This window comes from Tinamus guttatus, unplaced genomic scaffold (genome assembly GCF_059628265.1).
Source record: "Tinamus guttatus ecotype Peru unplaced genomic scaffold, ASM5962826v1 Tinamus_guttatus_pri_ptg000274l, whole genome shotgun sequence".
Classification (NCBI taxonomy): Eukaryota; Metazoa; Chordata; class Aves; order Tinamiformes; family Tinamidae; genus Tinamus; species Tinamus guttatus.
In genome coordinates, this window is record NW_028288808.1 from 208,248 (window position 1) to 274,425 (window position 66,178).

The 66,178-nt window shown below is 38.4% G+C and overlaps 2 protein-coding genes and 1 non-coding gene across 4 annotated transcripts; 2 read left to right on the top strand and 1 right to left on the bottom strand.

Moving 5' to 3' along the window:
- Positions 1-1,735: 1,735 nt before the first annotated feature.
- LOC104571771 (SUB1 regulator of transcription) lies at positions 1,736-11,902 on the bottom strand. Its single transcript, XM_010218898.2, has 4 exons — positions 11,831-11,902; positions 10,061-10,180; positions 5,266-5,374; positions 1,736-1,980 (listed from the first exon to the last, which is right to left on the bottom strand). Exons 1-4 carry the CDS (start codon positions 11,900-11,902, stop codon positions 1,901-1,903), a joined length of 381 nt encoding a protein of 126 aa, XP_010217200.1. The 3' UTR covers positions 1,736-1,900.
- A 7,841-nt stretch (positions 11,903-19,743) lies between these two features.
- On the top strand, positions 19,744-56,854 carry ZFR (zinc finger RNA binding protein). Of its 2 annotated transcripts, none has more exons than XM_088527284.1 (20): positions 19,744-19,827; positions 20,139-20,223; positions 32,196-32,478; positions 33,417-33,561; positions 34,197-34,415; positions 35,727-35,974; positions 36,973-37,164; positions 38,928-39,228; positions 40,118-40,311; positions 40,792-40,911; positions 41,890-42,035; positions 42,416-42,578; positions 44,043-44,248; positions 44,486-44,636; positions 46,042-46,183; positions 51,056-51,153; positions 51,975-52,070; positions 55,671-55,782; positions 55,891-55,988; positions 56,633-56,854. In XM_088527284.1, the coding sequence occupies exons 1-20, from the start codon at positions 19,791-19,793 to the stop codon at positions 56,810-56,812; spliced, it is 3,216 nt and encodes a 1,071-aa protein (XP_088383410.1). In that variant the 5' UTR covers positions 19,744-19,790; the 3' UTR covers positions 56,813-56,854. The 2 variants fall into 2 exon arrangements, with proteins under 2 accessions (XP_088383410.1, XP_088383411.1); XM_088527285.1 differs by having other exon boundaries at positions 38,928-39,216.
- LOC148594247 (small nucleolar RNA SNORA66) lies at positions 30,241-30,377 on the top strand. Its single transcript, XR_015913530.1, has one exon. It is a non-coding gene; the product is annotated as a small nucleolar RNA SNORA66 (small nucleolar RNA).
- Positions 56,855-66,178: the final 9,324 nt, after the last annotated feature.

Here is a 66,178-nt window from a genome sequence, read left to right on the forward strand (position 1 = left end):
ATCCCTACAAGTAAATCATTCCAAAATAGGTGCCCAAAATGCAGCTGCTACCATAAAACATCTTCTCACCATTTTAATCACTCTCAAACAATTCCTAGGAACCTCAGACTGCCAAGACACACAAAATGACTGTTGATCAAAGCAACAGTTAAATTAAACAATTATATTTGTTGGATATCTCCACCTGCTTTAACTTGCCCATTGAGAAATTTCAAATAAAATTAAAATTAAATCAAGTCTCCTTTCCTCACAACATAACATTTGTATTGAATGACAAACGCTGCATCACAGAAGCAGCCTGTGTATGGCACTGAACAGGACTTCCACGCATGACTGCAGTATAAATTATATTAAGGTATTCCAAAATTAAACAAATAGCAAATCCAGTTATCTATACAAAATTTTAAAAATACAGTAAATTTAACATCAAATGGAAAAATTACAGTAGAACTAATAGATTGTACATTCACTATATGGTCTTGAAATGTCATTTTTCATGAAGCAGATTCTTCTTCTTCCTTTGATTAACTAAATTAAGTCAGAAAATGAACTCTTCACCACATCAGCTAACAAGTTACTTCACTGTAGTTATTGTCAGCTAACATTTATCTTTCACCTTTAATTTCTGTACTGGAGTCCCCGTTCCTCTCCAAGGAAGACTCAAACATTGTGTTTTTTCCTTCTTGATTTGTCTCAACACCTACCAAAATCCCCTTGACTTGGGAGATCATTTCATCTAATGCAGCTTCCACCACTTCTCTTACCAGAGCAGCAAACTGACAGACAAGTGACATTTACTAGAACCATGATCCGCTACACACCAGTGCTCCACTGTGAGCACTAAATGTTCTGTACAAAAGAGAAAATAAGTTATGCACATGTAAGCCACACAGAGCAAGCAAAGATAAATGGTTTGAGCAGAGAATAATGATAGGGCAGAAGCATGGTAGTCAACTGTTCTGGCTACAGCAATTGTTTAACCTGTGTTATAGCTTGGTTTGAACATCTTTGTTTATGCAAACCTTAAAAAGGCAGGTTAAGTGTTCTTGCCTCCAGAATAGCTAACCAATACATGCTCAAGAATGAACTGAATGCAAAGCTTGGAAAGGTTACCCAAATAATAACCAAACTGGGAGCTTTAAAATTTCTTTAATCTGAGGGATATATCTACTACTCTAAAAGTTTATCCATCACCTTCTAAAATCTAGTGTCCAAGAAAAAAGGGTAATTGCATTTTCTAAGTCAACCAAGCTATAAAAAAATCAAAAGGAATGGTGGGTGGCTTGTGTTCAAGTGTTATTGTTTATCATAACACCTCATGCAATAATTCAAAAAAAGTCTATATACTCGTAAGTGTTTACATCTGAATAAATAGGGTAAATTAGTAAATAGAGTATTTAAAATTATCTACAAAAATGTTTTACTGGGTATTCACTGTTTGCATTAAGTCTTAAAGAAAACAGCATCCAGAGAAATACCAAAGAGTATGAAATAAAAGAAAAAAGGAAACAGAGACATTTTAAGAATCTCCCCAGAAAAATAATTCATATCAGCAGTTAACTAAACCGAACCAAAACTAAAACAAATATTATAATTATCAGGTGGCCTTCTCAAGCATCTTCAAACAAAAGGCCATAAACAACTATGCTTTACATACTATTGTTTTGTTTATTTTACACTATGAGGTGGAAGCAACACATTTTCCTTTTAGTAAAGTATACACAAATAGGCTCACTCAGGATACACTTTTAATGCACATAAAAAAAGTATTCATCTTACAAATTGTTTTGCAATCCAAATATACAATAGCTTTGAAAACAGTATTTTAGAAAACAAAAGCTAATGTAAAAAGACTGCTTAAAACAACTACAATGATAAACATTTCTTTATGGCTCTGTCTTTACAGTTTTCTTACTGCATCATCAATATCAGAAATTTGTTCCTTCAGCTGGTTCCACTGTTCTGGATTTAAAGAAATACCTGAAACACATTAAAAAAATACTTAGTACAAAAAGAAAACTGAAGTTCAGGATCTTGCACACTTACTAGTAAGACTGATTTAATGTTTAAAGACCATCACAAAAATGTCAAACCTATTAATGTTTCAGCTGCTTCAAGTGCAATAGCTATCTCATTTAATTACATAGTAACATACCTACCAACTTTGAACACTTCAGTTTAGTTTTAATGATTATTTTGTGACTGAGCTTTTATGTATTTGCATATAATTTTGGGGGTATCTTTTTTCAATTACTGTTTACTGCAAATTATTGTATTATTACAAATTATACATGCTATCAGTAGCATCTTGGAGATAATCTATTCCACTCCCTATAACTCACAAATCAACAAGAAGTTCACTTCGTTTGGTTTGTTGTTTTGTCCCGTTTTACTACAGGTCCACTCTAAGTTTAGTGACACGCAATGTATAAACCTGGAAGTTTAGTCAAAAAGCCATCTAGAATGCTGAGAAAGGATTACAGCCACAGTGGTGTTTTAATATATTATGCTAATCTCCCCAAATAATTGCTGTTGTGCTAATCATGTAGTTAAAAGTTTTCTCCCGCATTTTTCTTTTATAGTCTTGATGTTACAGTATCCTGTTGTATACTGCCTTCCATTTAAAGAACGGAATCCTTAATTTATTAAAACATGCCATGAGAACATACCAGCTATAACAAAGAGCACTAAGCCTTTGCAGTAAGTTTCCTTGCTTAAGTCACATGTGTTTTAGAATAAGTTTTGTATTTTTTACATTTAGGTGGTTAATTTCCTTTAGCTCTTTTAAATCTTAGCCCAGAACTACAGAAATAATTAATAATAGTTTTAATGTATTCCTTGACCCTGCATTCATATTTTCTTCATATTTTTAAAATGCATTTAAAAATGAGAACAAAATTTTCAATGCTTACTTATTAGTCCTCCCTGAGCAAAATTCAGATAGACAAGCAATGTTTTTCCTTCCTCTTTACACTTATCTCTTATTCAAGACACCAAATGCAATATAAATTGCATAAATGTTACTTAGAAACTGAGAGCTTTTTTTCCTCTAATTCTGTTACCATTTCCAAAAAATTCTCCTTGATCATCCAGTTATTTTAGTCACATCACAGATTCATTTCAGCTAATTTCAGCAGCAAACACCTTGCTTGTTTTCCCATATGTACCACTTCCACAGAAGTTATGGCAGGTGTGTTTTCACAGCACAGTACCATTTACTTTATTTGTATGCTTCAAACTTAGTGGGTCTTTTGAACTGACATAAAAAAATAGGCCAAGTGTTTGAAATACCCAGTTTTCCTTTCTTCCCAAGGCACATCTGTTTTCCTCTAAATCTCAACAACAGTAAATGCTATTTCTAATTTTGTCAAAGACAATAGCCATCGGCTAATGCATTCACTCCAACTTTGGTTGGACTTAGGTTTCTTGTAATACAACAGTTGCCGCTTCCCACTGGCTCTGTAAAAGCTTGAGCTCAGCTTGGAAATTAACAGAAGACACAAAGGTACAGATGAATTTTGGTACATAAATTCTGTCCTAGACTACAACAGCAATTCTCAGTTTTAGGACTACAAGACCACAGGAATGGAAGATATTTCCCTTGTGTCCTCACATGGCTTAATCCCTTGCCAAACATACACATCATCAGGCTTCTATTATCACTCAACATGACCCACACTTGCACAAAAATTTTCTGCTTCCTAATCTTATTCCAGGGAAGTCTTCCAACAAAATCCCCCAGGATCTTTTCCCAGCTGTCCCTCAGTCACTACACTAATCCCAGAGTCATCCTCATCTAGCAGCAAGGTTAGGCCTGTGCTGACGAATCTTAAGGTCCAGCATTACTTCCCAAACCAGTTTCATCACAAATCTGACAAACATCCTCATCACTCTTCTTAATTCCTAATTCCTCAAGCTACAGTCCAAAACCATATTTTCTTTCCAAGATAAGCAGCTCACATGTGCGCCAACAGAACATTTGTGCTGTATCAGATTTCCACTTTATCGTGATAAAATTCAAACCCTTCTGTCAGATAAATACCTTCATGTACATCATGCAGCTTTGATCAGAGCCTACTACTGATCTACAGATTAGTTAGGGACAAGACACTCTTGTCAATTAGCAAAAAACTTCAATTGATCTTTAGTCACATCTACACATTACTATCACTTCACCTACCCACCAAATCTTAAGGTGGTTTCCCAGTCAATAAACAGCATGTACTTTTGATCACCAGCTCAAAACACAGCAATCTGAATTCCTTCAAAGAGTAATTTTTTTTGGGAAACAGAACCACAGAATGGTTGAGATTGCAAGACAGCAGCAAATAGCAGCAACACATGCAGGACGAAGTTTTCCCATACAGTATCTACATATATATGTGATATTTAATTTTGAAAATATATGTGATTATTTAATTTTGAAAATACCTCAGGTTTTCTAAGCAACCTATGATGTTCTTATAAACTGTGTTGCTGCTGAATACACCAGGAGATGTAACAATGAACCTTATGTTAATTCAATATTAAATGACTCCAAACTCCAGAACAAACATTCCACACTTACCTTTTTTCTTTGGTGGTATATATAAAAAAAAAACTAAAAACTAAGCTCTTCTAACAAAAGCAATGTGATGTTGATATTTGCACTACCTCAACAACTTATCTTCATCTTGAAAGTGACAATTCATGAAGGCATGCCATAAAATTGCTAACAGTACAACTGCTTAGGCTGTTTTACAGACTGGTTTTACAATACTAAACCTCAAATTTGCACGCTATTTCCACCTAAAGTCTTAAAACATTTTTTCCAAAGTTAATCACATGATTAGATGTTTTAATTTTAATCTGAAGTTGGACAGAAATTGATGAATGTAGTTGTTTTTTTTATTTACACCTTAACCTTAAGAAATTAAACTTTAAACTCGAAGTAGGTAAGTGCTAAGTTCATTGTGGGAGAGGAATGGCTATGTTTATATTATCTATAATCAATTTGCTTGTATCTGATGCTTTATTTTGCACAAACGAATTTCCCTAAACCAACATTCATTTAGGAAACAATCAGTACAGCAGGCAAGTAGAAAACAACCTCAGGCTAATGAAACTGTTTTGTTTTTGATAAGCTGTAGGCAAGATTGATCAAAAAACTAAAGATAACACTCTAAAAACATACATTCAGTTATAAAGTGCAAGAATCTGATACACTGGATTCTCCAATAAACTGCACCCAACTCTTTATTGCAAAATAATACAAGCAAAAAATACCTTTTCTGCCAGGCTTCATTTCACCTTCTTGATCCATCCAATATTCTCTAATATCAATTAAGACTTTCCCTTTAAAGTCACGAACACTGACATACCTCATTTTGCCGATCTGTCAAAACATATGTAAACATCTATTAGGTATTTTACATAGTACAGTATTCACTTTTCCAAACAGCACTATACTTGGACATGTGACATTGCAGGCTACAGCTTATTTTAGACACCAGAGAAACAACTAGTTCAAGAGCCTAATCCAGAGTAGTTTGTAGGCTAATAAGAAATGACAACATAAATAGATGAAGGATTTAAAACCTGTTCAGAATTCAGCATTCTTTTCTGGAAAAATAGGTGGCATAGAACAAAAGTAATTATGTGCCTAACAAGCTAGTTTCTTATAAATAAGCACTGTTTTACTGTTTTCTGGAATAAAATTTAACCTCTAATTTTTTTGCCATTGGAAGGGACAAACAGAGGGAAAGCAGAATCAGCTCTACTTCCAAGTCAAAGCTTTAGATCATTCCGTATTAGGTACTTATATGAGAAGTACAGTCCCTGGAGTTCCCCTGTAAACACTTGTGAAAGTGAGTAATGTATTCGTGAAATTTCCACACACGCATCCTGTACCCCTGTAAATACTTGTAGAAGTGAAAAGACGACACCAACTGTTCCACGCTTGCCCTTGAGTCCTCACAATATTTGTTGACACAGTCGACACAAGAGTATCTTGCTGCACCAGAAGTCCAGAAATATCTGGTACTTTAAGTTTACCAGCATGTAGCATACATTGATATTTTCTTGGTTACAACACACTTTTGAACTTCATAACTTCTGCAACATAAAAGTTTGTCTGGACTACAGGCTTTTGCAAGCTCTCCCCCCACTTTTTTTTTTTTTTTTTTGCAGAAGTTGGGGAGTAATCCATATTTAGGCTTACTAAAGCTGTCTTAAATTTGATATCAAATAGATTCACACATTTTTTCCCTGCTTCCAGGCATCTTTTAAATTGAAGAAAAGGTTACCACCTCTAAGACAATATTTTGATTTATTATTTTCACAGTTCTTCAAACATAACATCCCAAAAAAAGATATGATGTCACAGAAGCTGAGTTATTTCAGATTTAACTACCATGTCCAAATCTGTCAGCATCGCTGGCAAAGAATATTCTAATTGAACTGCATAAACAATGGTTGTAGTTTTGTAGCATAATACTTCAGTGATTTTTGTTTCCCTAAAAAAACCTGCTTCCAGTGATATATTCCTCCCAAACATTTGCTCCATGGTTCTAGAAAAGAATTCCAAAATTGTTCTAAGAAATACAATGTACATTAGCCAATGTACACTATGCAAACACTGTCACAAACAGTTTAGGACTTCAATGTTAAGGATGAGACTACCTACCTTAGCTACAGCAAGATGAGGGTTAAGAATATAAAATGTGCATTACTTAATCAGTATATTTACTTAAGTAGAACTATTTCTGTATGAAAAATCTGAAATAAAGATAAGCTTTATACCTCTGTTTATATGTCACAGCTCAATGCTCACATTAAATTTAGCATGGTCTGTTGCACTCTAAGCCGAACAGTTCTCATTTTAAGGCTTTAAGTTAGTTTTAATTAACATCTATGGCTAGAAGACACAATCAAAAATCTAGATCAATTATGTTGATGTTTTAGAGTTCAATTGCCTCTAAATCTGGCACTGAACTTTTCTGAACCATTCTTTTTCTCACACAGTAGCTGACATTCCTAGAATAACTTCACTGACATAAGACACCTTTGCAACACCATGACGACAATTGTGTTCCAAGGGTTATATTGCTTTATTTAAAACGGTGTAGCTACTGCTGTACAGTCTTCATAGCAAAGTTAACACATTCTTTATTAAATATCACAGCCCTTCAGTTTGAAGGCACACTATTCTATTCGATTAGTAGAGAACATTACAAACATTATTTCCAGGTTTCTATGTCTTAGAATAAAACTCACTGAACTGTGTCTAGGTTCCTTTCACAGCTATGCAATTCACTTCCTGTGTGACTTTAAGCAAGCATCCTCTTCACAATTTTCCCTCCTATTTCTAGTTTGCCTTGGTTAAATTCTATACACTCTGTGGAAGTAGAAACAAAAAAGCATCTTATTCTTAGTTGATAATATGTATAGTTTGAGGGAACATTTAAGCTAGTATAAGCTCCTAAAATAGAAACTCCTGTGAACAGTTGAAATAAGCATTACATCAATTTGGTTTAGCACATTAATTCTGAAACTTACATGGTCACCAGTTCAACACCATTCATCATTTCACAGTCACTTTTTGAGTGTCATAGACCCATGCACTTGTCTACTTTCAGCAACTATTACAAATATTTAGGGACATTACACTGCAAGACTGAATTAGTTTCTCACAAGTCAAGCAGCAAATGAAACCTATGTTTCCAAAAAGAAAGTTCTATTAAAAAGCAGGAAATTCTTTCAAAGGTTCAATCATATCATGTAGCTCCTCTCTGAACAGTCATTAGTGCTGTGCCCAGGCATCATTAATAAACCTTGTTCAAATCAGGCATAGGTAGATGACAGGATTTGTCAAACTAACCAAAGCACATGATGCAGAGCTTATGTTGGCTTGAAGTCATGCATCAGAATCTAACACACTAATGCTAAATCCTTCCACACTGGCATGATTTATACTTGTCCAGGACCTCAAGTAATTCCTAAAAAATGGGAGCAAGGTGTATTTTCTATCATCTTCCCCAGTTACATCTGAATCCTACTATCAAATTCCAAACTGTACTAGGCTACCTATAACTTAAAACAAAGCCAAGATGTATAAATGTGTGGCATCCTACACTGACTTATTTAGACTTTATTCTTTATATTTAGTACCAGAAATAACATTAAACCATCAGGTTCAGACAAAAATAATAAACGCTAGATCCCAAACACTAGATCAAGAGAGGTTCTGCATTAAAGGAATCTACATATTTTGAGAACAAAACCTGAAAATACAGAATATAGTTTCTCATAATTCGCTACCTCTGTTGCACATACAGTCAGAATGGCTGACCAGCTACGAATGCTTTATATAAAGCCTAATTTCTACCAATTCACATCACATTCGTGCAGCAGAGTCACTTGCATATCAGAAACCATTTTACTACCTGGAGAAGAAGAAAGGAAGAATGTTCTAGTATTACTTAACCGTAATAAAAAGCTGCTATAAATTGTCCCAGAAGAACAAACTGTAACTGGAAAAATTATCACACAAATAGAGCTTTCAGTATGCTCTGCTGAAGGGAACAAGAGCATCTTCATGTCTGAATGCTAATAATCAGTTACATATCATCTGATATAGTATAAAAAATTGCTTAGGGCTTCATGTGAGAAAATAATGAAATTAAAAAACATCTGCTGTTGAGTAGGGCAGACTAGGGAGCATGAATGGTTAAAGACGATACTCGAAACTTTCTGTATTATATTCAACAGCAGATGAACTTGCCTATCAAACTACACAGGAGTCGTCTGACTGTTCTTAGCAACTTACTATCTTATGTCAAAGTTTGAAAGAAAATATTACAAATGCGGGGGAGAATCTTAACTTTTTAATCAATGACAGAATTTTGGAACATATTAGTAACATAGCACAAACCTACAGTTTTTCAGAACTGCAACTGCAGTTCACTTAAGTAGCTCTTTTTCCTACATAGTTCAAAGCATGCCTCAGCTAAACCAAAATTATTGCATCCTTCCTTTGAAAAGGAATTCCAGACACTAATGCCCAGTGTCTTCAATGCAAGCCCTCCCTCCCAAGCAGACACCAAGACGGAAGTGAACACTGATAGACCAGAACCAACTTACTGTACTACAAAACCGGTCAAGCAGGCCATTTTCAAAGAACCTCTGCTACATTCATCTCCACACTACAGCCCTGAACATTTATTTTGCACTACCAATGTGACACACATCTTATTAGGCATCTTTCATCTACCCTGTCACAAACTAAAGATACTAAGAATTTAGAGTCCTTTCCGATCCCCTGTCCCCTTTTGAGGCATCAAGATGAAAAAAATTTAATAATTCTTGACCCAAACTCCCAAACACTACCTCTGAAGTAATTGATAATTGAGTGGCATGTTCGCCCAGTTCTCAGCACACACTGCTGCCACCTCAGCTAGTCCCAAAAACTACTGTAATCTGAATTCACAAATTTTATCGTGCTACTGAAATACACATATCCATTCCTTGTCTTAAAAATAAGGTTGGCTTAAAAATTACAAGCTTTTCAGACATTCAGTGAGAGAAAAGTCTGCTTCACAAAAAAGGGAACAAGCAAATCTTAATTCAAGATACTGTCTAACAAGAGGAGAGATGCCCTTAACCTAGTTAAAACAGGATTTGAAAAATCCAAATTTCTATTTCTGCAAGCATTTCTTCCAAGAGGCTTAATTAAAAAAAAAAAAATTGCATGCAGAGATCGTCCTGATTTAATACATAATATATCAGTGGTAAAATACTTAGTACAATACATCACTGCTGTAGAGACAAAATGATTTACCAAAAAGTTACCATGACTGAAGATGAGGCTAGATCAATTGCCGCAACTCAGATTATTTTACTTTACTGAAACCTGACATTGCTTTTTCTGAGCATCTCATCTACATGAGAGCACTGAGGCCAAGGCTTCAAGAGACTGAACACCACACTATCAAGATATACAGACTATTGCCTCTAAAAGATTTATAAAGAATAGGATGTAACTTGCTACCTCATCAAGCTCTAAAAGAACAGTCAGTTTTACCTGAAACATATTCTCGTCTCTGTTACTGCTTTGCTTAGAAGAAGCTGCACCTTTTGAACTTTCACCAGTCTTTTGTTTCTTTACAGGCTTTTCTGGAGCTGCTTGCTTTTTCCGCTTTGCCTTGGAGCAAGAAAGAAAAAAAAAAAAAAAAAAAAAAAGTCTGTTAGCCACAAATAAGTTTAAGTTAGATGCTTACTGTCATGCAATACACTCTCTCACCTCCCTCCACAAAGGTAGGACTCTAACACTGTACACTTATACTAGAATTTGAAAAAAAAATCCAAATTGGCCTAATTCTGTTCCCAGTGAAGCTTGCCTGCCATATATTTTTGACCCAATTTAGCTCTCCTTAGCCTCAAAGTATTATTTTGAAAGCATTACCCATTTGCAAGATCATACTCTCAGTTTACAGTTTTTACTAAAAAATCAGTCTGATGAAAATTTCAGCCACCTTTCAAGTATAATAAACATTACAGAAGAGCTAACAACTCTTCTAGAAAAGAAAAATAATAGATAATGAAGAAAGGATCTATCAGAGGAGCTTCTTTGTATTACAGTCCAATCTCTGACCATAGCATGATAAACAAAAATGTTCTTAATGGCATAGATGGTATCACCTGGGAATCAGATTACACTATTTACAGATGTCACAAAGTTACTGCTTCTACTGCTGGTTTTCTAGCAATCATGCTAGTTTTCCTCAGTTTCCTCAGAAACTAACGATACTAAAAATCAGATGCCATTGCCAGAGATATATTTGGTGGAACAGCTGCAAAAAATAAAGGAGCATACATATTATCATTAAAAAAGAACTGCCTATTGAAGAAGACTGTTTCACTATAACTTTGGGAATATATTTGCCAAAAAACTTCACTTGACTACTTTCTTAAATATTATGATTTGACATAACACATAATTTGATAGGTGCAACTAAGTGCAACTAAGTCACATGTCAACCAGTTCAGTAAAGGTACAGACTGAGCTTCTTCACCTGCCATATAAAAGACCTGATAACTGTGTTACCATTGAATATTTCTGAAAAAAAAGTAGGTGGTTTCTTTTTTGCATATAGTGCAAAATGGGTTTTTTTGTGTTCATGATTGGCACATCTATAAAAACACAGTGTAAAAAACTATTAAAAATAATTAGAAACACATAATTTATTTGTTTAAGAATAGTTATCAGCAAATGCTAAAGTTAATCAACTTAAAGATATTCTGTTTGGCTTGGTTTGTAAGTGAGAAACTAGCAGATGGTATTACACTACACAAAAGAAATTGAAACAGAAAAAGAATATGTAAATAAGATAAGCAAGAGGTCTATGACAGGGCAGGTCAAGGTTGTTGTGCCCTTTTTTTTTTTTTTTTTTTTTTTTAATTGTTTGGCATTGTCAAGTAATCCAGAAATCAAAAGGAGGCAACCTCAAAATTAATCTGAATTCTCGCCACCAGGGGTGGCTTAAACAGAATCCTTCTATCTCTTGCCACAGAGAAGTGAAGAATTCCAAAAAGTTTGGGGGTAGATATTATCACATGGAAAATCCTGAACTCAAAACATAAACTTAAGGGGAAGAAAAAAAAAGTTCACTGTACAGCAGTATCTTATCTACCACCTCCCTAATCTTAGGTCTGATAAATCATATTCAGTGACATGCATTTTGTGACATAACAGCTACTTCCTTTCCCCAAGCCTGGAAAAGAGGGGGGGGGGGGGGGGGGGGAACAAAAAACAGACAGCTAGCAGAGTAGCAATAAACTGTATGATGCTCACCTTTTTGTCAACTTCACTATCTGAGTCACTAGCAGATGAACTTGAAGACACAAGTTCCTTTGACTTGGGCATTCTAGGGAAGAAAAAAGTTAGCATTAGAATATTGTAGAAGGAATGCATTCTATAATGGTTGGAAAACATTCTCACTCAAGTCCCTTCAAAAGACTCAGCTCTGCATTTTCATACAAGCATTAATACATTTTACAGATGTGTCAGCAAATGTCCTTTTTTAATATCTTTGCTGTTGTTCTTACAACTACCTTAAACACAGATCTTTAGTCTCTGGACTGTTTAGAAAGTCTTTAAGGGCCCTAGGATGGTAGAAACTATTGGGAAAAAGTACAGCTCAGTACTACTCAACTTTATTTCTCAATAAATTTATAAGCTTACTCACTGAATTACTGAATTCAAATTACTGAGGGCCACTTCATTACCTACACCATCTTGGATATTTTGCTTATTTAGGTTTACAATTAGCAGCTGTGTAACCATCCTACATGAAGCTAAAAGTTACTACCAATAACAGAGTTATGAAAAAGAAAGTCACAGATTACAATGAACTATAGCATTGCAATTATTTTTTCTAAAGCAGCTTTGAACATTAGACACTAGAGCCTATTCATTTGATAAACAAGTAGACATTTAACTTTCCTTGAATGCATGCTGCCAGGTGTGCTCCTACATCGCTCTACTATGCAAACATGTGGTTAGACAGCAGTTGAACATCTTGTCTACTACTAGAAACTCATTGTGATAAACAAATAGCTCATTTGTTCTAAAAATAAGCACCCCAAAGAGAAACAGTTTGTTGTAAAACACACGCCAATTAGGAAAGGTTAGCAAAGTAATAAAGAGGAGCATGTTAGGAAATGAAAATTAAAAGAAAAAGGAATACTATGCAGAAAAGGACTAAGTTGGCATAACGGTGCAGTACTAAGAAGGGACAGGGCCTGGGATAAAAGCTCCAAGCACAATGAGAGCAGCCACAGCATGGAAAATTAAACGAGGTAGGGGCAGCACACACTGGCCACACTGCAGGATGGAGGCAAAGAACCGGAACAAGACAACAAGACAACACAAAGATCAGCCTAGTGATGCCAAGACATAGGGGTGCGGGGCAGGAGAGAGAGCGGTATGTGGAGCATGAGCAGGGGGCAGCCCCAGGGCCTGCGTCGGGGTGGAATAGAGGCAACATGGAGGAGAGTGGGGGCGGGAAGGAGAAACGGGATGAGGCAGGAGCACCTCGAGGGCAGCCGAGGAAGAAGCGGGGAGAGCAAGGGCAGAATGAGGACAGACAGAGGACGAAAAAAAAGGAGAGGTGAAAGGCAGGCTCGGACAGGCTGGGAACAACAGGCAGGCGGATCCCCGCCGCCATTTTCCTGCCCTTTCCTCTTTTCTCCTTGCCTCGCTTTGCCCCCCGGGGGAAAGGGGAGAGGACCTGAAGGGGGAGTGGGGACGCAGACAAGGACGCCCCGGTCCCCCCAGCACAAGACAGCAGTGGGAGGGCTGCGGGTCGCCGGCATGGAAGACAGAAGGCCACAGAACTGGGCCGGGGGTCGCCTCCAGCCACGGGGAGACCCCGGCGCAGGGGGAGAACAGTGGCGGGTGAGTCCCTGCCGCCATTTTCTCCCTCCCTCGAACCCTCTTCGCGCCCCCCTCCCAACATGGCAGCTTCGCCTCGGCCGCGGCTCCTCCTCCCGCCCCGGGCCCCTCGCACGGCGGGGCAGCACTCCCACCCGCGGCGGGCACTGGCAGGAAGAGCGGGGCTCGCAGCGGGAGCTCCACGCCGGCGCGGGGGCGGCCTAAGGGCAGGGGCAGGAGGGGTAAGATGGCGGAGCCCGGGCGGGGGGCGCGCGGAGGACCCCGGCACTCACGTCCTGCTCGGCGTGCGACTCCCCTGTAGCTCGAGCGGAGCGGAAGTGACGTGCGGCGGCATCGCCGCCCTTGTCCTGCACCACGTGGGAGGGGCGGTGGCGGGGGACGGGGGAGGCGCTTAAAGGGCACGCGGCTCTTTGTTACTCGCGTGCGTGGGGCTGCCGCCATCTCAGTCCCGCGGAGCACGGGGGCTCGCGAGGGGCGGAGGAGAGCGCGCAGGGCAGCCCTGGTGCTTCACAGGAATCGTTTAAAAATAACAGCAGGCACTTTTTTTTTTTTCTTTTGTTTTCCCCCACAGTCAGTTTTTGTTCCCCGCCCCCAGGCCGCAGCGGTTCCTCGATGTAATCGCGGCAGCAACGCGGCGGGGGGAGCGCGGCCGGACACCCTGCCTCGCCGCTCTGCATGGGCGGCCGCAGCCGCTCTTGAGGAAGGCGCCGCTTCCCCTTTTGAAAAGCGCTCGCTTCCCCTGGGCCCGCGGCAGCTCTGCGGCCCAAACCCACCATATTTGCGTGAAATATATGTGTGCATTTGTATAAAATATAGCCTGTGTACTGTTAACTCTCCTGTCTGAGAGCCCTGCCCTTCTCTGTAGTGTATAGGCACCAAAATACACTATGTTTAAAGCACCCTGCCCAGGGCGTCTGCCCCGTTGCAGGTAGGAGGACATCAGTAGCCTTGGTTGGGCAAGGATGTGATAGCTTTCAGCATAAACCGAAATGGCACTTGCTAGGAGGAAATAAATAAATAAAGTAGCCCCTGCTTCAAAGGGGACTTTCAGCTGCTTTTACAGACCCAGGAGGCCAGCTATGGGGTTGGAGCACCCATGGTTTCATGCAGTGCCTTCCTGTGTTGCCTAGCTGGAGTGTATTTCCGCAGGTGATGAGGTTTAAGCACGTTAAAATATCATTGTAGCTGCTGGATCTTAACATAGAATAGCAGGGCCAGTGTTCATGCCAGTGAGTAGCTAGTTGTGCTGTAAGCGAGGCGGGATGGACTGAGGGTGCTCCAGGAGCCCTTCTTGGTTTACTTGAGTGCTCTTGTCATTGTTACGGCCACCACAACTGCACTTTTGCTACCAACAATGGGAGCTTTTCATAAACAAAGTCATTAGAAATAATAAGAGGACCAGGCCTAGTCTTGGCCTCCAGGTGCACCTGTTGCTGATAGAGTGGGTGATCAACTTCTGCAGTTCCAGGAACAGACACCTCTTAATTAAAATCAAAATTATTGACGGTGTAATTAAAATGAAAAGTTTTGGCCTTCCTAGATTTCAAAGATTGTTGCTCATCAGCCTGGGCCAGCAGGATATACCAATGTTTTAAGTGGAGATATCTCTGACAATGAGCATTAATGCCTGTAAGTCCTAAGCAGCATTTTTGAAAAGGTATTTTCTACAACCATGAAGGGAAGGAGGAGAGATCTCTGGAAAGAAGCACCTGAAAGAAGCACCATGTTGTATTCACTATGAGTTCAAGCAATCTGTCCATCTTCTCCCTTCCCCCCCCCCCTTTTTTTTTATTTGAAAGCAGGATTACCAAAAATACCAAAATACACAGCTGCTACCATACTCTCATTCTTTGTAAAATAAGATTATGTTTGTTTAAACAGAATTAGAGCATGATGAATCACATATCACTACTAAGCAACTATCTAATGTAAAAACATGTAGCTGTGGAAAATGAGTGGGTAATCCTATAATATCACATACTAACACCAACAAAAAAGAAAAAAATCAGCAAAAGATGATCTCCACATATGAGTTATTAAGGAAAAAACTCTCGAGCTCTGACATAGCTATTTTAATGCCTTTACTAACTTTTATACTAGAAAACTCTGTTGGCTCTTCATAATCCCCTTCTGCTTTTCTTTCTTAAAGGTAAAAAAATGGTAAACAAAGAATGCTAATTTCTTAAAGGCATTACATACAATTCAACAGTTATTCTTGTATTTTTAATCAATTTCTTCAGCCTAGAAATAAGTCAAAACGACTGAAAGCAAAATTTTCTGCTAGACATAAATGGGTTAATTTCTCCCACCTGCAGCATTTCCTCCAAAGCAAGCACCAAGTTTATTTTAACAGTCAAATTCCCAAAGATTAGGTCAGCTGGAGGAAAGGAGGATTTGCTGTGACAAAGGACTTAATAGTATTATCTTTTTTAAAAAAAATAAATTTAAAGGTAAGTTTCTTTGAGAATTATTTTGGTAGCTAAATTTAATGACTATTTTAGCTTTCCAATAAATTGGCTTTACTATAGGTTATTTTATTTTAAAAACCATGAAAAATATACTGAAAATATGATGAAAAATGCTGGCTTTAGAAAAAATGGGCCCTTTATTTTTTTTCCAAGGTAAATTTCTCCTGTTACCTTCTGACTGATTCATCTAGCTATCCAAGGGGTATAGTTCACTTTCTAAGCTCTTAAAATAGATTTTTGTAATGGGTTTATTCCCTGCTCACTTTCCTTCAGTAGTTGCCTTAAAAGGACTTAAATTCTTTTAGTTACTGCCTGATTACCTCATTTCATATCACAAATGTCTTTTGCTGAGGGAGATGTTGATCCTTTTTCTTCAGAGAGAAATTTTAGCATGTGGATTTGAACAGGAATGCCGAAAAATGGCAGCTTGTGTTTCTGATCATATAGCAATAGTTAACTCTGTATTTTTTTATTCCTCTAATTACAAGTCGTGAAGCTGGTGTGAAACATTTGGGGAAGGGCAGAAGGGGCAGCTCTTTAAAAACTTTCAGCATTCAGAATGAAAATAATATAAAAGGTCAGGGGAAAAAAAAGTGGACGATGAAGGAGAAGTTGGCCTGTAATAAAGATACTAATTTTACTACAGTGTCAGGAAAGAAACAGTAAAGGATATTACTAGGATATACTGTTGTTTCTGTACCATAGCCAATTTGTTTCCTGTGTGTGACATGTATTTGGAGTTTGCATTAACAGTTATATAATTTTGTGTTATACTTCAATTTTGGGATGTTGTTTATTTTTATGTTGCACTTTAGTATTGTAAACACTGTTAATTTCATATATGATTTAATCATTTATTAAAATATGTGTTGATACAATCACCATTCAACTTTCAAAACCTGTTGTTAAAAGATAAGTTTTGTTTTGTTTTAATCATTTATATCTATTTAGTCTTTTTCCTTACCAGTTGAAGAGTAATTTACAGTGTTCTTGATAAAGTAGTGAATTCCTTAGGTCTGTATAGCTATCTGAAATAAGCTCCAAGTAGGAAGATGGCACTGGAGTCCTGATGCTGATATATAGCATAAGGAATTACAAACAGAGTACTAAATACTGAATGACTCTCTGAGGAAAAGATGTGCAGTTTTGGTTAGGATGCTCTTTCCTTACTGCACAGGAAAGATCTAATCTATTTAATATTCTGCTGCCCTGCCCTCTGGTGGTCAAACAAAGTGCAGCTGAGAATCTAGTGCTTAAATATCTGCAAGGTTGCCACTAAAGAATCTTACCTGCTTGGGATACAAAAAAAAAAAAAAAGTCTATGTTTGCTCAGTTTTAGTGGCTGATAGGGAGGGTGGAAGAGGTTTAGTCTTTTATCCACTGCATTTCAACTACCCTTTTGCAGTCTTGTGGTAACTGCAGGAGACACTTACAACCTGGATGTTAAAGTAAAATAGTAAGATTGATGGTACTGCGTGTCAAATGTTGATTTATTTTAACCGTATGTTGGAGATGTCCTTTCATATGCATAAAATGAAGTTCAAAGATTTGTTTTTCTGAATGTTAGCTTGCCTTTTTTTTTTTCCCCATGATATTTTTAGACTTGTTGAACTTCAGAGAAATGGCATAGCTTCACTATTTCATAACAAAGTGAAGTTTTATCTTCTGATTCATATTTTCATTTTGGAAATCCTTAGCTATTCTTCTGTAATTTTAACAGGGACAGAAATGGAGAGGTTTATTTTTCATATATGATAAAAAATCTTTTGAATATTTTAGTAAGTCTTTTGTTGCCTAACTCCTCCCTTCACACGCTTTGCAGTTTATCATTCCATTCATTTTCATTCCAGGTAAAGATAGAAAAAAGGAAAAGGTCAAAATGCCCTAAAGGATCCAATGTGAACTTATTACTGTTTTATTTGTGGCCAATCTGATACACGTGTCATGCAGAGATGCAATCTTGTTTTATAATCCGATGAGGTTTTTTTAAGTATAGACTACAAACCTGATCCTGCAAGCTAGTAGTAACAGTAAGAGATGTTACATAACGGTTCACCAAGAAGCATCACGTTCTTACTAGGGAATTGCTGATGGAAAACACTTCATCTGCAGTAATGCTCTGCTTTTTTTTTTTTCTTTCTTTCAAGAAAAAAGGGAAATATTTAATGTTTTGTCCTATCCCTCTTGATAAATATGACTCCTAAAGTGTTATGTTATAATCTCTTTAAAGTGATATATGCACTGAAGATTCAATATCCAAAATTAATTGGGAACAGTAATCATTTTTTTTCCTTAAATTCAGCTGTATCAGGCTGCAAAATGGGAGGTTATGCACAGATATATGCAGAGTTGAGATCACAAAATATAGAATGGAATATTTGAACTAGGGCTCCTAGAAATGACTTGTACTGAGAAATTACAAAACCTAAGACACAAATCAGTATTGAGAATAAGAAAACTTTTTTCCCTCCCCCCCTCTTAACTTTTGGAGCGAAAGATTGCAAGAAATGAGTAAATGTTCCAAATTCACATAATCAGTTCTGAAAAAAATATGCAACTACAAGTCTACTCACTTAAAAATTAAAACTTTAGTATTACAGGTTTAAAAGGTGTGTAAATAGCCATGTGTGTATGTATACATATAGTCTTATATTTTTAACAAAATGTGCATTGAATGCTGTATATTTATCAGTATATAAGAATATATGTAACTGCAAAAACATGAAAGTCTTTGGATCAAAGAAAACCTCAATTTCTTTTTTCCTTCTTTTTTTTTGTCCACATACGTGATCCAGAGATGTAATTATGAACATTTTTAATCAAAACAACGAGGGATAAATGTCTCACCTAGGTGTTCCAAGACCCACTGAGGATGTAGTGACACAGGTCACACACCGATACGATCTTCTGCGAAGGATGTGTCCACAGCCCTCCTTGGAAGTGCTCTTGGGTTTTGCTTGAGGATTAGGGCTCTCTTTTATCTTTCAAAGTAGTAGCACTGAAATGTCTTTACCGATTTTTATAATAGAAAAAGTACATTGACCAGAAATGCAAAGCTCTTATGTCACTTTCAGTGAGTTGGCAGGGGCGTTTGCATGTGCAGAACTGTATGTTATCTGTATTGGCAAGCACGTTATGTTCAGGTGAGAAATGGCTTCCATTTTTCGTTTGCGCTATGAACACAAGTTTCTGTTGGTGTCTTACAGCCCAACAAGACTGCTAGTGCTTTGGGATCTTTCATGAGACTTGTAAACAATCGCAAGTAGGCACGTTTTTGAGTAGTTGCGGCTTATTTGCAAAAAGCCCTTGTGGAAAAAACAGAGACTTCCAAAATCACTTTTGGATTAATCCATATCCATTTGGAAGTAATCTGGAAGCGAGCATTTTATGAGTCTTGCTTAGTTTAAGCGTGCACCGTAGTGCCGGTGGCGTACATAGGTGAGGCAAACGTATTTAAAGACGTTGCCTAAGCAGCCCCGTGCACATGTTGGTGGGTGAGAGGGAGCAACGCGCCGGGGCAGGGCGCATGGCGGCCTGCGCCAGGCGCGGGCCCTGGCCGGACGAACTACCCCTCCCGAGAACCTTTGCACATCCCGCGCATGCGCGCGTGCAGGCCGCGCGGCCTCCCGGGGGCGGCGGCTCCGCGCGCCCTGCCGTGCGGGCGGAAGGCGGAGCGGCCGCCGTGGGCTGCACTACAACTCCCAGCGGCCCCCGCGCACATCTCGCGCATGCGCGCGGCGGCGGCCTGGCAGCTCTCCGCCGTTGTCGCCGTAGGTGGGTGGGTGGGGGGAAGGGAGCGAGCGCGGCGGTGAGGAGGAGGAGGGAGGGAGGGGGGGGGTGAGGGTGAGAGTTGAGAGTTCAGCCGCCGCTGTCGCTGCCCGCTCGGACCCATGATTCCCATATGCCCGGTAGTTTCGTTCACCTATGGTGAGTAACGGCGCCTCGCGTGTCTGTGTGTGCGCGGAGAGGGAGGGCGGCTGAGCGGCGCGGGGGGAGGGGGTGCGCCCGCGTGCGGGGCGGGGGGGGGGGAGCGGTGACGGGGGGTAGGGGCGGGGGGTCCCGCGCGCCGCGTCTGACCGGGCGCTCGCGCGCTCTGTCTGTCCTCGTCTCTTCCTCCCCCTCCTTCCCTCTCCTCCGCCTCCTATTCCCCCCCCCCTCACCCCCCGCCCTCTCCTCCTGCCGGGCCTCCTGTCATGGCCCCGACCACCGCCGCCGCCTCTCGGTTCCCGCCGCCACAGTGCCCAGCCGGCTGGGAGAAGATGCCAAAATGGCCACCGGCAACTACTTCGGATTCACCCATAGCGGGGCTGCTGCCCAATACAGGTAACGGCCGCGACCCTCCCCGCCCTACCCTGCCCCGCCCCGCCGCTCCCGTGGCCCCGGCCGGGATCCGCCCGCCCCCTGGGGCGACGGGAGCCGCTGCCCGAGCCATGGGGGCCCTTCTGTTGCCCACTGCCCCAGGCACCCCCGCCGGGGACCCCCGCGCTTGTCCAGCCGCCCCTGGGGGGGGGCCCTGTGCTCTCCGTACTGCCCTCCCTGGGGAGGGGAAGCATGGGGATCAGCAGCAGGTCCCGAGGCCCTTAAAATAAAATGGCCACTTGCAGGCAGCATCACCGGCGAGCTGCCGTCTCCTGTCTCTCCTCCAGGGAGGATGGGGATCGCGCCCCAGAGCCTTCGCTCCCCGCTCCAGTCAGTGCCGGAGGAAGGAGCCCTTGTTAACGTAACCTAAAATAACACCCACGCAAACTCTGGGAGATAGGGTGGATAAGGGGGAAGCAAATCAGGGGGCTTTGTCATTCCACTAAAGTGATGTTAGAACTAACATAATCCTATCTAGGAAGCTACATCACATACTGCAGAGGCCCAGTGCCACTCAGAAATGTTCCTTACTCAGATATCTCAGAGCAGGAGGAGGTCTTATGGTGGAGTTCGGGAACCTGTAACTGTGCATCATATAATGATGTACTGCCTTAGTCCTTGTGTGTCAAAGATTGTACATCAGTGTTTAACAAGTAATAATAAGTGCTATAAATAACAATAAGTGTCATACTTTCTGTGAATTGTTGATTTAGCAAAGACTAGATATCACCAGGAAAAATTTTACAGATTTGACTTATATTAGAGTAGCATATTGAAGCACCCGTTTGAATTTATAGTATTGAATCTGTAATAAAGACCATCCCTGACTCCTAACTCTTGGTTTACATTTTTAAAAAAACAATAATAATAAAGAAGAAGAAAGCAAACATATGCAAGCTAATTAACAAACTAATGCCAATATATGCTGCTGTTAACTGCATGATCAAACTTACCCAATTTAGATAATTTAAGAGAAAGAATTTTTCAGAGGTCTTGACTCCTGAGATTGCACTTGCATTTTTTTTTTTCCTGGAAATGGACTTGAAGTACATCATTTTCAGTTGTTAGCAATATGTAATAATTAAAATGGAAAATCTTCTAGTTCTTTTTTTGATGAGGTGCTGACAATATGTTCTACTTGAGAAATGCTGTGAAACTTGAGATTTGGTCATCCCAGGGGAAAAAGGAGATTCCAGCTAGCAAAGATAGTTTTATTTATCTCTGTGGGGGCAAGTTTTGTAAGAAAAATTATCTTTAGTTATAGAGATTCATATGTGTATAGCTGAGACATGGAGACTAATTTTTAAAAAGGATTATTCCTTTTCACTTGTGGGTGGGAAGTCTATAGACTTAAGAACCTGAGTAATTCGTCTAAAGCAACAACTCATGCAAAATTCCCTTTTGAGTTGTTATATAAAAACTTTAATAGCAATAATGCTTAAGCGGAAACCTCTTTTCATAGTTAATCTGAAATGTGTTCTTGATCTATGGAAACTATGGAAAAACTGATCAAAAGAAGTTTTTTCCTTTCCTGTCAAAACTGCAAGATATTCTTCTGTGTATAGATTAGTGAAAGATACTGTGTCATCTAAATGATTTGTATATTCATAGAATCTCAAGTGAAGAGGCATAGCAATTGTTAAAACACTCCATAATATATAGCAGACCTCAATATTTTGAGCCAAAAATACAAGAATTACTTGGAGCATCTCATGCTCCAAGATTTGGAGATCTTCAAAACCCGCTTGGACGCAGTCCTGTGCCACGTGCTTTAGGTGACCCTACGTGTGCAGGGGAGTTGGACTAGATGATCTCTAGAGGTCCCTTCCAATCCTAAGCATTCTATGATTCTATGCTCGTGATAAAAATTTTAAGGATTTTGGTGAAAATGAATATCAGAACAGAGAACTTAACTTCTTAAGGCAGATTTGGGTGGTTCATATTAGCTTATTTACTGTGTGCTGCAAAGTGTATATTCCACCCCAGTATATTTTAGAAAGAGATGATGGAGGCAGAGGAAGGTAATAAAAGATTTAATATTATAATAAGCCCTGTAAGATTGCTTACAGCATTCGAAGTATCACAGATTACGCAGGATGATCTGTCCACATCCATCCATCAGTGAATAATAGGTGGGCCTCAAATCTACAAAATTTTACTGTTTTGATGTATACCAGCCAGAAGTCCCCATGATCTAAATTTTATACCAAGTAGTAAAATTGGTAGATCTTTAAAGGAATTTTACTCAGTGCTCTCTCTCTCTCTCTCTCCATGTGTATATATATATATGCATATATGTATATATATATATATAGGATCCTGTTGGTTTCAGCACATCTGTGACAAAGTGCAAAAATCTGTGTGAAATTCTTTTTAGGATATGGGCCTTTCTTCGACTATCTTAAAGTATGAAACTGTTAAATATTCAGCTGACAATTGCAGAAGAAAATAACTTCTTGTCAGAGGAAGAGAGTCTAAATAGTTTATAAGAAATTATTTCAAAGAGGACAGTCTGCCGTACCAATTAAATGAGGAGTTTGTAGTTGTGTTTTTCACTATTTAGTTCTGGACCCATAGGAAACCAATATAAACCCTGTGAGAATATCCCTTTATCAAACTGACAATATTCTAGTCCATGTTAAAAGCAGTGAAGACGTCACATATTAGAAATACTGGATCCATGGAAGTTACATCTTAAAAATAACAGTTAAAAGACAGTGAAGCTGTTACTGGAATAGAAGTCACTTTACATCTTGCTGTAAATCGAGTTTAGCTATGTCCATTGTAGATCCTTGAAATAGTCATATTTTCTTCATGTGAAGAGTAAATTAAAATTTCTCCAAGGAGTATAGTCTTAACACTAAATAAGAAGAAAGGGAGTAGAAGAAAGAGTGTTCATATTTGTTCATAAATCCTATTTTTCGTATAGTATGTTTGAAGTCTTGCCTCACTTCATATTTAATCAAAGGCAGCAAAAGAGCTAAGTGGCCTTTAAATCTATAAATAATGGATTAGAAGCATTCTTGTTCCTTTGGTATTGCCACAGCGTAAAATTTCCTGCTACCCTTACATACAAAATTCTTTATGGGAACTATGGAGTAATAGCATGACTTAATGAGAGCAGCAGTAGATTATGCAAATACTTATAAAGGAAACTTCACGAGTATTTTGTTACTATTACAATTTGTGCTTTTTTGCTAGTGGTTGTACTAGGATGTAATGTCTTGAATGCAATGTTAAACTCTTCTGTTACTTATTGAAATAACTGTATTAATCCATTTGTTTAGGATTTCCAAATAAATATGAAATTTGGTGGTGCCAGCCCACTTTGGCTGGATAGGCGGGTGCACACAAATCACCTGAGCAGCTATGAGTCCGTATTTGATTTGAAATGAACGGTCTGATTTTGGAATATCTGTCATGTGTCAAAACAGTAGTATTCTTAATTTCATGCTAGGGAGGGTCATAGTTATCCTTTTATTTTATTGTTGGCTGTTTGGATTAAGGGGGTGCTGGTGGAGAGATGAGAGTATAGAGAAAAGTTCTGACAGGGAAGTGAGTTTTTGTTTGCCAGCAAATGTGGTGGTCCCATTTAATCATCCTTGTGCATCCTTGGTATCTTTTAAGAAGATAAAAATAATTTTGAGTTTCTTCTTAGTCACTCCTAATGAGACAGATCATAGACTGGAGATTATTGAGTAGTTAGAAGGGCTTTGGTAACTTTGAATTGCAGTATATGTACCCTCAAGTAGCATTACTGTTAACTCAGCATCATGAGCCTTTGGAGCCTTTCCAGAGGAAACAATTGTAGCTGTTCAGGTCCATAGGATGATGCTGTGAGTTTAAAGATGCAGTCTTTCTCAGCCAAATGAAAGTGAACTCCTGCTATTATAGCTAGTTTGGCATCCAAGCGCAGTGCAGGGTGTTACCAGACATTCAACGCTATGGTACAAATGGGCAAGGGGAGATGTGTGGTGGATAGGTTTGCCAGTGTGAAAAGGTTGGGCTTTTCTTTTGTTTGTTGTGTTTTCCTGCATGCTACTGTTTTTAACTACCTTTACTATAGTCTTATCAGAGTCTGCCCCAATTATCTGTTCTTTACCTGAATCATGATTCCAAAAGCCTTCAACCTTTGAGGTGTTAGGGGTGTAATCCACACGGGCCCAGTTGCTCAGGTTTAAAGTGTTGCTAAACATAGTGCAAACTTACGCTGGTGGACAAGTGTAAGTATAAGGACAGTACTGAGAAGGAGTCAAGTCTTTTTCTGAAATGAAGTTTTACTACTAGATTTAAACTTGTGTTAGGAAAAAGATATTTATTCTTCTTATGGTGGTGTAAAAACCCACTCTGAAATGCCCGGGAAATTAATTTATTCAGGATATTACCATTAGGAGAAACCTACCCCCATTTTAATGTAAAAATTCCAAATGCCTTTTCCATGATTTTTTTATGCCACTGCTGTCTTGAGTTGCGTCCTGTTTAAAGGTTATGTATTTTTATCAGAAGAGACTTCAGTTAATATGGGAGAGATGCATCATACTGCTTCTCCTTTGTTCAATCTATATTGCCTTTAATTGCCATCTTAAACGAGCTGATCTAGCTTACTTGATACACAGAAGAAGGCACCAATAAACTAGTGTTATTTACACAGAGATTTTGATAGACTTATTTTCAAATCAGTGAGGTACCAGTCTCAAAAGGAGGTGAAGAGCCTTGGGTTTGTTAACACGGGCTCTCTGCCAGCGTGAGCTAATGACACGGAGCCACAGAGAGGTGGTGACTGAGCAGGAAAGGTACCTCTGTAATCTGTTGCTTTTAAGAGGAAAGTCTGCAAGTTTCCAACAGGCTTACATTTTTAAGGACCAAGCATTGGGGGAAGCTTTCCTACTAAAAGTATTGAGGTCCTCTATAGTTTTATGTTTGAATGGTTACTTACAGTTTAACTCTGATACAGAGTGATGTGCAAATCTTTGTCTGTTATTTAAATGGAGCAATGGCAGGGAAAAGAGTAGCTGTGTTATTGATACCTGGAAAAGCTAAGTTGGGACTTACGGCAGCAAATACAGACTGCTTTAGGAGCTGAATACAATTTCCCTTGCTAGGGAAGTTTTTTTGCAATTTTTTTAAACGGGGAAAATTTTACATCTACCTGAAAAACTTCTAATTGTTAGCATCTCATTTGTCTTGAGCTATTGTTGTGAACATGGCTTTTAACTACGTTACTAAATAAATAAAATCCGTGTTTTGGTACAGATAAGGGACAGCAATATAGACAGTGAGATAACCATTGTGTGTAACTGAGTAGAGAGAAGTTGAATCAAGGCACGTGTAGTACCACGTGCTTTAAGCCACTTTTGTGATTCACAGCAAGCATCACGGGAGGGAAGTGTTGTAGTTTGATTGGATTTAAATCGGGTAGTGAGAATAAATGTACAGATTAAAAAGCAGGAAGAATGTAATGAAAGCATAAGATTATTCATCTTTGAGATTAGTAATTGCTGGTATATATTGCCAATATATCCAATTGCAATAAGTATTTTTTTGTTCGTAATGGAATGACACAAGGAAACTTTAAGAGAAGGGAAAGGGAAGCTTAAAAATGCTACAAGGGGCTTCCTTTTTCAAGCCAAATGTAATTAGGCAATATCATATGTTAAATATGTGAATTATGTTGTAAATATGAGCTACTAAAATTTGTCAGGTTGCAAGAGCGGATTGAGCATTTATGTACCTTCAGATCTCCCTTGGGTATCCCAGTGAATTGCATTAGGAAGTGTTCTATTCACAAAATTATAAAATTAGAAATTGATAATTTTCAATATAATTCTAAAAAGATATGTTGTCAGTGCTTACAGATTTTGGATAGTTTGGTCATACTTGTTTAAATCTTCACATTCTAGTAAAAAATACTCCAAAATCATATTTCTAAATAGAGCTTTGCTATTTTGTTACTGATAGAATAGCCTATGAAATTTGAGAAATGCAGTCATCAAATTTATTTTTTGTACTCTGATATCATAAATTATATTATAAAATATTCTTAGAAGTTTGATTCCAATCAGTAAGACTTGATTAGTCTTCACCCCTAGTTAAAGCTACTCGTGCACGTTACAAATTAGTGTTTGTGTGTGTGTCTGTGTGTGTGTCTGGTGTGTATAGCCTAAATGCCTTGCTAAGCTATCCTAAAATTCACTTTTTTTGCATCATAGAACCTAGAAGCAACATATTTTTGGAGTTGTGATTTTTTTGAGGAAGCTCACAGTTTGAATAGAGACAAAATAGATTTTTAATCCTGATCTTAGCTACAGATCAAAATAGTACTTTTTTTAAGAGCATTTTTTGGCACTCTAAATGCAGCTGGAATACGAACAGTGTTAAAAGTCTTTGTGTTGGTTTTACATAGACACATGCGAGAGATCTTTTGTTTTGTATGCCTTGCGTGCATGTGAGTATGAATTGCACTTATTACACAGTTACATTAGTTTATGTGGTAAAAAGCAAGGCTTATAAGGAACATTTAGCTGTTGTGTTGAATGCTGCATAAATACGTCTCACATGCTATGTATCCTCATGGAAATAGACTGCATTTTTTCTGGTAATGGATTTCTGTGGTAGTGATTGTTACATGTGCCTTATTAGAATTTTTTTAATGCACTTCCTACTTCACATATATGCTAACTGTAAGAAATAATATGTCTTATAGTCTCAGGTCGTCTGAAGTGATTACCTAGGCACATAGCATTATGTCAGTTTTGCATTCTCTTGCTATTGTTAACTTTGAGAATTAAACAAACAAAAAAACACTTAGAAGGTTAACTCTTTTGTTTTTTACAAAGTCAGTCTCAATACTTTGTTAATAGAAAATGTCAACAGCTGGAAATGAAGCAGGAGAACAGGAAACCTCTAGAAGAGAATTCATTATTTGTTTTTCAGAAATTATTCTCTGTAATTATTGAGCTGATAAAAGTCGTTGGAAATTCAATGCTTTTATCGGTGTTAGTTTTTAAAAGTAACTAATGTACTAGATGTAATAATTATAATACAAATTTGCTTCTAAGCCCGATTTTGTGAAAAAATTTTGCTCATCCACAAACATTTTACATAGCTATTTGAATTGGACAAACCTGTATATTTTAAGAAATAGGGAACAAAGACTTGCTAAGTGGACACCAATGCTTCAATAATGCTGGTAATCAGCAGCTTCTGCATCCTAGCTAACTTCTGAGTTAAAATAATTTCAAACGTTCTGCCAACGCTCTTTCGTATAGTCATATATGCCAAAGTGTATCAAAAAACATGGTTACAGTTTCCTTGGCAAAGATCTCTTCATACAGGAGAGGTTTGCTTTTTAATTGCTTCTTGATTTTTTTTTGTCTTTCTGTCTGTCTGTCTGTCTGAAAAGGGAAGCAAAAATTTCCGGCAGAAATATGAAATTAATTTAGTTCTTCTAATAAGTAAGTGGTAGACATGGGGGAATAGTGCTCACTTCCAGGTAAGGTTACCTGATGCTACCTATTTTGAGAGCTTATTCTTAGGATATGTTTTTTGTTGCTCTTCCTTTTTAAATAAATCTTAGACAAATGTAAGTGTTCAGGCTGGAATTCATCAGGCTGAATATCTGCCTAGAATTATACTTTTTTATTTTTTTTTAATTTGGTTGTTGTTTACATCATTCTAAACACTGCCACTGTTCTTGCAGTGTAGGATTGGGTAGATCTTCACAGCTTCTTCATGAAAATCGTTAATTGCGAATGTACACAACAATATTAAATGTTGACACGGTGAAAGTAGCTGTGATCTCAGTCCTATGTTCAGGTTATAAAATATCAGAGCAAAACACCCACATGTCCTGGGAAAGCTTTCTTTTATGTGCTCCAAGGAGTTGACTGCAGTCAGTCTTATCTAGGAGGTTTAATAATATAGTGGTATTTAATAATATGTGGTACTGCGGTACGGCAATTATGAGTAATTTATTCTCCTGCTACTGAGCTTCTTTAGGTAGGATATGGAAGACAAGAGCAAGCTAGGTATACATCAGGATATAAAATGATTAAATAGGGGCAATGTTACTTGAGAGGAAGAAGCAAAGAATTTGGAGAAACGAGGTTGTGCATGTTAGCAGTTTTGGAGGGGTAGGGAGAGACTGAAGAAATCAGCTAAGAGGCCAGGCTAAGGTATCCACCGCTAAACACATCTGTGTAACCTGGAGCCAAACACTTGAGGGCAACATGTAGAACTGGCCGTGGCTGGCACGAAAGCACATTGAAATAAGAGTGCAAACTGGAAGATGAGTATTGGAGATTGTGCTGTTCCTAGAGAATAGAAGTAAGTGTGATGAGGAAGCATTCTTACTGGTAAGCTTTTTTTAAAAAGTGTAATAAATAAAATGCATTTCAATCAAAATAACTGGTAGAGGAGTTACCACTAGAGCAATACAGCAGGAGTACAATTTGAAGCTGCAAAGTCCTTCAGCACTAATGCCTCAAAAAGAGGGATGCTTTAATTTTGTTCTGACAATCAAGGTTTGTCAAAACTAACAAGAATTTTCATATGAAGTTGTCACATGAGTGGAGTGATCAAAAACTGAATTGGCTTTAAGGAAACAAATGCTGATCTAGAATTAATTTGAAATTATAGCTTTAATGAGGTAAGGAAAAAGTTTACACAAAAAGAGTGCTCAAACAGTGAAACAGTGTATAGAGAAGTGATGGAATCTCCATTTTTAGAGATGCTGAGAACCTGACTAGCCAAAGCCCTGAGAAGCCTAATCTGACTTCGAAGTTGACTGTTCTTTGCATGTGAGATTAGGCCAGTTGACCTCCAAAGCCTATTTCAACCTAACTTACTCTGTGGTTTTAAATTGTGCCTAGTTTGTGAGGCTATTTGGAATTAGCAACCTTTCATATGAGAACTGGAACTTAACTCTGAGGTGCTAATAGGCACATTAAAATTGTTTTTGGGGAAAAAAAATGACCTGCAAAGAAAACTGATCAAGTTGTCAGGTCAGTGAGTTCTTGCGTGCCCGCTGTGCTGCGGTAATTGCTCCTTGTGTGTTGTTAGTCACTAGAATGTTCAGAGTAATTTCAGCTCTTTTGCCTGCTGTGTTGAAAGATTAAACTGAATTATTTTCTTTGCTGTGATAACATGCACGTATACTGTTAGCATAGGTCAGCTCGTATATGATTGTAAATCATTGTTACTTGATCATGTGCCAAAATCCTTTCTTTATCTGGACTAAGTTGACGTACTTAATGTGGTACAGTGTGGAAAAAAGTAGAAAGCTTTAAGGTAGAAATTAATAGAAGAATTGTAACAACTGGCTAGAGGTGGTTAATAGAGTTAATAGAGTATTTATCAGATGTGAAAAATTGCCAGTGGAGTTCCCTAGGGGTTGGTCTTGAGTCTGCCCTTAATATTTTCCTTAGTACATCATGTCATGATATTTATTGCAAAGGAAGTATTGTCAGTACAGAGGTAGCTTTACGGTAAGACAGCTCTGAGGAAGCTAGACTGGAGAGAAAACAGTGTGTGTAGGAGGGGCAGATGCCACTTCTAATCATCTTGCATATAGTTATTGTTGTACATGTTCAAGAAAGAAGAGTAGACAGTAGTAGAGTGGGTAGAAAGATGATGAAAGAGCAGATAGTACTTACTGGGCAAGAAAGATAGAGGGTAGGGAGCCTGACAAAGTAGTCTGGGTGAAGGTAAGTTGATATGGGCAAAGGTGATGAGACACTAAGGACCAAGCAAGGATAAAAACTTGTAAGTTAAATAATACGTTTTTGCACAAGCTTTATTAGTCTAAAATAATTACATGAACATGTCAAGTTGTCCTAATGATGGAAGTTTTTCAGTGAGACTGGGGGGGAGGGGAAAGAACCTCATAAATGTAGATTTTTAAAAAAATGCATTTCTATAACATACTTATATAACAATACTTCTTCTAAAAGTTAAGAAGCAATTGATATTTTTCCTGTAATCTTGCAAACTCGATCACTAGCTCTGCATGATGTTACAGAAGCAAGGGGAACAAGTTTGCTAAAGTAAACATGGTAATAGAATTATATTAGCCTTAGAAATCAAATGAGTGGGGCTATTAATTCTATACGATGATAAAGAACTTCATGCAAAATAGTTCAGAAGAAGTGAAAGTATAAGAGAATCTTGTTAAGAGTCTTAGTGATAATGATCATACTCTTATTACAGTGCAAGATACTGAAAACTATTAGGTAGTTTTAATTATACATTCTGAAAACAAAAGCATTTGATTGATGTACCAACTGCACTGTGAAATGTTTTGTAATACTCACTTTATTGTGGCTTTATGAAACTTGAGCCTCGTGAATGCCTCCTGCTGATGTCCTATTCTTTCTCCCCACTCACAGATGTGCACCTTGTGCTGATTCTGGCACATATCAGACCAGTTTGAGCCTGCTGAACTCCAATGTGTTTAATGCTTTTACCATGTTAGTAAATGAGCCTCCCCCAAATTCTGCACAGCTTTCTGCCACATCCACAGCGCAGCATAGCCTGACAGGCCCCAGAGCCAGCATGAGACAGATCCAGGTGCCATTGGAAGGCTAGTATATGGGAGGAGGCAAGAGTGTGAGTGGACACAGAGCAAGATTTTCCTTTTTGAGAGAATTGGATGATTAGATAAGTTCAACTGCAGTCTGAGTTATTATTTAAGGCCGTCTTCTCTCTCTCGCTTTAGTATATTTTTAGTAGATGTCTCTGACACTATGAGAGTATTTCACATACTGTACTATTGCAGCCTAATAGATTATCATTCATCTTACCATCATATTCTTACTGAGGCTTTTTTGGTGGAGTTGCATTTCTTACCTTAAATTGATAAAATGGTAACTATCTCTGTGTCAAGTAGGAGACTGGTTTAAGTAGGAGTCCTGTTAAGGCCTGTGCAAAGAGTCCAGATTGAATTTGAATGGAATGCAAGTGATCTTTTGAGAAACCATAAGCCAGGGGCTTAAGATGGGAGAAAATATGAAGTACAGGCATGTAAGTCTAACGGTAATAAATTTTTGTCTGTGTATTTCTGATGTTAGAATGTCTTTTTTGATATATTAAAGTTAATGGACTTTTCTGTATTCACAATGACAAATTCAGATAAAAATGAGACATACAAGTAGAAGAGTCACGGAAACATCTTTCATGAGTGTCATATCTGCAGTAAAATGTTACTGTTTTTGGTGGTTATGTCAGAAAGCATATTGTACTCTTCAGGGAAGATTGCCAGGGTCGTAATAGCAGTCATCTTCCTTGAGCTGAGTGGCTGTTTTTCTGATTTTCTGATGCTTTGTATTGTGTGGCAGTGAGCTCCTCTATGAATGAGACCAATTTATGCAAGTGCAAACTTTTGTGGGAAAAGCCTCTTATCAGGGATTTAAAAAAAAGGTTTCTCTGCCAGAAGTTGTGAGCTAATTTTCATGGGAGCCTTTAAAAATCTCGTCACCTTAATAGTTTATTAAAAAACATCATGCAAGTGCAGCAGGTCAGTCATGAGCTTTCACAGAAAAGTAGCGCTTTTTTTTTTATTTGTCAGGTTAAGTCAGTTTTATCAAAGAACTACTGAAGCACTTAGACTTGCTCATCATGAAAAGCCCAACAGATTAAGACTGTTATGTTATTTTAAATAAAATGCTTTTCTTCCATTGCTTTAAAATGAAGATCTTACTTAAAAGAAATCCCTCCCCCCTCTTTTGGTATATCTTTATACACAAAAACTTCAAAACGACACAGCCTTTTTAAATGGGCTGTAAATAAAAACCCTTAAAGTGTATGTGTAAATAGATGGCTGTTCTAGGTACATTGTAGAACGGAGAGTGTTAATCAGGTTGGGTGTTTGATATGTTTAGGCATTATCTTAGTATGTTGGATCAATCTAATTATTTGCTTGCTGTTCTTTCCCAATATAGCCAGCAGCCAGCTTCAGGGGTAGCCTATTCCCATCCAACTACAGTTGCCAGCTACACTGTCCACCAGGCCCCAGTCGCTGCGCACACCGTTACCGCGGCCTACGCGCCCGCGGCAGCTACAGTTGCCGTAGCCCGGCCTGCACCAGTAGCTGTTGCAGCTGCTGCAACAGCTGCTGCCTATGGAGGTTACCCTACAGCACACACAGCTACAGATTATGGTTATACGCAGAGGCAGCAAGAAGCACCCCCACCACCACCACCTGTCACTACGCAGAATTACCAGGTAAATGTTTTAAAAAAACATATTTGTGTCATGGGATTTTTAAAGTATATCTTGTTAAAAGGGAGAGGCTTGTTGAGTAGAATGGTGTGATATTTAAATTATCTTTTTTTTTCATGAATCGCAGTTTGAGACAAATTCAGGCTGCTTGGTACCTGAAACTAATAGAAAGTGTGAGGTGATGGCAACATCATATGGCCCATATAGAGGATTATCAGCAAGAGTACTACAGCATCTAAGATTTACACATTATTACACTGTGTGGTGAACTAAGATTTGCCTCTGAGTGATGCTGTGAATTGCTGCTGAAAAGGATATAACTGTCTACTGTATGCTAGCCCAGATGTTCAAGTCGCGTGCAGAGAGCTGAGACATGAAACTGATTCAACTGAAAACCCTATTCTGATAATGTTTATGAGAGGTGGAACTAGTTCCTTCATCAGAGCACTGGCTGCCACAGGAATTCTAGTATCAAATGAAAGAGAGTAGAAGCCTTGCACTAGGAGAAGAACTATGCCCTCCTCTGCGACTGAACACACTTGTGAGCTCACTACCTAAAACCTTGTCTGACTATGGTCACTACAAAAGGGAACTGTTTGTCTGTTTTATTCTCACCCGGAGCTCTGCTGAGGCTTTGCTTTTGTTGTGGATCTAGCATTCAGTGTTCGCTGTCGGCCTTTGGATGGGTCAGTTCTACGTAATGATAGAATGGAAAATTAACCACCAAAGAAAGTAGCTATCACTGGCCTGACAGGCTAAGTCAAGTTTCTTTCTTCTGCCCGGTTGTGAAGCCCATGGAAGAGGTGGAGGTAGAATCATGCAAGGCTGTGAGACGAGGGGCAGTGGCACATTGGGCGTCTTGCTAAATTCACTGGCTTAAGTGTACTATGAAATATGTTTTTTTTTTCCCTTGATTTTTTTTAATTATGATTTATTTCTAGGATTCGTATTCTTATGTTCGATCTACTGCCCCAGCTGTAGCTTATGACAGCAAACAGTACTATCAACAGCCAACAGCAACTGCTGCAGCCGTGGCCGCTGCCGCCCAGCCACAGCCTTCGGTAGCTGAATCGTACTACCAAACAGGTGGGTGGCTCAAACTCCTGTCATGCTACAGTCAGTATATTGCTTTTGTCACTTTAAAACTTTGATTTTTTATATTTCACATTATCCTGTCTTTTATCCTCAGTTTTATCATGTATTCCCTAATAGCATGTAAAAAAAACCCTTAGAACTTGCATATTAGAGAGACGTTTGCATGACCTTTGCATTCTGTTGAGTTTTGGAATCTTATAGAGTGCACTCGGAACATATTTCCAGGCAAACTTGATGCTGTTGATTTGTCTGAAAAAAAATGCTGAACTAGGTTGAAAATAGGTCTGTGGAAAGTTCGGGTAATACTTTGGTTAGAGTTGTTAGCAAAGTTTAAATATGCAGTATATTTTAGTAAAATGATTGATCAGGTTGTCTGATAAAATGACTGGATAGCCTAAAAAAGGACCAGGGAGCAATCTGAAGCTTATTAGTGCCAACTGTGATGTGATTAAAAAGTTAGTATGATATATAGCTGTGGGAAGCATAACCATGACTATAAAAAGAAAAGTCCTTGTTTGTTATGTGTTTATTTCCCAGCATGCCATTAAATACCACTTAATATGATTCACACTTCCTCAGCTAAAACATAGTTGTTCTTATACGTGTTTATTTTATATCTCAATTAGCTCCAAAAGCAGGATATAGCCAAGGGGCGACTCAGTATACTCAAGCCCAGCAAACACGGCAAGTGACAGCTATAAAACCTGCGACTCCAAGTCCAGCTACAACTACATTTTCTATATATCCAGTATCCTCTACCGTGCAGCCAGTAGCAGCTGCAGCTACTGTTGTTCCATCCTATACTCAAAGTGCAACATACAGTACGACAGCAGTTACTTACTCTGGTAAGAATTTTACATGTTATGTTGCTGGCATCTTTGCAGTTGTTGAGGAGAGAATCTAAACGGTCAATATTGTAGTGATTTGTGCTCAATTACATCATAGTCTACTGAGAAGCACTCAGACATTCAAATCATTACCTCAGCAGACTATTTTGGTACCTGTGTGAAAGACGTTTTTGTGTGTTTTTAAGTGCCTATTTTGTCACACATGTGAATATACAAAGTATTGGCGTTGTGACATGCACAGCGTTTCATGACTTCTAATAAGGGACTGGAGAAGAGATGGTGGATAGAAAAGAAGACACACGAATCTAGCCTAGTGAGCTTGGAAGGGATCATGCTATCATCAAACAGCAGTTGCAAGGATGAGGAGGAGCAATCCGGCTCCAATAAATCTTAGAAGTTTGGTTGCTTTGACCCAAAATGGAAGGAGAATGGGTTCTAAGAAAGAACTTTCCTTCAAACATTAGAAACTGAAAACCTGATTAGAAATTGAAAGAAAAAAAAAAAAAGCTTTATGGCCAGATGGTTATCAACTGGCATATTATAGCTACCTTGAACTTTTTGTTTCCTTTTGTTTTCTGTTTAAAAAGGGATTTTAAGACTTGCAAAAAACAGAGCCTGATCAGAGGATTAAAATAGTTGGACCAGTAGATGTAGAAAGTTTATGGGAAAAGTGGCTCAAAGGTATGACAGCGCAGTTTCCTTGATTTATTCAACTTTGATGATAGAAATCAAGGAGTGCATAGTCAAGGTGTGCTGCTGAGGTGGTAGTGAGCAAGCAGCTGCTTTGCACTAAAACAACTTAAATCGGAGGAGTAGGATATAATAGGACGATCAAGTTTTGTCTTTAATAAAAGGTTGTCTTCTCTTTTCCTAGACAAGTTTTTCATGAGTCTTCAATTTGGAACTTGCATACCAAATTTGGTCCTAAAAGATTGTTGACTTCAAGTGGCATTTGATAAATATTTTATAAAAAAAAAATCAGCTAACATCATACTCAGCGTTACCAGATGTCTTAGGAAATTTCATATATTCTATAGGGAAGCTTTGATATATCTAAATGCATAAAATGTTATGTCCACAAAGGCATGTCTAAGATCAAGTATATTCCTGATAGCATCACCAGTATGCTATATTATTTGTATTGTGAAACATATAGAAAAATCTAGGCTACATAAAAAAAATCATGATATATTGTTTATATCTTGCCCTTCCCCCAACCCTGTTGTGCAGCGTGCTTGACATTAGTGTATTATGTAATTGATACATAATGTACAGTGATGTAACATTTATTTTATTTTGATCTTTGAGGTACCTCTTATTCCGGCTATGAAGCTGCAGTCTATTCAGCTGCATCGTCCTATTACCAGCAGCAGCAGCAGCAACAGAAACAGGCGGCTGCAGCAGCTGCTGCTGCTGCTGCAACAGCTGCTTGGACAGGGACCACCTTTACTAAAAAGGCACCATTCCAAAATAAGCAACTGAAACCAAAACAACCTCCCAAACCGCCCCAGATTCACTACTGTGATGTTTGTAAGATCAGCTGTGCTGGCCCACAGGTACCAGTGTTATGTAATATTCTGCTATAAATGTTAATCTCTATTTCCTGTGATTAAAAAAAAAAAGATACCTTAAGACTATTTGTTAGTTTTTAAAGATCTGATTTTGTTCTTTTACTAAGGAAATAGTTAAAGGAAAAGGTATGGTGTTATAGAAAGACTTAATACTACAAAACAAAAAGGTTTCTTAACTCAAACAAGGAAGCTTCAGCACTGGTCTCAGTACTTTGGACTCCAGAAATATTTTAAAGCTGGCATGTGATTTGCTCTTTATCATAATAACCTTCCTTACTATCAAGAGAATGCTTTGTTGAGAGATACAGAATCATTTAAACTTTGATTAATAACCCTGCAAATTTATTTGCTTTATTATTGCTTGTATTCCAGCATCTCAGTTTAATTTTGCAGTGAGTACAAATGTGTAAAAAGTGGGTGTCCGTTCATGCAAAGTGTTCTTAAGATTCTTTGGTCAAAACTGTTCTTACTTTTTAGGTAAAGCTGTCATTACTTCCCACTCTTTCTGCTTTCCATGTAGCTATTTTTGGTATAGGGACAAATCTCAACTTCTACATTTCCATTTCAACGTAGCTTTATTTATGCGCTACCTTGTTTTGAATTTCGTTTAAAAAAAAAAATCTGTTTGAGATACTTAATCACTACGGCCTTGCAGTCTAGAGAAAATTCAAAATCAGGAGTAGTTCAGCACAATGCAGGAAATTAGCTGAGATCCAGGATTGAGGAAATGGCAAAGAAGAAGAAACACTCACACTGTATTACCTATAAGTGGAATTTTGATATAGGAGAAGAATATTTCTTGGTCATGCAAGTGGTCTGCATATGCCTTAGAGCATGATATATAGAATAAATATTCACTGTAGGAAGTACTTACACAAAGCATGTGTTTTAACCTATGTTCTATATTATATGTATTCGTATGACAAGAGATAGACAGTGCAAAGGCAGCTTATGGTGTACGTGTTTTGTCATGTTTGAAACAGACTTATAAAGAACACTTGGAAGGCCAGAAACACAAAAAGAAAGAAGCGGCATTAAAAGCTTCCCAGAACACCAATAACAGCAGCACTTCTGCTCGTGGAACTCAGAATCAGTTGCGCTGTGAACTTTGTGATGTGTCTTGTACAGGAGCAGATGCTTATGCTGCCCATATCCGTGGAGCCAAGCATCAGAAAGTAAGTACTTTATATGCATCCTTTTTTTTTTTCCTTTTCCCGCAGAACAGAGAAAATTCACAGAAACAACATATTTGATATTATTTTGTTTGGGAATATTCTGCTTTTTGTTTCAAGCTCACATCTAAGTTCACTATTAGGAGGACTTTGCTGGGGAAAGAGGAAAAATTTCTTGGGCTATACTGTACTGTTTAGCCCAAGATTGCAGCAGATGTATTGAGGCAAGTATGAAAATTGTAGCAGGTAAGCATAGAATAAGATGAAAACAAGTATTGGTAAGTAGCATGGAAGCAGCATGCTTGTTCTCTCCTCTTTTTAAGTCCTTTCTTAATAATTCTTGCTTGTCCAGTACAGTGAAGCTCTTGGAGCACTCCAGACCATTCTAGGCTGAGTTAGTTCCAAGTACAAGAATTGCCTGATGTGCTCTGCAGTTGTGTTACCAACAAGCTCTGGGCACATCTTGCTTTTGCGTTGGGCAAGACTAAATTGTGCACCATGCCTGGTGCTCTTTCTTTCACAAATAAGTTCAGCCATTAATTTTTGGGGTAGTACCTAGTGATTCCATATATGTATTATTAAACTCCTGTTTGTAAATTTTAATAGTACTTTATTATCCCAGTATACATGAATGTAGTTTTCTCTTCCCTTAAGATAGTTGCTAACACCTGGTAATTTAGGTTGTCTTCTCATAGAAATGAAATCATGAAAGACTCCATTATTATTGTTGTACACTTGGAAAAATCTTGTGGATTTTAATTAAGAAGTTTTTTTGAAGATTTGCTTAAACTTAGATTAAGGGTGTTGTTTGAATTATAAGCCTGTATTTTAGATAGGCAACACACAAAAAAGTCTTTAAGGCTATGTATACATTTGTGTACTTATGACTATGTATGTGTGTGTTGTATTGAAGGCATGTTTTAGCAGATTTGTATTTTTATTTATCACTACTTTCATACCTATCACAATCTATAATTTTCATTTTGCATGCTTCATTCTTATGAATTATAAGTATCTCAGATTATGATTATCTGTCAGCAAGATGAAATCTTTTCTAACATAAGCATATTCTGAAAAGGCTTCTGCTTATTGTTTTTAAGAATAAGCATGTATATATCTTTCTGCTTTTTTGCTTTCTATGGGTGGGGTATTAAAGCGCTCCGAAAACACTTTCTTTATGCCTTCACATGCCTAGAGTGGGGAAGGGAAAAAAAAAAAAAGAAAGAAAAAAACTTTGAGGAATCTCTTCAGTTTTGCTAGTTAACCTAAATACTCGCTTTCAGTATGAATATTGTTACAACCGAGTTCTCAAATGAGACAAGGTTGTTGAATCTTGTGTTGCATGGCTTTTTTTTTTTGTAAAGAGTACTGGAACCCGAGTAGTTTAACATACACTGCTTTTCGGAGTGAGAGAAAAAAGCAACCTGGCAACAAAACCCTCATACTGTAATGATTTGAGCAGAATCCTTCTTTGGATTGTGCTGTCTTATAAGTTTGCTGGTTTTCTGTTCTTGTCTACACAGCTCTTGGCATACATATCTGAGTTTCTAAAGGGAATAAGCTGTCTGAAATAAATATCAAAGATTATATAACTCTTCACATGTAACAAATGACAAAGTATTACATGTCCACTTGTTTTCTGCCTGATCACTCTTTATAAAGAAACAGTAACTGACCGATTTGTGTGTTCCATGTCCATAGTGTTTAACAAGTAATTTTTGTAGTTGTCTTAGGGAGATCTTATGAATTTCTCTTTATTCTTACAGGTAGTAAAATTGCACACGAAACTTGGCAAACCCATTCCATCAACAGAACCAAATGTAGTTACTCAGTCTACTTCCTCAACATCTACATCTGCTTCCAAACCAACTGCCTCTGCTTCAAATATAGCAACTAGCAGCAGTACTGTGAACTCCTCTGTTGCATCCTCTGCAGTGAAAATTCTTACTCCTACGACAAACACACCACTTAACACAGCGTCCAACAACAAAACAACTTCAGCTGCTGCTAATATACCTGTAAAGAAAATATCTACACCGAAAATAAACTTTGTTGGCAAGTACAGAAGTCAGTCTTTATTTTGAAACCTAACTATTCTATAACTTTTTAAGATCTTAGTGCAGCAAATACAAATGTGTTTAGCTAACTTTATGCATGAATAATTCATATGTTTAAGAGGAGTACTGATAGCTTTTGGAAATAAGAATGTGCATAGAAGCTTTGCTTCACAACTGGTGTTTTCTGCACTTTTTTCCCGCCTGTCTGGCCTCTCTGGCAGGCTTCTCCATGCTTCATAAAATAATCTATTTCATACGTAGTAGCTTCTGCAGTACAGCAGATTACAGTCCAGTTGGTTGCAAATTTTTTTTACACTCTGGCCTGTTAAAGCAGTCTGCTGGCAGTTGGTGACTGGGCAGCTGAAACATCCGTACAACAGTGAACTTTTGAAGTGAACATAACAGACATCTAGGGATGAGAAGCAGCTGTTTCAAAATAAGCTGTTATGCTCTTGAAGGAAAACCTATGAATTTGCAACACTGGAGATGCAGGACCTTTGTCAGTGCAAAGATTATATGTCTCTGAAGTACTTTTTTTGGATCCACTTCCAAAAAGAAAGTCTGATATTCAAAAATGAAATTATTAAAATATATTTTCTGAGTTGTTTCCTTTCATTTCTGTCTCTTCTGAAAAAGCACAAATTGATAAAAATCACAGTTGCATAAAGCAGTGATTTTCTTTCTTGCTAAAATCAAGAACTAGTATCAAGTGTTTAATTTGAATGTAGTAAAATTTAAACTGTTTAAATGTTGAATGTGTTTACTTTTCTAAAACTAGGTACAATTTAATGTTTTAGTCAGCACATTCTTATCTGTACATAAAGTTTCCAGAGTGCATGTTATGTGCAATCATACTGTCATTTAATAAAAATTAACAATTTAAAATCTTTGATTTGTAGGTGGTAATAAGCTTCAGACAACAGGAAGTAAACTGGAAGAAATGAAATCCGCTGAAACTGTTAAAGCAGCTCCTGTTGCTGCTGTGCAAACGCAGGAAGCAAAGCCAGAGACAGCGTCTGAACCAGTGACTCCCACAGCTCTTGCTGCCTTGCAAAGTGATGTCCAGCCAGTAGGCCATGACTATGTGGAGGAGGTATTGATATGAAAATGTGTATTTGTAACTAATTTAGTGAAAAATTGTTCATCAGGATTATGAAGTAAGGTGATGACCCTTCAAAGACACATGTGTATATGTTCTCTTGTATATTCTATGTGTATCTTCTTAGCCCAGTGAGGCACATTGATTTGGGTAGTTTGAAATATGTGGCTGAAGTCTGGAATATCAGAATCTGCTGTAAATTTTTAAGCATATCCAGTTTCCTAAGCATTAGCAGTAATTCAGTATGTTCATATTATGATTTAAAGCTGTGTACTCATCAGGATGGAAGTTACCTGTTACTGCGGGGTCTCTGGCAGCACCGGAAGTTCTAATTTGAAAGTGTTGTCCCTTAATACAATAATTAAGTCTTTAGCATATTTTTAAGATGAGTAGACTTTATTCAAAGTGATTTATTTGTTTGCTTTGGTTTGAAAGAAAAGAAAAGCTAAACGTGTTACAACTTTATTTTTGCAGGTACGAAATGATGAAGGAAAGGTGATCCGCTTTCACTGCAAACTTTGTGAATGCAGTTTTAATGATCCTAATGCCAAGGAGATGCATTTAAAAGGGAGGCGGCACAGACTGCAGTATAAAGTTAGTAGAAATGTTAATGCTTGTATCTGAAAAACTGCCAGATGTCAGCTGAATGTACTTTTGCATTGCATTTAAAGATTAGTCAAAAACAGTTGACTGTTAGCTAAACAGTCTGTTTAAAAAAAAAAATAGAGAAGTATCTACCTACTAGATTATTTTATTTTTTAGGAGGATAGTTTTTAAATAAACTGGTTTCGCAGTCAGTATTACTTATTTTTTAATTAAACATTTAGAACATTGCTCTTGGCAACATTAAAACATGGTAGAGCATATGCAAGTAACAGTATGTTTTTCCATGTCTTTACCATGAATGGCAAGTAGTGTGAAATACTGGTGCCAGTTGTTTTAGGGGAGAGACCACGCAGGCACTCTGTGGGGACGTTTTCTGACCACGTGTTGAAGATTTTATCAGTCATGATTGGAGAGACAGCTGTACCACCATACAATGCACATTTTGGTAGTTGTTAGATTGCGTAGGAAGAATCTTCTGTGTTCACAGAAGGTGTAGGAGTCCTGCCCAGTGTCAAAAAGAATAAAAGAAGAGAGAAAATTGACAGAGAAATGTATTTGGTAACTCTTATTTCTGCCCACATACAAGGGATGCTTGAGGAACAGAGCATCAGGAAGTACCTTGCAGTTAAAATAACAAGTTTGTTCAGGCTATGGAGTAGGTTTTCTGCAACAGAATTAACAGCAAACTACTAAACGTTTTATGCAACATTTCATTTTAAGTTACTTCGTTCTGATATAGGTGAAGAGTACTTCTATGCTATTTATAAATATTTGTATTTGTTATTTCTTTAAGATATTTGATGCTGACTTTTTCTTCACCTATTCATTCAATGCAGTTTTAAAACTGCATTTTACTCCTCAATTTTATTTTAAGGTAGTTGTGTTCATTAAGCATGTCAGAAAACATCTGTAACCTTTAGATGACATGAGGAAAACCAACATTTCATTTATTATATTTCTAACTAGAAAAAAGTAAACCCAGACTTACAAGTAGAAGTAAAGCCCAGTATTCGAGCAAGAAAAATTCAAGAAGAGAAAATGAGGAAACAGATGCAGAAGGAAGAATACTGGCGAAGGCGAGAAGAGGAAGAACGCTGGCGGATGGAAATGAGGTAATGCTTGGTATTTTGTCACTGAGACAAAGCTGCAGCCGGATTACCTAAGTTGGCTCCACTTCTGTGCATGGTTCTTTGGGATGTCTATTGCAAGAACTTCGTATTGTGTTGTTTTAAATTGAATTGTTATAATGCCTCTGATTTGGGCTGTTTGCAAGTATTCAATCCCTCTGAGGAACATAGACTTACTAGAATTATTTTGCTGTGAACACAGGCTTGCTTTCAAAAGAATCATTCATATTACTTTATGGAGTTTACTGGTATTTGGTTGTGACTAATAAAAATGGGTTAGTGAAGAATATGAAAAAAAATCATCTAGAGTAGTTGGAAATATTTAACTGCTTTGTAAAGGGAACTCTTTGGTTCACGCTCTGCAGACGTTATGAAGAGGACATGTACTGGAGGAGAATGGAAGAAGAGCAGCATCACTGGGATGACCGTCGCAGAATGCCAGATGGAGGATATCCTCATGGTCCTCCAGGACCTCTAGGCCTGCTGGGTGTTAGACCAGGAATGCCTCCTCAGCCCCAAGGACCAGCTGTGAGTTTCTTATCTTAAGAACTTGAAAAGGGAGATGGGGAGCAAAGAAAAAGCTTACTTATCAGGAGTCACAGTAAAGGAGTGTGACTTAACTTACTCCATGCTGCTTATCTTCAGTGTTTTTTAATAAAGGATTTGGAAAGATGAAAATGTTATGTACTAGTGAAACTGTATAGATGGACTGGTTTTCCCTTTTAAGTCCACCCTATGATGGGAAGTAAAGGACGGTTAAATGACAAATATTGAGTCTCCTGAAATACAAGTCATTCTGTGTAATTACCTAGTCTGCTAGGTCTTTTTAGTTATTTTTTTCATATTTGTTATTTTTTTCAAGTGCAGATAACTGAATGGAGGGGGGACAAAAAAAAAAAAAAAAAAGAAAGGTTGCAAGATTACCTTGAGAGGATGGTGGGTAGTGGCTCATGCTCTGCTTAGGGAGCAGTAACAAGTAGACTGCCCCATTCCTAGGGCAGCAAGTCCTTGTTGAACATATTCTCAGTGAGCTGAGAGAGGCAGCGGAGTTTTCAGTCAACACCGGACTGGGAGGACCAGCCAATATACTTGAGCACAGGAAGAATGTTGTTTATCTAGAGGGACCTTTGGTGAGGCCAGGAAAGGGTCAATAGGAGCGCTATGGAATTCAGCAAGGACAGATGGCGATGGCTGTACATGGAATGGAATAACCTCCTGCACCAGTACAGTCTGAGGCCTGACAGACCAGGGAGCAGCTCAGCTGACTAGGACATGAGGACCTTGCTGGACAATAAGCTGAATGCTGGGCCAGCAGTGTGCCATGGCAGCAACGAAGGCCAACAGCATCTTGGACTGTATTAACAGTAGTTAGGTACATGGTAGTATTTAGACCTCCTCTAAAATACTGCATCCACTTTGGGGCTCCCCAGTGCAAGAAAGACATTGATTAAGCTGAAGTGGCTTCAGCATAGGCCACCAGAATGTCAGGAGCAAATGCCCTGTAAGGAGAGGCTGAGGGATCTGGACTTCTGCAGCCTGCGGAGGACATGTCTTCGAGGGAACCTATTAGCCTTCCGAATACTATTGGGATACAAAGATGGAATCAGACTTTATAGTGCTAGAAGATGAGAGGGTGAGATACAGGTGGCCTAAAATGAAACGAGAGAGGGTTTTCACTGTGATGATGGAAGTGCTACACATTGGTTGCAGCAGCGAGATTTTCAAGACTTGACGGGGTAATAAAGCCTTGAGCAACTGGATCTGGTCTCATAGGTGACCCTGCTTTACACAGAAGGTTGGAAAAGAGACCTCCTGAGGTTCCTCCTACCTAAAGGCAGTTACAGACACTTCAGTTTGCATCAGTTTAATAATTATCCAGCTATGTCCGAATGAACAGAAGGATAATAGATATTTATACTGAGGGCAGGGGCATCTGAACTGTGAACTTCCAAGGGCACACAGATTTCAGAATTACACTTTTTCTTTATTTAGCCTCTACGCCGGCCAGACTCCTCTGATGACCGCTATGTGATGACCAAACACGCAGCAATATATCCAACAGAGGAGGAACTTCAAGCAGTCCAAAAAATTGTTTCTATTACTGAGCGTGCTTTGAAACTTGTCTCTGACAACATGACTGACCATGAAAAAAGCAAGAACAAAGAGGGAGATGATAAGAAAGATGGCAGTAAAGATCGGTCTGTATATACTTCAAGAATTTCCATCTTTTGTTTCTGAACTCTTTGTTTTTCCTTGCACCATCCTCAGTGCTTTCAGGGATTCTGTTCTGTTAACATTTTGATAAGGCATGTGCCACCTTGGCCTCAAGAGTAGGTGGAATACTCCGTTTTGTTTCACTTTTCTATTTACAGAATTATTTTTAAAAAATATGTATTATTTTAAATGTAACTTTTAACTGTAAATTTATTTTGCAGAGCTTTGAAAGGAGTTTTACGGGTAGGCGTTTTGGCTAAAGGTTTGCTGCTCCGTGGAGACCGAAACGTCAACCTTGTTTTGCTGTGTGCTGAGAAGCCTTCAAAGACATTACTCAGTCGTATTGCGGAAAGTCTTCCCAAACAACTTGCAGTAAGTAGAGTTTAGGTTTGGGATTTAGTTCAGGTTCAGTAATTTGTTTTCATTTCTTTCCTGGGTGCTTCCATCAGTGTTCGGTGACCATGCTATGTGTTTTGCTCTCTGTACATTGTGTGTAAAAGGGATCCAGTTGCCAACTGTAGGTGTTTATGTCAGTGGTTTAGTATCAGTTGCCATTGAATAGAATTTATTTAATCAGGAAATAGAAATTAGCACAAACAGTACTTTTTTGTTCAAACAGTGAAGACAAACTGAAGTAGCTTGTGTATTAGTGCAGCAGTATCAGGAGACCTGCTGCCTGAAGGATGCTCCTCTGTTAATGCTAGTTTCTGTCTGTTTTTTTTTTCCAATTTATGCATGTCTGCACATTGATCTTCATAATTAAGTTAACAAAGCAAGACTTGTAATATCTTTTAATTTGGCATCTTAAAAAAAAAAAAAAAAGCTTGTGCAATCTTAGACTTATTAGATTCTGTTGAATTCTGATAAACCATTTGTTATATTTCCACAAGAAATGAGAGTGCAGAAGAAATATGTTTTCTGCATTACTCACTACTGTATAAAGCCTGGCCACCATGGTTAAAAGTTTTGCCAAACCTTCACTGTCTTGTAAACAGCCCAGCAAAATGCCTGGCATAAATCAGTAGGATGGTAAAAACATTAGCAGATACTGATTAACTAGACAGTAGAGTTAATTTGAGTCTTGTTCAAAATATAAAAGCAAAACACAATTTTAAAAATGCTTTTTGGAGAAAGCACTTGTCTGCCTAGCTCATGGAAGAGAGTGACAGAGGTGTGTAAAACTTTCTCTTAAGGCTTTTTGGAACTATCAAATCTGGTTGTAAGAGGCAGCCCAGTGTAACTACCCTGTTATGCTTGCACTGCCCCCTGTGTTACTTACCTTGCCCTCTGCTCTCATTGGAGCTTGTTGTGGCAGTCAGGGCTGGATTACATCTAGCAATACCCTGGAATTGGAAAGAGAAGAATCACTGCAGCTCTGTGCTTTTTAAAGGCTCCTGTGTTTTTTGGAGAAACATACCCAGCTGACGTTTCAAGGGCCTCTGGGTCTTTTCTTTTTTTCTATTTTAACTGTAAGCTTAAATACTGTCAAAACTTTTTCGTTTGTGTATAAATTTCCTTTCTGGGTATTTTTTTTTCTTTTTGCATGCTTGGTGACTGCTATGAATTTTCATTAGTGGTTTAGAAGCAATGTATTTTAATTACTTATACTGTTATTTCTTTTGATACAGAAGTGTTGTGTACTGTTAGGTACTTACATTTCCTGTACTCATATTGCATTTCTGTCTATTAGACTAGGTTAAAAAGAGTTTTCTTTCCCATGCTGTTCCCATACTGTACTTGGTCAAATGCTAACAAAAATTTCTTTCTTAATATTTAGGTAATAAGTCCTGAGAAATATGATATCAAGTGTGCAGTACCAGAAGCAGCAATAATTCTAAATTCATGTGTGGAACCCAAAATGCAAGTTACTATCACACTGACATCTCCGGTCATTCGAGAAGAGAACATGAGGGATGGAGGTTGGGAAGTTGTTAAAGATGTTGCTTCTCCCATTTTCATACGTTTATCTATTCTGCTTATGATGGCATTAAGTCCTGGAAGGCAACATGCTGGCACAATTTACTTATTTGATGGAAGCCTTGTTTTTCAGGAACCAGTTTCAGTAGAGAACAGTTGATAAAAATAAATACTTATGTGATGCATTTATTATTTTTTTTTAATTCTACCTTTATGTCCAACCTCAGCTTTCTGGAAAAGGTACAAACTTGATTATCCTTTCCCTCTTATAAAAGTATGTGGAAAAGTAAATATTTTATAGCAACTGGCTTTCTAGAGCAGTCTTGCCTTAAGAGAAAGACTGAATACTCTTAAACAGAATCACAGGTTTGGGGGTTCACACTGGATCGCTGTTACTATCACTAGCACATTCCAAATGGCAGTGCCACTTAAAATGTGCTTGTATAATACTATTATGGTACCAGTGCTTCTGACTTTTAAAAAGATGTTTTTTTCCAGCTCTCTGAGGTTGCTCTTTGGTTTGGAGTACTTTTTGGGTATATTTAGGCTCCTGGAATTACAATCAGTAACAGAATAGTACCATGAGAAATGACTTTGTCATTCAGCTGAAGCAGAAGGTAGAGCTTTTAAATCCATTTTCATTCCTGAAGTACACAATTTCTCTGGTGCCAGCAGTGTTGCTTTAGGGTCTGTTCTGTAACACTTTCAAAGCTCCAAAAGCTTTTAAGCCAACAAGCATGATTAATGTTTGCAGTACATTGGTTCTTTCTGTTTATGGGTCAGATAAAATTAAGTTTTGTTTCCTTTTTAATTCTGTATCTTCATAGTTGAAAGAGATCGTGGCAGACAAGGTTCTGGTGTTTGACTATGAACCTGCAAATAGGAAATCTGAGGCTATCACTTAACACTTTTCATATGCAGGTTGAAAAATTGTATGTGTGCATGTATACATGTGCTTGTTTATATACATATTTCTATAAGCTACAGACTTTTTTTTTAATTTCATCGCATCATTACGTGTCCTCTAAAATACCTGAGGCTTTATAGTGCATAAGTAAACGTTCTGTAACTGTGCATCGTAAGCACGCTGTGTTACCCAAGTCGTCCTACGTAACTGGAAAACAAAATTTCAGGATACGTTCTTTTGTTTGGATGACTTCTGAAAAGTCTTGGTGCTCCATATGTGATCTTTTAGCTGCATGTGTCATTCCTAGCTATAAACACTTTGTGCGTGAACTGTCACACCCAACCAGTTCTGCTTGTCTTTTGACAAAAATACGAGTAAAATGGCTTGTCTCTGCTGAATCAGGCTTAGCATATCACTTAAAGTAATACTTTTAACATAATAGATTTGATTATTAAATTAGATTAACCCTTTAATGAAGTCAACTTTAAATATTGTGTTTCTTTATGTACTGTGCAAAAGTGCAATATTGATCCCTGGTACAGTACTCAATTTCAATGAACTTGTTTCTGTCATAAAATTCTGTAATATAGAGTTAAAACAAGTTTTAAATGCTTACAATCAATCCCTTGATTTAAGCCTCCCAAAGGAAACAAATTGTATTTTTGTCTGACCCACCTTTGAGTTAAAATGATACATTCTGAGTCTATTCACTGCTGAATGCAGTACTGCCTTTGAGCAAGCAAAACCAAATGAAATTTCTCTTTAAGACACTGAGCAGTATGAAATGGATGTGCAGAAAAGTTGCTTTTGAAACTAGAGGAAACCAGATGACTGAGCTGCAAATTATTGCAGCAAAGAAGGCTTTATTGTGAAGGTTACTGCTTGTTTGCAGCACAGTAACAGTATGGGTTTGTGCTCCTTTCTTACTGCAGATTCTAATGCTCTGTGTCTTACGATGGTTTAAAGTTTGGGGGACTTTTAGCTCGCTTGGGAAGCTAGTTCAGGAGATAAGGAAGGCTTTACCGGAAGAATCAGTTTGAGTAAGATGAGACTGAGACTTGCACGTGGGGTAGAATCATGTTTAATGTGTAATTATTACCATTACATGATAAAAGACTAAAAAAATACAGTGTAAAATAAAATTGTTAACCGCATAGCTACTGTTCCTTGCAGTATTGTGCGTTTGACAGTTTCCTGATCGGATATATTCAAAGTGCTCTAACCCCGGCTGTGGAATCCTTCCTTCAGCAAACACAACGTATATATTTCTAAACACATATATGTGTGCGCGTGTGTTTATTTTTTTTTTATCCTTAGCTAACAGCCCCGGTCCAAAGCCTTCTAGCAGAGGGACTTGATTCCTGTCAGGGGTTGCTGCCAAGACATCGGAAGGATTTTTGACCAAGGTTTTCTAAAGCTCAGTGTCACACCTGCCATGTTTTCCAAAGGAGGGGGTTTGGATGCATAGTCCTAGCATCTGCTGTTACTTTGTGTTATTTTTGTTTTTTTGTTTTTTTCTCCCTTTCCGTCTTTGTCTCTCTCCTAGAATTGAGCAGTGTTCACACTAGTTTTGAAATAGTTGACTGGGTACCATGTATTTCACATAATAAAACTTAACAAATTTGATATACCTGTTAACTTTTAATGAAGAAGTAGTGTGGACACGGCATGTCTAACTGAAGATTAACCCCTTATCTTTAGGTTAACAATAAATTAAGTCATATAGGGTAAGAATTTGCCACTTGAGTTTTGTAAATTAATTTAGCTTTTGACTTATCTTAAGAGGGTTGTAGGTTAGGACTCTGAATTTAGTTAAATAGTCCTTAAGGGGTTAATCCTGAAATGTGAAACTGAAGCAAAAATCCACAGATTAACATTACAGGAGTCTCATTAATTTTTAGTAAATTTGTTCCAGGTGCAAAAGGTGTCTTGATAACTTCCAACTTTCACGATATTTTTATTTCAAGGTGTTTCATATGATTTCAATTGCTAATAGCACATTTCAGATCTCCATTCCCAGCACTAAGGAAGCTTGTCTTCTGTGCACTGGCAATGTAATTGTTTTTTAGTAAAAATATTTTCCAAAAGAAAGCTTTACAGAAGTAGAGGTCAAGTAATTGGAGTCTCAAATTACATAGCAAATTGTTGTGCTAGAAGATTGCACAGTATCACCCATTTGCATATTAGTTTTTAGATGAATGTAAATAATTACTTAAGCTACTAGGCCAAACAAACCCATGTTTTTGTTTTAAAATTCTCAATCTTACTTTGCCACTGTATTCCCGCTGTGGGTTTTCTCTAAATGTATTCCTTGTCTCTTATATTCAAGTCGTACTTGTTTCATCAGTTATCCTCCCCGGCACTGCTCTTGGATAGGTTTGTTATTTTTTGAATGAAATACCACTTTAAATGTCTTCATTTGGTCTGTAAGTGCCTTGTTAGTGCAGTTTTTCTTCATTCCACTTTAACAATAGTTGGAGTATCTGTGTGAGAAGATATACTGTTTTTTAGCCCTATGCCACGTAATAAAAATAACCTTATTTTTAAAAAGGGGCAAAAAATCTGAACAGTAGCACTTAAGATAAAATTTAATTATTACATTGCAAAGTTACAGCACCATCTTTGTAGCTTTTTAGCTCTTAGTATACTCAGGTAACCTACTTTTATTTATTTGATACTTGTGCATAAATAGATGGTTTCAGAGCTTTGTCTCAAGGGCATCCTTAAAAGCTGCTCCTTGTTGGTAGCTTTCATGAGACTCAATATGCTTTTAAAAACCTTGATTGTCAGGCTTATCTAAATTTGCATTTTAACTGCAGTAAACTATTGCTTCATCAAGCCACTCCTGTGAAGGGAGCGCCATTGTGGGAGGCTTTCAGTTTGTTTCTGTGCCTGGCGCATCTCCGATGATGATGCTAGAACACTTTGTTCCTAGTCACAACTGTCATTTCCATAAATATCAGAGAAAAAAAAATTAAATAGCTTATCACTGCGTTAGTGCATATAATGCATTTTTAAGTACCTGAAGATACAGCTTCTGGTTGTTCAGTGGGTCCTGTTTCGTAAACCGCTTCCAAAGGGGCTTTTGATCTCTTTCATTCAGTGGAATGTAAAAATAAGCTTGGTATCTTCAGCCTTTTTTTTTTTTTTTTTTTTTTAAGATTTGAATATACAAAATCTGGTATATTTTCTTTCTCTCAGACATTCTGCTTTGTTTTTAAACTATTCCTTGCTTTTCTTTTTCATGCTGAATCTTAAGGAAAACAATCCCCTTTTGCAGCTTTCTTTGCATCCTAAGTAATGTGGACCACACAGATCATGGGTTGAGGTATTGATAAACACAAATTAAAGGATATGGCTCTCTAAGGTGGTAGAATTCTCCTACCAAAGAGCATTTAACGCTCCTTTAGTCAGTCTTTAAAGCAAAACCATTTTCATTTTAAATTAAATTACTACAAAAATAACACCACTACTAAACATTGAGCACTTTTAAGGTTTGTTATACTTAGCTTATCTTTTTAGGACAAGGTCCTAAATAACACACAACCATTCAAATTTACAGCAAACTAAGTAAATGTTTCTGCTTAGTTAAAGTGGATTTTTGTGTTCCTTCTGTCTTGTGTTCTCTGTGCTGGTGCACTGTGTCCAACCATCCTTCCTTCAGTATTTAATTTTAGGGGAAATGTATTTTTCCAGCGTTAGCTTAAATAAAGAAGCACCACCTATTGTGTAACCTGCAATGCATTTGATAATATTCTGAGAGCTCAAGTATATTATGCTCTTATCTTGAATCTGGGTTGATGCCCTACTCTTACTTAAATGGATGTTATTGAATACTTGCATTTGTTGGTCAAGGGTCTAAGCTTTAAATGGCATGTGTGACACTGAAGCTACTTTAAGGAAGTGTCTTGCTCACCTGGTCAAACACCCATTCCTCACTGCATTTTGCCAATTCAATCCATTTTAGATGTAACCTCGGGTATGGTGAAAGACCCACCGGACGTCTTGGACAGGCAAAAATGCCTTGACGCTCTGGCTGCTCTACGCCACGCTAAGTGGTTCCAGGTTCGGAACATCATTTTACTTTCTTCTTGTAGCCTTATGAGAGATTAGCTCAGTTGCAATATAAATGTTTATCTGTGAGAAAACACACGGTGTTGTTCATGCTAATAATACTTCATATTTTTCTGGTACCTAAATTTAAATGTAGAAAGTCGAGTATGGAGGAACTGCTTTATGCAGTTATTGTGGATTTGACATCATTTTTTTTTTCTGGTCATTGAGAAGGCGATGTTGAAAGCTTGACTCGCTTGGGGTGATCCTATGTTGTGTATTTGTTATATATTCCATAAGGCTGCAGAGTAACTTTGCTTTAAATAATGGAATATGTGTTTAAAGCTTTGTGTTTAGATTTAAGACTTTTTTTCCTATTTCTTTAAGTGCTTTAAGTGTAGGGAATGAAAGGTGAGAAGCAACTGTTTGGTTTAGTGACTTTGCATCCTGGCAAAGGCACAATAAAGAAACCAAACAGCTTTCCTTGACCTTTCAGTCTCTATACCTACTTTTTAGACCTTTACTTTATCCTTTTCATTTCTAATATAGAAAGATATTGTATTTATTGTTACAAGCGAACACAGGTCAAAGTGTACAGGGGATCAAGAAATGTTATTCTTGTATAACCTGTGCAGTTTGACTTCTACCACCTTAAATTACTAACCCTGTATAAAATACTGCTGTAAATGGCAGCTCAAGGAATAAAGTTATAGAATGATTTGTTTCCATCTTGCATCTGAGCTTCCATTGAACAGTGGTGTTTTAGTCTTTCAACAAGTCCAATTTGCTGATGGGGCTGGGATTAATTAATTTGATTTTGTATCGCTCTCAAGGCTAGAGCTAATGGCCTGCAGTCCTGTGTGATTATCATACGTATTCTTCGTGACCTCTGTCAGCGAGTTCCAACTTGGTCTGATTTTCCAAGCTGGGTGAGTAATGTTCTTTTGAATGCACCTTTTTAAAACACATAATAGTACAAGTAGAGGACTGGAAAGTGTTGCTGCAGTTTTCAAGTGAAGACTCATTCAAGAAGTAATGAGGGCTTTTATACGGCGAATGATGTAGAGTCCCTCTAACAATTTATTTTTCCGAGGTTTTGTTATTTGAAGTCAGATTTCTTTTTTCCAAAGGAATTTTCATTTCTTTTGAATTCTTTGTGCATCTTTATTCTACTGTTTAACACCTTTTGCTTTCTGTAAGGGACTATAATTATTTCTAATCACCTCCTTTGAATTGCTTGGGCTCTGCTGAAACTGAAAATGAAAAATAAAAAAAAGATGTGTGAAATATACCTAGCTCTGTGATAGCAGGGGTGCTACCTTAAAGATCAAGCCTCAGGAGTTCTTGCAATCATTAAGGTTTTCCTTCTACAAAAATGTCTCAAAATCAGCATTTTACTTTGTATCACTTGGAAGCTGATTTCCAAATTGTTCCCATCTCCTACTCTTAATTCTTGTGACTGAGCCTTCTCAGAGCATTTCTTTTCCATCAACTATGCTAAAAAAAAATACTCTGCAAGTAAAACTTTTGCTCCTGATGTTAAATGGATGTTCAGTCCAGGGAAAAGATAGTCAGAAATCTCTCTGAAACGTGTGTACTGTGGGGCTAAGGCCCCAGCACTGACTGTTCTGTTCAATAGACCCAATCCTCCTGCCCCGTGCTGCTTGTCAAGGCAGACTTCCTAAGTTTGGAAGGAAGAGCAGAGTTCCAGTGGTTACTGTTTGAGTGAGAAATAAGTCTTACAAGTGCATTAGACTTGCAGAGAATTTTATTGTTTCTGATCATACCATTTATTTCTTCTGGAAAAAAAAAAAAAAAAAGCAGAACAGGTATGCTTTGAGTTTCCAAATATTTAACATGTGTAACATGCAATGCCAGTTTATATGGTACATTTCCTGAAAGATACAATGCCCTAAAAAGAGGGAGAAATGCAGAAGGGTCCTCTTCATTGCCTTCATGATTGAGAATTTCCAAAGCAAAGACCCCCAGCATATTTGTAGAAAAGCATCCTTAAAACTGCTGCAAAATAGGATGGCCTTTCGGGCGGCAGAGAGTGTCTACAAGGTCTAAGAAATAAATGTCCCGGTGATGTGCCCAACTGCAGCAGGAAGAAGGACACAGGCCATTAAATTTACTCTTGTACTTTCTCAGAAGTTGTCAGATCAGTCAGTGGAGATAGACTCCTTGGTGTCCCTTTATTGCAGAGCATCAAGTTGGCTTTACCCTCTGCATAAGGTGATGTTACTTAACAGCTTTCAATAGGTGTTACATGTGAAGACCAAGAATAAAGCTTTAACTATTTAAAATGAAGGGTGTGTGTGGAAGGTCAAGAAGGAGACTGTTATGCTTTGGAACTTCTCTGTAGTTACCAATAGTCTGTAAGAGACTGTGTATCACCCAGAACCTCTAGGGAACACAGAATGGCTCTTTATTGATGTATAGTGTGTGTGGACACAAATCTTCTCCGTTCCACTCCTTAACCTAGTCTGGATGTACTTTATTGACATGGCAGATCTGCTGTGTTCTGAGGCAAGCAGATGATTTTCAAGTTACAAATCTGAGACTGACTGAAGACAGTGAGTAGAGCAGGATTAAATTTGGGGATACTGACTTGCAGCTGAGTTGTGTTGCCAGTCACAGTGTGTTTCCTTACATATAAAACTTATACTGTCATTAACTTCTGCTGTACTTGTGAGTACAACTTGTCAGTATTTTTGATCAATAAGCTGCAAGTATATAGGATTACATAGATTGGAAAATGCCCAAAAATCTTAACTGCTACTTGCTGGATGACTGTGATTTGTTGATGTTGTATTGAGAGATGCTGTTAAAAGTCAGCAGTGTGTGTTTTTCTGTAGCGTACTGATAGCTTCTCTGCACAGTGCCAGAACCTGAAACAAATAGAGCAGAACTCAAAGTTGCTTAATATCTTGGACTGAGTATTTTCTAATTCTCTACACTAGTCAGTGAAAGCCCTCTGGAAAATAAGATGATACACGCTCAAATGCATGCTGTGCAAGGTGGGGTGGTATTCACGGGGTGATATATTTTACCTGACAACCATGTGGATGAAGAAAAAGGAATGTCCTTTCCCATTCCTCTCCTTACCTGCTCTAAGGCAGGCTCCAAAGGAAAGGCACATGTGAAGCACTGTGTCAGGCCTCGCTCTGTCTAAATTCTCTCCGGAGGTGCTCAATACCAGTCTCCTTGCACACTTAAGTAATTTAGAGGCATTTTGTCAAGTATCTATAAGGTATTAGGAACCGTTATTCAAGGTTGCAAGGCTGATTATTTTTATTTATTTTTTTATTATAGTTGAAATCAAGTGTTATATGCACGTAAACACCTCAGCACTGTAATTGGCATCTTCCTTGTAGTAAGTTACAGACTGTAATGGGATCAGATAAGATCCAAAAAAAAAAAAATTGAGCAAACACAAAAACATGAGGCCTATTTTCCTGCGTTATTTGGCTTCGTGCGTGAATTAAATTGCTTTTGCAAACATTCGATCCTGAGTGATAAAATGGGAGTGTGGAAATGTCATGCTTAAAAACTGAAATTTGTCAGTTGAATGGATCTTAAATGGAAAAAAAATGGGCAACCTTGAAGAAGGATTGTAATTACAGTGCCAACAATTACTTGAATGTGTCAGAATGGGCACGTACTTTTAGAAAATAAAAGTAAAAAGCAACATTGAAGAAACCTAAACTTTAGAGAAGAAAGGAAACAAAACAGGCAGATTGTTTGAAAATGAAACTTATCAAGAAGATAATATTGAAATATCCATTTAATTTGGAGGAAAATTTTTTTTTGTTATTGCAAATATCACTTAATGATATTTGAAAAAATAGTAAATATTTAATTATAATATACATTATTATATATATAATATTATATATATAATATATAATATAAATATTTAATAATAAACTAGAGAAATACTGAAATTGATTATTTAAAGGACATTTCATCAGAGAAACATTTTAATACAAAATGATAGGTAAGTTTTAGAGAACCTGTTTATCTGCGAAGTTTTCTATGTGTGTTTTAACATACAAGTGTTGGCAGCGTTAGGATGTACGTGGGAAAAAAAATGCAGTAAACTTGTTCTGCTGAGCTGAAGCACTGTTAGTTATTTAGATGGAGCAATAAGCGATCATTGAATTTTCCATGCCATAATGGGTGTGCTGCCTGCTGCTATTTGTTCGTGTAGCTGACATTCAGATGACCCGCCATGTTTCATGTTGTCTCAGTGTTGTCAACCTGCATATATAGGCTACTACTGTATGGATTGCTACAAAACATTTTTGACAATTTGTGATGAAAAGAGTTGTATCAGTAATAGTTCTCAGCTCTAAATTTGTCTGTATTCACCTCTCTAGGAAATGCTCCTTTTTAACTGAAATTGTTATGTGGTGTTCATATTGTCAAATTCTTGTATGAAAAGTTTTGTGTTAAACAATGGTGGCAGCTGCCGCTTGCTGTAATCAGGCTTTTAAAATAGGTGCATTTTCTTGTTGTTGATGTAGGCTATGGAGCTGCTTGTGGAAAAAGCAATCAGCAGCGCCACTGGACCCCAGAGTCCTGGGGATGCACTGAGAAGAGTTTTTGAGTGTATATCTTCAGGAATCATCCTTAAAGGCAAGTTGCATTTGTTCAGTACCTGCATATTAAGGCTTAACTAATGTAAAATTGGTAGTCTTGGTTAAAATAAGGTAGAGATATTACTAATTAGCTTAACTGTTGTAGGTGGTCCTGGCCTTCTGGACCCATGTGAGAAAGATCCTTACGATACACTTGCTGTAATGACAGATCAACAACGAGAGGACATAACTTCAAGTGCACAGGTAAGGAAAATGTTGTTAAGTAACTAGAATTGACAGCAGTTATTTTTAATAAAAAATGGAACTGTTAGGGTGACCCTGATTTTTCCACATTTCAGGAGGTATAGCTCAATCTTTCATATGATCAACCTTTAGTTAGGCGATGCCATAGAAGAGGATATACAGTATTCTGTTTTACTATAAAATTAACATATTCTTCTGCTAAGGATGGAGCAGTGATCAGTGCACTCCCATCTGTACTGAGCCACAAAGGTGCTCACTCTACAGTAGTGCATTATTAAAGTTACATTAATTACATGAGACTTAGGACATTACAACCTTAACTGTTTGCCTAACCCTTTGCCAGTGGTTGCTAACACACAGTAGTCACTGAAACCGTTACAAGCCCTGTCTGCCTCAGTGGAAGTCCAGCAGCTAAAACCCACATACGTGGTATTTAAGCTAAGATGCGAGGAGTTTTGTGAGTGCAGAAGCAGGGCCTGTACGATGTGCACATTTTAGTGTTGAGTGATGTGTTGAGTTTGGGGAAAGATAGAATGTGAATGACAAGACACGTAAGGATAGTATTGTCTTACCCGACATATACAAAGCTTTCAGAATGAGCATTTCTTTTTAATAGAAGTATCTTCTTTCTACGTTTTTTACAGTTTGCACTGAGACTCCTTGCATTCCGTCAAATACACAAAGTTTTAGGAATGGATCCCTTACCACAGATGAATCAACGCTTCAACATCCATAACAATCGTAAAAGGAGAAGGGACAGTGATGGGGTTGATGGATTTGAAGCAGAGGGAAAAAAAGACAAAAAAGATTATGATAATTTCTAAAAATGTTAGTCATCAGTGCTAAAATTGAAAGTGATAAAAGTCCATTTGTTGCCTTGCTCTTATTTCATTCATAATAATGTCCCAAACCACCTGGAAATTAGGTTTGGAAGAGAACAACCTCTCTCTTCTGTGAGGTTCCAAATGTTTTAAAGGATGTGCTGTATCAGACAAATTATGGATGGAAAGGCTACAAATGGAAACTCTCCCTTGTCATTGGGGAAAAAAAAGAAAGTTTGAATTTTTTTTTCCCCTTATTGCATTTTCTTTAAATGTGTTGCTAACTTTAACTTTCTTTTGTCATTTTTTTTTATTAACAAGTGTGTTGTCGTCTTATCCTGACTGTATTTAATGCAGTATTTGTGCTTCTGTTGCTATGTGTATTTTGACATTTTATTTAGAAGGATTTTTGTTTGCCTTTGACACTAGCTGTATAAGTTACTTTGTGTTAGATGGTATCAACTGTTCCCCTCCCAATTAATATTTTACAGAACTTTTTTTTGTAAAGTGAGACTGCAGGATTATGTTTTTTCTAAATGTGAAGGGGTTACAACATATAATTATCCTGCCATTTGAGTGCTCGAAATTAAATGTTTTGCCAATCTTGTGGCATTTGTCTTCTTAGTGTGATATAACGGTGTAATTAAGACAAATTTGTGTTAATCTAATCAAGTTTGCTGTTAGTTGTGCATTAGCAGTATAAAAGCTAATATATACAGTATGGTCTTGCAACAGTTTTAAAGCAGCTGCATAATTGATCAAAGTTTGCATGATGTTTTGTTTTTAATAGAAGGGCTTTTAAAACTATTATTTTAGGTTAAACGCGTAGGTCTTTGTATGATTGACTTTGTGACATAGCAAGGCCAAAAAATAACTTTCTGAATTTCTTTTCTCAAGATACGAGCAGATATGGGCATTTCCCATTTAGACAAAGTTAGTCATTCTTTTCGGTCAACTTTGTCAATATGATGTTAATGCCTCTCAGCCCTTAAAATAAATGTTTGTCATATCAGTGCCTGTGAGGTTATTCCTTATAGCTATTCCTGTATAAATTTTTTTGTGATTTTTTTTTTCAATAATTCAAATTTTAAAAGTGAAGTATTACTGGAAAAGTGAAGGTTATCAAAGAAAAAAAACAGAAAATTATTTAATGTGGCCATAGTGTATGCTTATGTCTCTTTCAAAAAGCTAAATATAGCAGTGGTGTAAGTAAAGTTACATCATACTGTTGATGTATGCTCTGGTACACAGATGTGATTTGTTGTCACAGCACTACAGTGGAATACGCAAATAAAAACTAAAATTTATTAAATGACTAAAATTCATTATACACTGGAAACTGAAGTTTTACTTGTTCTGTTCAGCGTGTACTATGCATTGTTGCAAACCCATAAAAACACAGATTAACATAGACTAACATTCCTATAACTGTTTATCAGTGGCCGTAGGAGATTATCAGACTTTACAAGAATTGTCTTTCCGATACGATTTATTAAAAAATAACTTTTGTTCCAGTTTGAGGTCGAAATTTTCTTTGATCTGTTTAACAAATAACTATTGGGTGATACTTCTGTTTTGCAACACTCATCGCTAACAGCGTGGGGCTGTGGAATTGAAATACAACATATTAGAAAATAGAGGAAATCTTGAAAAAAAATGCAGTGTTCTTCAAGCATCAAAATGCAATTTTTAAAAAGAGAGCGTATTAGTGGTTAGTAAAGCAATGGAAAGCTTTCCCATGGCAGGAAATGTTCTTAAATTTCAGCATCAGAAGTACCATAATTAGCATGTACTTTAAAATTACTTTTTTAAAAAATACACTAGTTTTTGTTGTCCAGCCTTGATGTTTAGCTTTCCTGCATGCATTCGCTCAAACTTTTTTCAGAGGAAAATGTCTCACTGTCATGGTGTGCAGTTAGCCATTACTATTTATTTTGAAAGCTACAGGTGCTATTCATGTGGCTGTTCAACTCCATACCAAAGTTTCTGTCCTCATAAAGCATGCCTGTCTCTTGAGGCATGTGACCCTAAACTTCAGGATTAAAAAGATCAAAGATGTATTTTGGATTTCCTGTATTTTTGTTCTACTGGCTTCTACTATCTTAACCAGTTTCTGGATCTTTTGAAATATTGTGTACTTAAAGTGATTCCACATTAAATGAAGCTGTGACCATGATTTTTGCGCTGTGTGGTGAAGAGTGAATTTGCAGTTTCTTTTTTTTTTGCCCATTTTTATGGATTATTTAAACTTGGTAACTTCTTACTTCTGTAAAACTAAGAACAGAAAAAGAAAATGCAAGAAAAAAATGTGCAAAACTAGCTTTGACTTTAGATACTGCAATGTGTGTTTAGGAGGGCAAAACTAAGACTAGGCTGCAAACAAACCATCATTTTAATATCCTGCCTTGTTAATGCCAGCATTTCACATATTGGCACTTATTTACCTTTTTTATTTAACATCGTAATGGCTGAATTACAGAATAGTAGACCCCATAGTCATAATCTACAGCAGAGAAATGTGTGAGAGAGAGAGAATTTTCCCCTTAGAGCCCCCCTTGGAGGAACAGTCCTTGCGAGTGGGAGCTGTTCTGTTTGGAAGCTTCTTATTCCAACTCTGGCTTGTCTGCCTAGTTAAGTGTGTCATCCCTCTATATCTAAACACACCCACCCTGTGATATTAATGTGCAGTGCGGTTCACGTAGGTCCCTGAATAGAGGCACTGCCAGAAGCAAACATCTCATTATCCAGTTATAGACCTGTATGTATTACATATGAATTGCTAATCCTATAGAAACTCTCGAACGTGGTGGCTGCATTTGAGTTTTGTTCTGGTTTTAAGGCCAGTTTCACATGTATGAACTAGTTTACTGGTGCTTATAATCACTGTACCTAGTAACTTTGTGAGACCTGGAGTCAGCTTTAAATATTCCTACTACGCTATGTATGTATGCATATTTAACATCGTTGTCGCTTATTGACTATCAGTTGCTGTCAAGCAATTTACACAATGCTCAGTTCATTTCTTTATTAAACAATTATGACTCGTTTGGACAACCCAAATGGATTTTGTTGGCAAAGCACTAATAGAAGAAATTGAGGCACAATTTGTGATGTTTTTCCATCATGTTGTAGGTTTATAAAATGCAGTAATAGAGTAAACAAAAAGATTTATTTCTCTTTTTTTTTTTTTCTCCTTATGTCTGAAAGCTGTGAGCCAAGGAGCTTTTCAGAAGGGAAAAAAGAAAAAAAGCTATCAAATAACATCTCTTTTGAAAGATTCTTCCATAAATCTAATTGAGGTTTTGGTTTTTTTGTTGTTCTTGTTTTTTTTTTTTTTTTATCTTTATCATGGCTAGATTATGGCCTTACTGTTCAAACAAGATAAGAAGTGTTCACTACTTTTTTAATTCCCCAGTGTTTTGTTTTAAATATTCTCTTAAAAGTGTAGCATAATTTCAGTGCTCTCTTAACAGAATCAAAGGCAGACACATTTTAGTAGGAAAATGCCTGTTCTTCACACTTTTGGGGGGGGTTGGAGGGGAAGGGTCAGTCTCAACATTTGCATTTTCCTAGAGAAAATAACTAACTTTGAGGGATTTGCAACTTTGAGAGGGAAGAGAAAAGAAAAACTAGAGAAAACCCTGAAGAAATAAAACACGAACGCTCGTCATTGGAGATTTATAAGTCCAAGCTAAATGAAAAATGGAAGAAAAGGTTTGTCAAGCTGTAAAAACATGGCAAGGTTGCAACAGGGTTGCAACAAACAACTATGAACTGTGAAAAGCAAAGTAGTGCAGGAAAATGATAAAGACCCATTTCATGGGCGAGAGCTATGGGCTCATGGGCAAATCACTTGGGAAGAGGAGGAGGAAGACCTTTATATAGATATAATTATTGTGCAAGTAGAGGGGTGGTTTTTTCATTCTTGCACATATTTCTTTAGAAACCTTTTGCAGCTGGGCTGGGTGCTTCTGATGTCAAGGGCAATTTCAGGTTAACAAATGCAGAATAAGCTTCTTCGTGTGGCTGTGGTAAATTATAAACCAGCATTGGGGATGCTTTAACACCCCTCTTCCCTGGCACGTTCTCCAGTATATCTGGAAGAGCGGACCACTTATGAGTTGCATGGATAATTCAGAGCAAATATTACTGGAGCTTCCAAGAGCAGAAGAGTTTCCCAGGGAACAATGAAGCAAAGTGAGAAAAAACAGATCAAATACCAAGGGTTTGGACTGAAGTCCACATGAGGAACAATTCCCCAGCACCTCTGCTGTTTTACGTTTTCCCTCCAAGGAAAAGGAATGTAAACTGTCTCTGCAAATGTCACTCACATATCAGAAAAGAGCAGATTTAAGATACTTTATTTCCATGGGAAAAAAAAAATGCTCTTGAGTTCTGGAAGTGCAGATGAATTCTAGAATCCCCGAGACAAATGTTTCCAGATATCCAGCTGATATTCAGAATCCAGTGTGAACAGGAGCATGAATGTTTTCTAAATTCCAGAAAATTTGGTCAAGAAACTTTCCAAAAAACAGTTGAAAGCCATCAAAATTCTGGAGAAAAATATTCTAGCAAATTGAAGACAGTTACCGTGAGAGAGAATACACGTTTTATCAGATTTTCTTTACTATTAGCTAACGTAAAGCACCCATGACCCTCTGCATGAGGGAAGGACCGAATGTTCAAGGGAGTTGTTTACATAAGGACAAAAGTGATGCACTGCTTCCTGCTCCAAAGATTGATTTATCCTAGCAAACTTTTACTTTGCTTAGACAAAAGCAGTCAGGAACGAAAATGGTAAGAGTTACAACCAGTCACTAGATTCATCTTGTGTTTCGCTAATAACACCTAGCTTTTCTTCAAGGGCAGCTTTTATACCTATTTCTTAAGTTACACTGTACTGGAGCTGTATGATAATTGAGAATGTCAGAAAATTCATTTAGCTGGATAGGTTCTGGTTAGTTATTCACACTGCATTTTTTTTTTCAGTAGGACACCTAAACCAAGTGTATATTAAGAGCCTGGTAGGTAAATTAAGTGTGTATTATTCTAATAGTGCTAAAAGCAATTTTCTCTGCTGAAGCAAAAAGCAAAGGGGCCAGAACACTGCTAGCAGAAGTATCAAGTCTCTGTGTATTTTACAAAGAGCAGAGGCTACTGCCCAGGTCTAACTATTTCCTTGTGCTGATGCAAGTTGTAGAGAGCCGCACTCAACCCTGCCTGTCCCTCACTGTGTCACCTGGATGCTGTCCATGGCTCCCTGAGCTCCCTCTCCACGGAGTGGGGTCCTCATAGACTCCTCACAGACAGCAGCCTGTAAGGAGCAGCAACTCAGGGAGGGGGACAGATTCTCAGCCTGATGATGGATGGTTGCAAACCTTCCCCACAGACTTCCTTCCACCTGTACTACATTTAGGGAGACCTGGGCAGAATGAATCTGGGCTGTGCGGCAAAGAGCTGTTGGCAGCTCCGTGTGCCAGTGTAGCACCTGGCATCTGAACTGGGAGCTTAATGCTGCTGTTTGCTTTCCTGGCATTCATTTCTAAACAGAAGAGTCAGTTAAAGGCCTTTGGTATCAGAAAGACCACATACTCTTTTGTCTCCTTCCCTTCGAGCTCATGCTTCTTCACATGTCCCTCTGGACTGCAGGTTGAGAAGAACTGTGGGTGAGAGGTGAGCCCTGCTTTAACATCTCACACCCAGCCATGGTGCAGGCTGTCTCCTCATAGAGATGGGCTTGGACTCACCCTTTGGGTACCACTAAGAAGTCACCCCAGGTCCACATAGTTTGCGTTCACCCCCTTTTAGAGTATGAAGAGGTCCACCCCACATCATAGCGAAGACATTTGTGTGCGCACATGCACATACATTTGCGTTTGCTTCCAAGAAAGCTAAGAAAAGGTGGGGAACTTCCGTAGGTCCTGTGGTTTTTGTCTGAGGCCTGTGCTTCCTTGGTGATTACAGTTATTACACTCGCTTCCTCTTCTTCCACTTACAGCCAAGAGCAGGGGGTCTTTTAGATATTAGCTGCAAGTTGTCTTCTTCTCTCAGTTTTCACATCTCTCATAGCAGTTACTCTGTACATTCACAAGTTCTAAACTTGCAATTCCTCAGTATTTTTTTCTATGACCAAAGCAAACACCATTTGCGGGAGAGCTCCCAGACCGTTTCACGTACGGAGTGAAAAGCAGCTCTTCAGGCATCTTCAGGCAGGAATTGGGTACATCCTGTCACAGGATAAGATTGAGTCACCGGATGGTGCAGGAGTCACAGTGGGAGGTTTCAGCCAAGGAAAACTGGGCATGCAGCTTCTTTCCCATTATCAGGGGAGATATTTTCCCAAGCTCTTAGTAGGGCTGCCCCTCAGACATGAGCACAGGACTGCCCTCAAGAAGTCAGGATCTCTCAACAACAAACAGAAAACTTTACTTAAAAATAACATACACAATACACCTAGTTGATAAAGAAAGGGTTCATCTTTGTTGGCATTACACAACTCCTGACTATATACACAGTAAATTAGAACGGAAATAAACTCTGTTACTTTGAAGTTTACTATGAAGATACTAGACTTTGAAGGAAGAAATCTGAACCAAGTTTGGAAAATAGTTCCCAAAGGATGTCTAAAAGTATCTGCAGATGAAAGTCTGAACATGAACCCAGTACTAAAAACAGTGCCTTGGAGATCCTTTTTATCTGCTTCCTGCTTTTATAAAATTTTATGTATACATACACATATATATGTGTGTGTGTGCATATATATATATATATATATATTCATGACTTCTAGCAGGAAATTATCTTAACCTGTGTAAAGCAGAGACACCCACTGGTTGTTTTTACACAGATCCATGACCTTTTCCCAAAGAAAGTCACAGTTCATTTCTCATTTCCAATTCTTTCTCTGGATAGTTTTCAGTAATTTTATTCCAATTTAGTCTTAAATCTACATTCCCAGCACACTGATTTCAGCTACTTTAAGGTGATGTCCTCCTGCCTCCTACACTCAGGCCTAAGTGGATTTATTTAACTGAGCCCCAGCCATGGGAAGGGACCCAAGGGGCCAGTGATCGATCGACCCCCCTGAAGCAGAAGCAGCGCATGACTCTGCACATTGAGCTCTGCAGTGGGGCAAAACCTCCCCATATTTTCTTTTAAATGAGGAGATAGAGTAGAAACATAGTCATTTGTGTTCACTCAACACCCAGGAACGGTTTTTAACATTTGGTTTATGCCACCCTATGCCAAAACACCCATGACATGCAGTGAGCTGCATCCCGGCCCCTCCAGGCACGCCTGGGCCTCTCAAAGGCGCCAGGGTTGCAAAGTGTAAGGGCAGCACACGGGAGCAGGCGCCGATGGACACCTGGATCATCGATGGGTGTCTCTGAGCAGCTGGTCCCGGCTGGACTCAGCGCTGGCCAAGGTCATGCTCTTTTCTAGATCTCCTCCCTAGGACTCCTGAGGAGTTACAGGAAAGTAATTCTTCCATCGCAAACAACTGAACTAAGGACTTGACTCTAGACCATTCAGATGCCTCCAAAGAGCATTTCCTTCTCTCCAGCACCATTTTAAACCCTGGAGGCCCCTAAGCCAGGTCGCAGCTCTGCTTGGTTCACGAGCAGCCCCAGGATCAGGAAATGTAGAATAAAAAAATGCTCATTTCCCAGAGCCAAAACAATCCTGAGGCGGAGGAAGGCCAACAGGGAGAATGGGAGACACGACTTGTAGTTAAGAGGATCCTGGATAGATAACTGATAAGAGAGCTGAAAATAGCTCCTTTGTGGCTGCCCTCCAACATCTGTTCCCACCAAAGCCTGGGCACAGCTGAGCATCTACCCAAAGAATTACTCAAATTGATGGTATGTGAGTTTTTTAAACAAAGCAATGTCTCTCTGTGGTAGGAGCTGAGTTAGTCTGTGAAATTCCCTCCTACAGAATGCTTTAGAGGTAAACACTGTGATTATATTTTTTGAAAGAATGCAAAATATCAGGATTGCTTTTTTTTTTTAAAAAAAAAAGGCAAGCCACTGATAAACCGTTTCACTGGGGGCAGTGAAATGCCATGTGCTTTTCACTGGTCACAGATGAAGTAAAGTCTGACTTTTTTTTTTTTTAAGTTTTCTTGTTGTACAGTTGTGTGGCTGTCATTGCCGTGAATTCACAATTAAATAAAAGTAAAATGATGAGAATGATGAGAATGTCAAAATCAGACAAGACTCGTAAATGAGAGGCTGTAGATAGCTGCAGGAGACGGCGAGGGGAAGGAGGGCACTCACCCGGGCTAACTTTTGCCTAGTGAAGCTCATTTCTCAAGGTTTCCTGAGTACCACGTGGTCTCTTGAGGCTGTTTCTGGACAAGAAGCTTCTTGGTTACCTTGGTTACATCCGAAAGGGGCCCATTTTCTCTCTGCTCTCTGGAGCGGGGCTGTGAGCAGAGAAAAGGTTTGGTGGCTCTTGTGACTGCCCCTCGGAGACACCCGGGGCTTCGGGACTGCAGAAAGGGAGAAGGCAGAGTGCGGAGCTCCCCCTGGTGAGGCTGAGCTCACCGAAGTCCCTGGTGCCCTACAACTTGCTGGGGCACACGGTAGCCTAGGGCTGCAACAGCACTTTCCAGCTGCAGATGTGCTGGTCTGGGGGAAGCCACCATGCCCACATCATAGCTTTGCTTCCACTCTGCAAGCTTCCAAACGTTCCCCGATGAGGCTGGGATCTCCCTCCTCACGTGGCCATCAAATTCCCAGAGAAGTGCTTCCAAGCTCTGTCCTAGTGCAACCCAGGCAACTTGGTGGCTGGGGGGGCAAAGCGGGGGAAGGAGCATGTCCCGCTCTTGCCCAGGCAGCCAGGAGCTGGCACGGGGCTCCGAGGCTGCTTGGTAGACGCAGAGCAGCAGCTCTGTGCAGTGAGCCGGAGTTCCTGGATGCAGGGTCTTTTACAGGTAATGCTGAAAAATGAATTCTCGTGTGCTACGTGGGAATCAGAGGTCCTTATGCACTTCCCATTGGAGTCACAGGGGCTCGGCCAGCCCTCAGGGCATCCCTTCCTCCCCAGCACGCGCTATGCCAGAAAACAGCAACTCCCGGGCTCAGCCCCGCTGCGGGCGCTGGGGAATGAACACCTGGAGGTGACTTCACATGTTTAAAAAGATGTGGGGTATTCTCTCTCCGTGTGTATTTTGACACACTGGGAGCGCTGTCCTTGTGTGCCTTTGCACCGAAGCCGTTTCACCACCCACACTTGTGCCCTGAGTGCCGAGAGCAGCCTGCGGGACAGGAGCAATGTGGAAGACACTGCGAGCACAGCTGCAGGGAGGGCTCCAGAACGGCCACCGCTGCGAGCTGCATGGAATTCATCTTTCTCCTTCCCAAT

Bases quoted from the DNA above. Each gene is read 5' to 3' on its own strand.
- LOC104571771 (XM_010218898.2), bottom strand. From the start codon at position 11,902: ATGCCCAAGTCAAAGGAACTTGTGTCTTCAAGTTCATCTGCTAGTGAC. The intron at 5,375-10,060 runs GTAAAACTGACT...ATGTTTTGACAG, and splicing joins GAGACGAGAATATGTTTCAG to ATCGGCAAAATGAGGTATGT. The intron at 1,981-5,265 runs GTATTTTTTGCT...AATGTGTTTCAG, and splicing joins AATGAAGCCTGGCAGAAAAG to GTATTTCTTTAAATCCAGAA.
- ZFR (XM_088527284.1), top strand. From the start codon at position 19,791: ATGATTCCCATATGCCCGGTAGTTTCGTTCACCTATG. The intron at 34,416-35,726 runs GTAAGAATTTTA...TTGATCTTTGAG, and splicing joins GACAGCAGTTACTTACTCTG to GTACCTCTTATTCCGGCTAT. The intron at 46,184-51,055 runs GTTGGGAAGTTG...AATCCATTTTAG, and splicing joins AGAGAACATGAGGGATGGAG to ATGTAACCTCGGGTATGGTG.